At 40.6% G+C, this 72,089-nt stretch overlaps 2 protein-coding genes and 2 long non-coding RNA genes across 5 annotated transcripts; 3 read left to right on the top strand and 1 right to left on the bottom strand.

Moving 5' to 3' along the window:
• Positions 1–19,324: 19,324 nt before the first annotated feature.
• On the top strand, positions 19,325–29,443 carry NUBP1 (NUBP iron-sulfur cluster assembly factor 1, cytosolic). The gene is given in 7 exon segments (XM_075069075.1): positions 19,325–19,333; positions 19,540–19,572; positions 23,069–23,159; positions 25,315–25,405; positions 25,407–25,449; positions 26,812–26,922; positions 28,488–29,443. Coding segments are annotated over 7 exon segments (567 nt in total). The 3' UTR covers positions 28,677–29,443.
• Position 29,444: 1 nt separating this feature from the next.
• LOC142047310 (uncharacterized) lies at positions 29,445–30,597 on the top strand. The gene is made up of 2 exons (XR_012656506.1): positions 29,445–29,544; positions 30,169–30,597. It is a non-coding gene; the product is annotated as an uncharacterized LOC142047310 (long non-coding RNA).
• Positions 30,538–53,772, bottom strand: TVP23A (trans-golgi network vesicle protein 23 homolog A). Of its 2 annotated transcripts, XM_032787275.2 has the most exons (8): positions 53,762–53,772; positions 52,945–53,024; positions 41,666–41,810; positions 39,782–39,871; positions 34,886–35,014; positions 32,751–32,879; positions 31,782–31,852; positions 30,538–30,792 (listed from the first exon to the last, which is right to left on the bottom strand). In XM_032787275.2, exons 1-7 carry the CDS (start codon positions 53,768–53,770, stop codon positions 31,790–31,792), a joined length of 645 nt encoding a protein of 214 aa, XP_032643166.1. In that variant the 5' UTR covers positions 53,771–53,772; the 3' UTR covers positions 30,538–30,792; positions 31,782–31,789. The 2 variants fall into 2 exon arrangements, with proteins under 2 accessions (XP_032643166.1, XP_074925377.1); XM_075069276.1 differs by lacking the exon at positions 53,762–53,772 and having other exon boundaries at positions 52,945–53,087.
• Positions 32,824–38,172, top strand: LOC116828809 (uncharacterized). Its single transcript, XR_004374610.2, has 3 exons — positions 32,824–32,903; positions 37,464–38,039; positions 38,084–38,172. It is a non-coding gene; the product is annotated as an uncharacterized LOC116828809 (long non-coding RNA).
• Positions 53,773–72,089: the final 18,317 nt, after the last annotated feature.

Genomic DNA, 72,089 nt, shown 5'->3' with positions numbered 1-72,089 from the left:
CTGTACTCCACCAGATCGAGAAGAGTAAGGGGAGTCCACAGGAGAGCGTCTCCCTTCAACATCGTGTAGCGTGGACCCCGCAGTAAGTAGATCTAAGCTACGTCAATTTGAGTTATGCTATTTGAAGGCATATGACTCCTTTGAGGGAAAAGAATATAAATATCAAGCAAATTAAATTACTGTTGGGGAATTCCTTAATTAACGCTTGAAGAAGCTGGACAGAGTAGCCAAAACTCTGCTCTGTGGGCTCGAGTAGGACTGAGCCAGAGGGGTTTCCAGGCAGCCAAGGCCTTGCCTTGAGGAAATCTGAGACAGACCAGAGGGCTGAGGAGACCAGACCTGGAGAGAAGAAGTTACCCATAGAATGGGTAACCACCTTCCCTGTTTGCCAAGCAGGAACTGTGAGAGGCTAGCACAGGGCCTGTTTGTGTATGTTTGTGAAAGACAGGCTCACTAAGAGGAATGTATCACTCTTAATGTATCGTTCCTTAATATCTAACATAGGAGTTGTGCTTAAAGTAACCCTTTACTGCTTGTGTAATTCTTTCTCAAATAAACTGCAGTGTATGCAAGTTAATTACTGTGGACCTTTTTCACTGATATGACAGTAATCTGCTCCACTGGAAGCCATTAAAGATCCATTCAGGGGTAGTAGCCCCCTAGTGCCAACACTCAAGTGAAGGAGGAGTAATACTGAAAATGGGACTTGCCTAATGAAATTCATTGGAAGGCGACCATTATCTGCTAGTCAGAGAGGAGAAAAATGTGTTCAGAACTTCTGTGAACAATAGCAATGGCATTTTATCGTCTAGACTGAGCAATACATGAGCTCTCATGTATCAAACTTTCTTTTTCAAAGCCAAAAAGTAATAAATGCTATTTAGTGGGCCAGTATAACATGACAGATAATCTATATATATACCCCACCCCTTTATTGGGGAGACTGGCTCAACTTTCTGAGTATGTCACCCTTAATGGCTGGCCTACAGAGTTTAAAAGTTGCACTACTTTTAGCTTTTGGGTTCTCTGCTTTGTATGCAGACACAGTGATGGGGTGAAGTGTGTTGGGATTATAGTAGCACTCGCTGTTTTTCGTTTCATTGATTATTTTAGTAAGACTCTTTCTAAACAATGTTTTTTACAGTTTAAAAACAAACGCTACTGACAACTAGTGACAATTCCTATTTAACTCATCTGCTAGAGACCTATGCTTCCATTCCCTATACTGCATGTGAGTAGTTCAACTGACAATAGTAGTGCCTTTTGATTTCAGCAGGCTTACCTGTATCGATAGTTGCCCTTGAATCCTCAGAATGCATCAGTAGGCTAACAAACAATTCCAATATTCAAAGGCTTTTTACCTTTCTTCACTCAAAGTAACTTTGGTAAAGCAGTTTTATTTGTAAATAAATCCATGCATAGATACCACAAAGATAGCATAGGAATTTAGAATGTAAAGGAAGTTTCACAGTAAACAAAATAATCTCCCAAAGGTAACATGTTACAGTACAATTCAGAAATAAATCAGTGTAAAAGTAGTAATGACAGATTAGTAGCAGACTCTCTCAGTACAGATGTGCATTCATGGTTCATCCAGTCCCGTTTGGACTAAATGAAGAAACTTTCCCTGGAAATTCCAACACCATCTTCTTAGAACTGGCATGTTTATAGGGTTGCCAAAGACAACCAAATAGAATGCAAGGCATGACCTCCTCAAATTCTTATTTCTTCATTACCAATAATTGTCATGGATATGTCCTGTGCTCTGAAAAGTCCCTTATGGTATCTGACAGTTATTAACTAAATAAACTAAAGTTGAAAATCTTTGAACATCCATAGTGAGGAAATTACTTTTTTAGCACTATATAGTAGTGCTATCCAGATTGGTGAAGTAGGAAGTTTGATCATGTGACACATTACAAACACTAGTTGCCAAAACCCAAAGTGTCAGGCAAGTAAAGGAATTTAGAAATAAGTCTTAGATCATTTTAAGTTTTTTGTCTCACCTCCCTGTAAAAGAGATCATGTTCAGAAGTTACAGTGAGGAGTACAAACGGCCACCATCCTACCAGAGACAGAATAGGAAGAAATAGAGGCTGATTCTTTACCTTATGCTAACGATGTTAATGTATCTATTCTTTCCATATAGTGCTGTACTAATCTGATTGGTAATCTTTGATTAAATAATTATATCTGAGCCTGTTATTTGACAATCTCAAATTGTTAATTTCAAACACAGAACAGAAGATATGTATACAGAAGGTGCCCCCTATGTGTGAATGTTGGAAGCACAATCTGGTCCTTTGTATGTAAAAACCTTCAAGATGTTTGACAATATTTACTATTTCTAACTATTTTAAAAACTGATGTCAAGACTTCTGTGGTTGAGATCAGCAATTTCCCTTCTTCCTTTGGATGTACTTTGGCTAGATACACTGGCATAAGCTCTCACGCTGATGTGAATATTCATTTCTCATTTAATCAGCCTTGCTCTGTAAAAATATGAGTGAGCAAGTTTTATGTGGCTCAGTATGCACAAAAGAGTATAATTTCTCCAACCCTATGATTTTAGGGGTTGGTTTTGGTTTTAAATGAGGTTACTGAAAAGCAAGTGACTGATTTGGATAAGGTACAACGTAACATTGTCAAATTGTAGTCACTGATGCAGCCTGTCTCTTTCACATGCAGCAATTATTTTTTGGGGGGGAAGGTGTTAATGTTTCAGTTTGTATTATAAGAACTGTCTCCAGGCACCGTTGGGATTGCATTTCCAGATGTCAGTATAAAAGTCAGGGACTTGGAACGAAACAGGTTAAGGGAGACTGAACACCACACATTTTTCTAGCTCATTGGCTAGATTATAAATCTATCCATATAATAAGAATCCAGGATTGTCACTCTGAAGCTTATAATATCTGTTGAGGCAACGTGAAGCAATGGAAATAGCTACAAAAATGGCTGAGAGCTAGTTTATCAGAATATCACCACATTTAATCGTCAGTGGGATCTGTGGTCTGTTATCAGCCAATTTTTAAGTTCTCAGCCATTTATGAACTACACCTGTGTGGCAGAAAGCCTTGCATTTATGCCATGCCAAGAGTTCTAGACCATTGTTATCTCAGAGGTAACTTAACCAATCACCACCCTTCCTATACAGATAACTTTCATGCAACAATTGCATTAGGTGTATGAGGGAGCAGGGCCAGCTCCAGGGTTTTTGCTGCCCCAAGCGGAGGAAGGGAAAAAAAAGAAAAAAAGCCATGATCAGTGGCAGTTCCACCACGCCGCTTTCTTCTTCGGTGGCAATTTGGCAACGGGTCCTTCGGTCCCTCTTGGAGCAAAGGACCTGCTGCCGAATTGCTACCAAAGAGCCAGATATGCTGCCCACTCCCCTTGGCCACCCCAAGCACCTGCTTGCTGGGCTGGTGCCTGGAGCCAGCCCTGTGAGGGAGACTGCACAGACGGTGGATTACTTAGATCAACTGCCACAGTTCTTACAGCACAGACTTTCAGCTATTAGTTGCCCATAAAGTGTGGCGCTGAAGCAAATAAACCAGCCAACACATAAAAGACAGAAGAAAGAAACACTTGAGAGAAAGCAGGGAATGTTGTTCACCATATGTTTGCTGAATATATAACCCCATGTGCCCTTGAATTGGCTAAAGCTTCTCCTAGGTACTAATGTAATATAGAAATAAAGTAGTAGAAAGTGGAAGAATGATAATGTGTACGTATAGCAGGACTACCTCTTGCCATAGTGGTTCTTTAAAGCAAAGAACGGTGTGCCGTTTCCCTTACCCACCACAGCCAGTTTAGAAGAGCTCCTGCACTGGAGTCTACATTCATAGGTGACACATGTATACATCAGTGAATCTACTAGCCCTCACATCTTTATTAGCCCCTTGAGCATATGACTGCTGGTAGGTAAGACTCTCCTCTGAATTTTGGCTTAGATCCCTAACCCAAGCATGAGATTGAAAAAGGGAGGCTGTGCCTTCTGTCAACAGTGTCACCTTCAGTTTGGCCCTGTTGCCTATCTGAGCCTCAAGCCAGCCCTGACCCCAGAAAGGAACTGACCAGGAAGGACAGAAAAAGCATGTTAGTAATGTTTCCAGTCATGTCCTATCTTTGACTTTCTGATTTCTTAGAGCGGGGGTGGGCAAACTACGGCCCACGGGACACATCCATGAGAGCTGCAGAGGTGGGAGCTGCAGAGGTGGCACCTGCAGACAGAGTACTGTGCAGAACCACCTGGCCATGCCTCAGAGACAGAGAGGGGACATGCTTCTGAGAGCTGCTTGCAGTAAGCGCCACCCAGAGCCTGCACCCCGAGACCTGCCCACCCCACGCCCCAATCCCCTGCCACAGCCCTGATCCCCCTCCTGTCCTCTGAATACATTAGTCCCAGCCTGAAGCACCCTCCTGCACCACAAACCTCTCATCCCCGGCCCCACCCCAGATCCCACACCCTCAGCCAGAGCCCTCACACCCCTCCCCTGTACCCCAACCCCCTGCCCCAGCCCTGATCCCCCTTCCACCCTCTGAACTCCTCGGTCCAAGCCTGGAGCACCCTCCTGCACCCCAAACCCCTCATCCCCAGCCTCACCCCAGAGCCTTCACACACCCCCGTCCACACCCCAACCTGGAGCTCCCTCTTGCATCCTGAACTCCTCATTTCTAGCCCCACCCAAAAGCCCACACCCCCAGTGAGAGCCATCACGCTCTCCCCTACCCCTAATTTCATGAGCATTCATGACCCACCATACAATTTCCATACCCCAATGTGGCCCTCAGGCCAAAAAGTTTGCCCACCCCTGTCTTAGAGAGTCTTACCAAGAATGGGGGTTTCATCATGCTCCATCAAAGAGATATTGGTACTCAGAGGGAATCTCTAATTTGGAGGAGATTAACTGGATAACAAATAGTTGCTTTTTAAATTGGTGGTGACCATATATCCCATTTTGGCTGAGACAGTTCTCTTTTTAAGCTCTGTCTTGGACATCCTGACTCTTGCCAAAAAAACAACAACAAAAAAACCCAAAAACCTGGCCATTTGGGAAGTGCTAGTGGGGGAGGTAGGAAGGGGCAATATGGCAGTGCCAGCGTGGGGGTTAATGAGGTTACATGTAGCTCCCTGCCCCCGTGACAGATGTAGTTTCATTATGCCAGAAGATGTAAAAACTGTTCCTCACCTTTTGAATGCCTAATTCTGAAGAAGGAAAATGCTGCGTAACTGACTTCCCTTTTTGTATGAGGAATTCCTGTTTATCGTTACTCCTAGTATAAGAAGAATTGCTGGTGTGTTTAAAATTCTTTTGTAAATAAGATATTTGTTATTCCTTCAAAAACTACAAGCATTGAAACTGTTGGAACTGGTGTTAGGTTGAAGAAAAACACCCCTGAAATCCCCAAAAGATCAAATGACTGCCCCACACGAGTCTCTTACAGATTCAGTATTTTTGTGTGTAGGCACACACAATGTGTAGGACAGCATTGTCCGTATCTAGGTATCTTGTTGGAATAAATACAAATAACTACAGTTCATCTGCTAACTCTGTCTGTTCTGTCTTTGGTGTACTATCTTCTTCGCCCCTCCCACACAGAAACACACATCACTGACTAGGGATCCTGGAGGTGAAACGGAAGTTGCTAGCATCTCTGAAAGGGCACGGTCTGGCTTGACTTGCCACTGGGCAGGAAGATGTGTAGATGGTGAGAGAAGCTTCCATAAAATGCTTGGGCACGGTGAGGAGCAGGTAAAAGTAGCTTGGGCACGGTGAGGAGCAGGTAAAAGTAGCTCAGGCATGAGGTTGTCTTCCCATGTGCCTGTTAGTCTGTTCTAAGGGGTTCTGGGAGTAAGAAGGGGGCTTTATTTTACTCCTCTGGGGTGGGAAGGACGATATAGAAGTGAAAGCTACCAAAATGCATCTTTAAAAAAAAAAATCTGACATACACAATTAAAAAAAACCTTAACATTTCATTGGTTGTTTCAAGTGCAGTTAAGATCACAAAAATAACTATAAAAATGGCATGTGCCATTCTTCCCCACAGGGCTGGCTCCAGGCACCAGCGGAGGAAGCATGTGCCTGGGGGTGGCATATGCTAAGGGAGTATTCTGTCCATTCTTGAGGCAGCACAATCTGGGTGTGTTTTGTTGTTGTTTTCTTTTGCTTCGGCAGTTTGGGCGGCAGTCCAAGCAGCTTTTTTTTTTTTTTTTTTTTTTTTGCTGGGGGAGGCAAAAATGGTAGAGCCAGCCCTGCTTCCATTATCAAGTCAGTTAAGAGTCTTGCGCTGACTTGTAAGCTTAACAGTCAACACACTCAATGTGAACCCTAGTTTCAAGTTATGTGGTGTGTGGCTCTTCTTGGCTTCCTACTTCCTCAGCCACCATAAACAATATATATTTTTTTAAAATATGAGCTTAGCCATTTGTGTTGCTGATACGTGAGGTAGTCTAGAATGTAGCTGTCTCTTCTAATACTGTCTGGATTCTTCAATACTGATAACAGTAAAACGTTATCTTTGTCAGTATGCACTAAGAGAGACATTTTGGGCAACGCATAGAGTAAATAGGTTCAGTAACAACACCTGCAACGTGTGCTATGTGCTTAGTACTGATAGAATTTTATTTGTATGAACTTTTTTTCTAAAATCTGCCTCAATAAATTTGAAGTTAATGCTATGAAACCAGCTTCTATTTTTCAGTTAAGAACTTTCCTTTAATTAATAGCTTTTAAATCTTTCCTATGATTGTGAGTTTCCGCATGCAGTATTACTTCATTCAGAAAGACAAATCTTTCACAACCACTTCATATTGGATCAATTCTCATTTCCCCTTACCCTGATGTGGCAAAAATGATACCCAAATGAAACAGGTTTCTACAGTATATTGTTTAGCATATACAATAATCAATGTTTCAGGCATGTTAAAGAAAGAAAAAAAACTAGAAATAAGTGACTTTATTTTGTGGCACGCATGGTGATTTGTCTAATGTATAATATGTAACAACTAAGTGAAATATTTTCTTATGCTGCTTGCCTGTTGGCAAGTGAAATTTGTGACTATGTGGACAATTTTGCCTTCATACTACTGCATAAGTTAGGTCAGTCTGCACTTTCCCAGTGTAAATTAAATTACCTGACGTTGCCTCCATGCAAGTAGAACTAGGGTTGCTGAGGCCTGACAAGGTGAATCTTCATAAGCAACATTATAAATCTGCAACATTGGTAATTTCTCCCCAAGAAAATACACTAAAAATTATTAGATCTTCTTTTCAACTATACAATGCAATTGCTTAACATTTTATTTGATTCACATGCTTTCACTATCAGCCATTGACAGTTGCATTCTAATTACATCAGTTTGAAGGTAGGCTGTGCAATAATTTCTGATAATCAAGATTACATGCTTGGGCAGTGTCATCTAGGTTCTAAATCTTTTTATAAATCCACCACTCCGTTACTGAGACATTAAATACATACACCAGGGGTAGGCAACCTATGGCATACATGCCAAAGGCGGCAAGCGAGCTGATTTTCAGTGGTACTCACACTGCCCGGGTCCTGGCCACTGGCCCAGGGGGCTCTGCATTTTAATTTAATTTTAAATGAAGCTTCTTAAATATTTTAAAAACCTTGTTTACTTTACATACAACAATAGTTTAGTTATATATCAAAGACTTATAGAAAGAGACTTTCTAAAAACGTTAAGATGTATTACTGGTACGCGAAACCTGAAATTAGAGTGAATAAATGAGGATTCGGCATACCACTGCTGAAAGGTTGCCGACCCCTGACATACACAAATATAGAAATTGTTTCTATATAATTTATATTCCAGTCACCAGAGGGAGCATGAGTTACACCCATGTCCCAGAGCTGACGTTGCCATACATACATACAGAAGAGCAACAGAATTGTGTGAAGATAATGTTACACTTGTGCCTCTTAAGAGATATGGGTGGAGCTGGGAGGGAGGGGGGGATTTGTTAGTTGTAAATGATTAAAACAAAGACAGGGTTTCAAACTTCTGGAAGGATACTACAAATAATTTTGTTATTCAGTGCCTCTTTTAAGGTGGATATATAGCCCTATTGGCTAAACAATATAGTCTTTGTAGACAAACAAAGAATAGAACTGGAGGATTAATGCTCAGTCTAGAGAGAGGTTCCCCTTAGTGAAATTCTTGGATGGTGAAAGTTAAATGTAATTGCATATGCAACCTGTTTTGGCTCACAAGCTGGCCAACCTGTTATACAACATTTGTTGTCAGCTATTCTACAGCTCTACATTCATCTGGGCTATGGAGTTTGTAACTTCCATCACTTGGTTAAAAGGCAGATATAAGGGTGGCACTTGGCATAAGAACTGAGTGTGCTCAACAGCTAAAAAGCTCTGAGAGCTGGTGGATGCTAGCTCCATGCCCAAATGCAACTTAGTGTCCCTTTAAAAAAAGGGGTTTAGAAACTCAAAATACATGTGCTTAGAATGTAGCTTTCTGGTTGGTTTGTGAGTTTTCCACTGGATTGCAGGGGGCGTGACTTTTTGAAGGAAACTATGGCAATAGACCAAGCAGTAAGAATGGCTGTTGTCAACAGTTCCCACTTTACAGGAAGTCAGAGTTGACTATAATATTGCAAAAAAATCTGAATTTGATTAGTTTGGTCTCTGAGCTGTAAAAGATACCAAAAAATTCTCTGAAGTTACACAACTGCCACAATTTATCTCCCTGACTTCATTCCCTGGATCCCCTTATTGCGTTGCTATAGCAGAGTCTGAGGTTCTGTGACTAGGAGAGAGGTCAGTGGTCACATGTAATTGCAAAATATATGTGTGAAACAGTATTATGTAGTGGTTGCCAAATGGAGATTCCACCCCTGTGATTCCAGAGCGGTGAGGCTGGCAGTGTTGCAATAGAGATTGCCTTTCTGCCGCGTAGGATTTATAATTAAAGCTATGTTTTAGTCATGGGTATTTTTAGTAAAAGTCATGGACAGGTCACAGGCAGTAAACAAAAATTCACAGCCCGTGACCTGTCCGTGACTTTTACTATATACCCTTGACTAAAACTGGGCGGGGGTCTCTGGGGGAGAGGGTTTGGGGGGGCTGGGGCAGGCTTCCTACTCGGTTCCTGAGCTCCACATGCTGTCTCCGCTTCGCCCCAAGCCCTGGTTCTACAGCTCCCATTAGCTGGGAACTGCGGCCAATGGGAGCTGCAGGGGCAGTACCTGTGAGCAGAGGCAGCATGTGGAGTTAGGAGCTGAGGGAGGGGAGTTCCTGTCGCCCTTCCGTGGAGCTCCTCCACCCCCAGGTAAGCACTGCCCCAGCCCTCAGCGACCCCGCCCACTCAAACTCCTGCTGCTGAGGGTGGGGTAGGCGAGACTGCCCCCACAGCAGCCAGTGCGACTGGCCATGGGGCTGCCTGAGCTGCTCAGGCAGCTCCAGACCAGGCACACCAGCCTCTGCAGAAGTCACGGAGGTCACAGAAATTCACTGAATCCATGACTTCCGTGACAAACATGGAGCCTTATTTATAATTCATGTAAATCCATCATACTAATATCACTTTATCTGATGTACTTAATTGTGTACATAATCAGTTTGTGTTTATACTGTATAGCACCTTCATTCCAAAGGATCTCAGATTGCCTCGGTAGAGTATGTATAAAACACAGGGTTTTTAGTATGTATGATGAAACCACTAGAACTTTCAGGTAGTTGGGAGCCCCTGAAGCTCTGCTCTTGCAGCTGTTGTAAGATCATGCTTCCCACTTGGTACTCCCAAATGTGTTTTCCAAATTCTGTAATAAATAACCCACAAGGCCACAAAGTTGCACCAACTCTTTGTGAAAGAGACAAGCTTTTGAGCTACACAGAGCACTTTCTTCAGGTCTTGTTTAATCCAAATCCTCCTCTGAGTTTTTTTCTTTTTCTTGTAGGTATGGAACAATTCCAAATAAGCCAGCATATAGTTGGTTTGGGGGCAGGGAAGTGGTTAGAAAGTCATGATATTGGCATACTGACCCATGAATTTCGCACTCACCTTCTGGTAGATGGTATTATTAGAGTGCTTCAAGAGTCCAGGCTGAATAAATCAGTCAAAGAAAATTTGTCACATTGCCAGATATGCCATGTGAGGGGCTGCATGTCACTAAGTGGAGTTGCAGTAGTTATTTCTAAAACACAAGACAATGCATGCTATGTTTCTGAGACTAGAATCAATTCTTAAATATGTAGAAATGTTCTCTTTGAAGTAAAGATGGGTTGATGGCATCTATGTTTGAAAGAAAACTACAATGCTGCGGGAAGACGGGAGACAAGATTGACTTATCAGGCCTGGTGAGAAGAAAGCAAGAAATATAGTATGATTGCTAGTCGTACTTGCAATTAACTAATTAAATCTTGAGACTTAATGGCTCGGCAATTTTAAAATTATGTGACTTAAAATGGTTCAAGAAAACAATTGAGAATATTTTAAAAAACCTAGAAATTTCCCGTGGTGGAATTCTGCATGACTGTGCATGTGCAGAAATCATTCCTCTCCTCCCCCCCCACAGGAAATAGATTCTGTGGGAGGTGCTGCAATTACACCTTTTGCACACTAGAAGCTGCTGTGGTGCCAGTAGAGAAGGCAGCTGGCTCCAGGTGGGAGCAACCAGCTGTGGAGAGGGAGGGAGCAGTGGCTGCCTTCTCACAGTGCCCTGCCTGCAAGGCCAGGTGAGGGGGTGACGGACAGAGTGGGGCACATGGAGCTGCTGGGAGGTCACCTAGACTAGGGTTCAGAAGGGCTGGAGGTGGAAAGAGTGGGGTAGGGGCACAGGGGCTAGTGGGCTAACAGCACTGAGCTAGGGCTGAATGGGAGTGGGAGGGCAGGGTAGAGTTGGGGTACAGGGGGACAGAGGGATGTGGAGGGGGAGGGGGCCAGGGCAGATGTGCCTGAATGAATGGGAGAAGCTAAGGGTCAACCAGGGTCTGCTTGGGGGTGGCTCCCCAAATCCCTAACAGTTCCTCCTCCCCATTATAAAATGATTGTTTTAAATATTTAAATCAATAATTCAGACTGTTTCACAACTGATTTCTGCAATCAGCTGTTCCTAAAAAAAGTGTTTGTTTATTCAAAATCAAGTTTTAGTCTTATTGCCACTAGTAACAGAACCTACTTAGAATCTTTACTTTAAAGGTGACTAATCAAATGGAAATACAAACAATGAGTGGCACAGAGAAGGTAGATCAAACTTGTATTTCACCCTGTCTCATATTACAGGAACAACCTTGCATTCAGTGAAACTGAAAGGTAAAAGGAAATACGTTCCCATGCAACACTCATTTTAAAGCGCATTGCCACAAGACATTCAAGCCAAGAGCTGAACAAGGTTCAAAAAAGAGCAGGGCACTTATGGGATAACAAGAATATTCATAGTTGTTCTATCCCATCCAAAATAAAGTGCATCTGTCTGGGAAGGGATATAAACCCTTCAGGCCACAAACAAATCTTTAATTACTGGAGGTTAGGAGGAAACTTTCCCTGGGGCCAGGTTACCTTGCAGTAGGCAATTATGGGATTTCTTGTGCCTTTCTCGGAAGCAGGTGGTACTTACTGGCCAATAGTCGAGGTACTTACTGGAATAGATTGACTGCTGATCAGGTCCAGTGTGCCAGTTTTTACATTCCTGTTAAAGGAGGGACAAAAATCTACTAGAATGGTCATTCATATTGAAATGAATGAGAAGACTTAAATTTGATTTAGGGATTTAATATGAAACAATATTTAGCAGCTGACAAATAATAGATTTTGATTATGCTAATTCCCATACAGGAAACTTCCACAATATTTATTTATTGGGCTTTTTTGCGTTACTAACCTAGAAACTGATTTCTTGTGTAAAATCTCAAAATCTTAGTTTTTGTAAGGATATCTTAAAAACTATATTAAGGTAGTGTCATAACTAGAAGCAAGTACATGGTTAAAGCTGCCGTGGTGTCTTAAAGTTAGCAAAGAGATGCTCTCCTGTTTTATTTTTCACTTCCAGCAGCATAGCAAAGACCCAGAGTAGGTTTGTGTTTCAGAGCTAACAGTCATCTCATGGGGATGATAATCAGCAAAAGACGGGAACTGAGCTGGCTGCTCAGTGCAAATAAACTATCTATTGTGTGAACAAAGAGGGAGAATCTATAGAAATAGGATTATTTTTCTCCTGCATGGAATTAAAGCAAATCACTTGAAAATGAGAAATGTGACTACTTTAATGTTAACAAAAGGTTGGGTTCTCTATTCATGTTGCATGCAGTGAGAAGATAGCAGAACAAATTAGGGTCCAGGTCAGAAAGTTTGGAGTGAGACGCTGTTTTAATTCTTAGTCAGAAGTTGACTTTTCAGCAATGTGTTGCATGTGGACTGATTATCTTTCAATTTACAATTAGTTTAAACAGTTGATTATGAGGTAGTGTTGAGATGTCTGCTGTCCCTGGTCGGAGTGGACAAGGCTAATCTTCAATAGCTCTTTTCCTTTCTTTCAGAGAAATTGTTATGTCAAGCAATTACTCTTCTGATGTGAGAGTTCTTTGCTTTTTTACTGTTGTCCCTGGTATTAATTGTGAATGAGGTTGCTGGGATAGTTACTGAGGGAATATGGGCTGAAGTGTAACATTGGCATTCTCTAAATACTACTACATTGCAGAGACTGCAGTTTAAAATGTGTCCATTTTAGAAGTTCAGGTGCTCAATGTTACTTAAAAGGAATGACCCCTAATTCTAAACAAATTAGTAACTGGAACAGTAAACTACACAGGTTCAAAACACTTGTATTGTTAATATTTCCATCATGCATCTGCCAGCTTGAATTGTCAGTAATTAGCTTCCTGAGCATTCTCAAGTCCATATCTTAAAATTCAATAAGTGTATTACTTTTAAGGCAGACAGTATTTTATTACAATAGTTTAAAGTAAGGACATATAGTGATGAAAACAAGCATTTTTGAACAGCAAAATGCAGAGTATCCTCCAAAGAAAGTCAAAGGGCACGTGAGTGAAACTGTAAAAAACCTCATGATTATTTTTTTTAAAAAAAAGGGGGTGGGGGGCGGAAACCCAGCAGACATTTGATATTGCTGCACTGGGAACACAGAAGTCTAATTGCAGCCACTGAAAAAACTCTTATCACTAAACTTGAGGAACCAGGGCTGAATGGGTGACCACCCTGACCATGAACATCTGGAATTTAGGTTTGTTTTCTTTCAAGATGTTTTTGTCATAAGATTTATATTTTTCTCTGCTGCGTAAGTGGAATTTCCTCCCTAGTTGGAAATATTAATCAATGTATTCTACAGACCTCTTTATCTTGTGTTGGTGTATGTGGCTGGTTCAAAATCACCAGATAACAGAGGGGAATTTGAACTTAATCTAAAGGTAATTTAGCCCTTGCCTTGTGTCCTCTTAGAAGGACATGTGATTATCCAACAGTAGAAAGTTTAATGCGGCATTCCCCTTAGAACTATCTTTAAAATCAAATAATTTTTTTTATTATTCTCTCTGGAAAAAGACACTAGAAATGTACTGCAGGGAATTTTATTGCATTGGAATGATGTAATGGACCTTTTTCATCTCTGATTCTTTTCCCCCTCCTGTTGGTTATCATGTACTGCCCTCTTAGTCTTTGACTGGATTTTTTTTTTTTCTTTCCCAGACCTGCTGGCAAAAATGGCATCCACATTTTCAGAGACTTTCAAGTGGGGGGAACCTTTGTGTACCTGATGATTGTGAGAGAGTTTCAACAATTCTTGTGGTTATTTAATTAAAATCTGTTTCTTCCCCCAATGCAAATAAAGGATCAAATGTTGGACTTGATCACTGATGCAATTCTTCCTCAGTACCATTCAGCAGACAAACTGTATTTTCCAAGTATTTTTTTATTCTATCTTTAATTCAGCTGTCTTCTTCACAGTGTGCAATGATGCTCTGTAAATCTGAAAGACCACTCGATTGAGTTTCAGTTAGATGAAAGTTGAAAGTGAGAAAGTAAACCTAGTCTCCCAGGGACTGCAGATTCAAACGGTTGAGCGGTCAGCTTAGGTCTTCCTCCCTCTTATGTCACAAGAAAACAAAGCAGATTGCTATGCCAGGACTTTGGGATGAGACCTCTGGTGGGCAGCTGGTGCACTTATTCCTGTTGCCTTAAGTTCCTGTCTCTTATCACTTGTGTTTTGTAAGTGTTGGAGTTTGCTCTGTGTCCTTGTCTGGTATGTCTCCTGTTTGTACTGTGTGGTGGGTGGAGTTTTTTGATTGGCAGAGGGCTGTATTTCCTATATGTCCAGGTGATTTTGCCTATGTAAACAACGAGGAGTCTGGTGGCTCCTTAAAGGCTAACAGATTTATTTGGGCATAAGCTGTCATGGGTAAAAAACCCACTTCTTCTGCCCAAATAAGTTTTTGGTTAGTTTTTAAGGTGCCACCAGACTCCTTGTTGTTTTTGTGGATACAGACTAACACAGTTACCCCCTGATACCTTTGCCTATGTGGTTTGCCCTAAGGCTGATGAAAGGTAAGATATAATATTTGAGTGAGACATCATTATGCCTCTGCAGCTCGTGGCTTTTTCTCCTAACACTTAAGAGATATGGAAGAATAATGCTTGGAAGCCAAGTGGCATTAGAGGTTTTTTTAAAGACCTGGATATTTTACCTGCTAGTATCATGTGTTGCTATTACAGAGATGTGTATTTGAGGTATTTCTAATGGAATCAATTTTTTCACAGTCCCTTTTAATACAGTTGCTGAGCTTCTAAATATCCCAAAATAAAATAAATCTGCACTCCTTTCACTGTTGCACTCAAGTTGTATTAATATCATAGAAATGCAGGGCTGGAAGGGACCTTTAGAAGTCCTATAATGCAACCCCCTGTGCTGAGGTAAGAGCAAATATATCTAGACCATCCCCAACAGGTGCTTGTCTAACCTGTTCTTAAAGAATTCAAATGATGGAGATTCTACAACCTTCCTGTGAAGCCTTGCCCAGAGTTTATCTACCTTTATAGTTAGAAAGTTTTTTCTAATCTGACATTAAACTCCTTTGCTGGAGATTAAGGCCATTCCTTCTTGTCCTCCTTTCTGTTGACACGGAGAACAGCTGATCACCGTCCTTTATTGAACAGCCTTAACATATTGAAACACTGTTTTACAGTCCCCTTCAGTCACCTTTTCTCAAGACTAAACATGCCCAGTTTTTTTAACCTTTCCTCAGAGGTCAGGTTTTCTAAATCTTTTATCACTTTTGTGGCTCTCCCCTGGACACTCTCCATTTTGTCCACATCTTTCCTAAAGTGTGGCACCAAGAACTGGACACAATACTCCAGTGCCAAGTATAGTGGGACAATTACCTACAATCTGTTAAATGCACCCCAGAATATTAATCTTTTTCACAACTGCATTCTATTATTGCCTCACTCGCTTTGTGACATGCTATTCCAGATGTTGTGCAGCAGTACTACTGCCTTGCCAGTAATACCCCATTTTGTATTTGTGCATTTGATTTTTTTTATCTAAGTATTTTGCACTTGTCTCTTTTTTCAATTTCATCTTGTTGATTTCAGACCAATTCTCCAATTTATTGGTGTTTTTTATTCTAATCCTGTACTCCAAAGTGCTTGCAACCCCTCCCATCTTGGTGACGCACACCGCTGCCCGGAAGGGATTCCTTCCTGGGAATGTGTGAGCTACTTGCACGCACTAGTGTGACCAGGGACAGCTACCAGTGAGCCTGGTGCCACCCCCAGTGGGCAGAGGACAGTACAGTCACACCAGAGGAGCTGCCCAGGCTGGGCACTGACTCCTGCGAGTGGCGGCCCAACATGCTGCAGCTTTTGCCTGGCCCTGCTGGTCTTTCTCCCTGTCGCCTTCTCCCTGCAATGCTGCGGATATCCACTTTATAGCCACAGATATACATTTTGTATCCATACAGGGCTCTACCAATTCATGCTTGGCTGCTCAGGGAACATTTACCTGTGTGAGTTATAACAACTCAAGGATTGGAGAATCCAGGATTGTTTTATGACACTTTAAACAAGCTGTAATAATTCTTTGCCAAAAAAAAACAACAAGGAGTCTGGTGGCACCTTAAAGACAGATTTATTTGGGCATAAGCTTTCATGGGTAAAAAACCTCCACCATGCTTACCCTTAGTCTTTAAGGTGCCACCAGACTCCTTGCTGTTTTTGTGGATACAGACTAACATGGCGACTCCCTGATCTTTTGCCAAAGAAACCTTTCTTGGTTTATAATGTGTAGATTGAATCAGTTTCTAATGTGTACACTGTACTTTAAAAATATTTAAGTTGTTATTGAATATCAAACTTCTTTTGCTCATTTTTCTTACTAAAATAGCAGATGTTTCAAAAACAAAGCATAGTATAACCATGCAATTTCTGCGCTATTTATTCATTTCCAGCTTGATACAGCTTTGCATGAGTAGTGGCAGAGCTGAAAAGAGAAGACAAGAATCCCATTGCCCTAACCAAGAAACTAAACTTTTGCACTATTCTTCAGGCTTTTTAATAGTTGTCAATTCTATTTTTTTTTTTTTTGCTATAATTTCATCTGCTTCGAGGTTGTTGATGTGTTCTTTTAAATTATGGGGCCGTGAGAAATTAGCTAGATAGAGGAATGCTTGTCTTTGTATCTGAGCGTGCTGAATATGTCTCTAGATCAGTGGTGGGCAACCCTGTGGCCCACGTCCACTTCCCGCAGCTCCCATTGGCTGGGAATGGCAAACCGCAACCACGCAAATGTAAACAAACTGTCTGGCAGCCCACCAGCGGATTACCCTGATGGGCCGTGTACACCCCGTGGGCCACAAGTTGCCAACCACTGCTCTAGATTGTGATGGGTACCATATAAATGCCCTTTAAAACCTGTAAAATTGTTTGTACAGTTCTGTATCTTCCCAAACTATAAATAGTAATCCTCTTTGTTTTGGTGTGTGGGTCACAACTTTGCTGAAGTACAACAGTATAATCAATCTATTAAGAACCCAACTGACCAGGTCCTGAGAAATGGTGTATTTCTGTTCTTCTTCCATGCTTGAAAATGCATACTCATTTTTGAGACGTAATATCGTAGCCTATCCTATAACCTGAATAGGATAAGTCAGTGTTAGTAGGATGGACAAGTTGATTGCTACTTAAACTAGATGCTTGAAGTCAGGCTTTCGTGGTGCAAAATTCAAAACTTATTATTCAGCGTGCTGACCACTGTTAAGAGTTAAGAGGGTTTTGTGTGGTGGTTGACTGTTTCCATATATTGCACTTTACTGATACAGTGTTAGAGGTCATCTGATTTTCGCAAAGTAACAAAAAATCTGATACCTTTGTAATGTCTACCAAAAGGGCTTTCAGCCTTCTGTGTACATGCATTATTTTATACTGTAATAGGAGAACCTTTTTTGCTCTGAGTGTGGCGGCGAATGTAGCACAGATGAGTTCAAATTGCATTTCAGAAGCTTTGCTACATGTTAAATTCACAGGAGTCCTACAAAAACAATTTATTTTCAAGCAATTCCCCCTGCTGCTCAGAATGGTACACAAATGCCTAATTGCTGAGAGTTGCACATATGCTTAAGACTGTTTTTTGTTTTAGACTGTTTAAAATGTTGTACCTCACAATGGATTGTAAATACTGAGGTGTTTAAGATCTCAGATTCAAATACTGCTGGTTGAGGAGTAATTAATAAACTCCTAATCTCTCAAGAAACTGTAAGTCAATTTAGCCTTTGTTAAAAATGTCTGAGCTTGAAGTATTTTTTCATAGATCAGTGGATAGGCAGCAGTAGTACAAAGTTCCCCAGGATTGCACTGACTGATTTGTGCCAATCCTGACCTGCACAGACCATCCCAAGGGATCTGTCTATCCTACACAGTTAAGCACATCTGTATTCCTACAATGGGTTTTATTGCCAATGTGGTGGATAGGAAAACTTGTTTCTTTACACACTTTCTAACCATGCTAGCAATAAAACTGTTACAATGGGATGCCCTCTAACCATGAAAAATATGCAGCTGGGCCTTGTTCTTGTAGCATGGACGTGCCTGAGCATGAGGGGACAATTCAGTTTCCATGCTTAAGCAATTCCTGCTGTATCTGCCAAGGAAGATACAAATTAACTTCCATTGAGATGGTGAATGACTGCCCATTAGAACTGGGCCTGCTCCCAAAAATGAATTTAGTAAAGGCAGTCATGTCTTCAAGCTAGTGATCTAATGTCAGAATGCTTCATTTCCCATTACTAATCTAAGCTACACTCCAAATTTAAACTCATTTTAGTGTTTGCTTCTATTTTATATTATGTAAACAACTCTGTGCAGACTTATTTCCAACTCTTTTTTCTTAGGTTGCTCTGCTGTATATAGATATTTGTGGACCATCAAACCCTAAAATAATGGGTATAGAGGGAGAAGAGGTTATGATTGTTATTGTTTACAAACAGTAAGAATAAATTGTCTCAAGTGGCCTAACAGGTTATTTACTGGGAGCGCTCCTTGACAGGTTTTTTTTGTATATTTAGGGCTTGTTTAAAATAAGTGGAAATGCTTACATGATAAAAAGCAAGCTGAGCCCCTCCAAATTCAGTACAGCTTGGCTAGCTTGTACAAATGAGTTGCATGCTTCAAGTAAATAGTTAATGCCAGGATAACAACATAAAATGAACTTTATTGCTTGTGAAGACAATAATACTGCAGAATCATCACTTTGTACAAAATTCTGAATTTTTAGTGATATGCAACCTTATTATAGCTCTGGTTTTTTATTTTTTGAGACATATAAGCACACCGTGTTTTCATACTAATCACATATACACCATTAGTCTTCGCAAGGTTCGCCTTTGTTTCCTTAAAGACTAGCTAATTGGCATAGGAGAAAGACAACATTCTGAACAGGGACTTTACTTGTAAACAGAGCTTATAGGGAATGTACTGTTTGTATTAGAAAGATATTTGACCCGCCTTTGCCATGCAGTTAGCAGCCTCTAAGACATTTATCTGTGATCAGGCTGACACATTATTAGGAAAGTAATGCCATTGGCATAAGGCAGTATTGGTTTTGAGAGCAATTTGTATACACTTGTGTTTCTCTGGAGTTGGTTACCAGTGCCCTTTCTGGTTTTGTTGTATTTTATGACACAACCTTCTCTACATAGCAAATGTTTAGCAGGTATCCCTATACTTACAGACAGCGGCTAACAGCCTCTGACTCTTTCTTTCCTTCAAATATTTCTGTCCTTCAGGGTTAACTTTTCTGCAGCAAGGGTATCAGAGCTATCTTGCAAATTGTTAGGCAACATGTTTGCTGTAATGGCCATTTGAGCAACATTGACAGAATTCATTGTTTACTAATTTAGTAACTCTGCCTTTTTGCGGTTTCTGATATGGACATTTGACTCTTTCAATACAGTTAACACATTTCTTGACATCTGGTTTGAAGTGTAGCTTATATTTTACATGCTTTGTGTATATACTGCATATATGGGTTTTTAAAACATTGCTTTTATCCTCAGGTTCACTTGTGTGGTTCTGGATGGTCTCCAGTGGTAAGTCAGTGAGGTATTTTTTATTTTATTTATTTATTTATTTATTTTCAAGTATACATTTTAGGGGGCCTATTCCAGACAGAAACTAGAACTATTTTCCCCTTACCACCTGTCTGTTACAGCTGTCCCCCTATTCCATTTTGTTTCTTACAGCTGTCCCATACTCCATTTTGTTTTTGTTCTCCTCCTGTGGCTGCCCCTCCCTGGCTGTTAAATTGTTTACCAGGGCCACTGCCCTTCTCAAAGGGAGGGCCCCTTAAGTTGTTTACCAAGAGCCATTGCCCTTCTCAAAGGGATTGCACTTGTGCTGCGTGCTAAGTGGGACCACTGCCCTGTTCAAAGGGTTGGTCCTGTTATCACCTTGTTAAACCTGGGCTCGGTGTAGGGTAGGCAATGTCCAGAGCTGCAAGACCTATTGTGTTTTTGAGATCCTGGGCATGAGTCATAGGCCTCATGTGCTTTTGAGTCCTGAGGTGTGAACTCACACCTATAGTTCAGGACTCTGCCCAGGCACGTCTCTATGCTCACCTGCAGTTTTTCCCTGTGTCTCCTCCCCTGTGACAGAGGGAGCCTATCAGGATTACTGGCAGGAAATTGCCTGAGTTTGCCTTTAAAACAGGCATTTTTGAAACAAACATCAGAAAGGTTCCTGCATTGCTGTCTGGTCTGATCAGCCAGGGGTTCTGGGGGGGGTGTCCTTTCTCCGCTCTCATTTATTTTTGAGCGTACCTCCATTTTTTAACCCCCCCCCGCAGAAGCGAATTGCTGCCTGAGAGATCTCCTGATTATCGAGACCGTACCGAGCCCTCTTGCTTCTTCTGCCTTTGCTGCTGCCTTGGGGACTGGTAAGAATCCCCTGTGAAACTTTCTATACTTTATTTTATTACTTTAGCTGCTGGCTCTGTTTCCCAGCACACAGACTCAAGCTAAACCTTGGTCCGTGTCTTAAAACCTCTCTAAACTCCACGGCGCTTTGCTGCTAAAAATAAATTTCTGCCGCGGCTAAGCTCTGCTCCTGTGGGCTTGCTTTGGGGCTCACTGCTTTCAGCCGTATCCACTGCTGCAGCCACCATCCCTTGGCTTCCTTGGGGGCTGCCTTGGGAGCTGTATCCTGGGCACATACCACTCTGCCCTCTGTGACTTCCCCTAGCATAAGGTGCACCAGGTTAGCTTTTAGTTTAATAAGTCATAGTTTGCTAAGATTGTAGAGCTTGTAAGTTTCACCTGCTTGCTATAGTTTTGCTGTTTGTTGCTCCGTATAGTTGCTTGTTATAGTTTTGCTTAGAATTGTGATATTTGTTGTTTTGCCTAGTCGTTGGTTAAGATAGATTTAAAAAGCCATTGCCTGGTTGTATTCTGTACCCATTTTGTTACTTTGTATAACTGCTTGTCTTTATATAATTTGATTAAGTTAGATGATAGATAAGGTTTTTGCTGTTTGAATTCGTCTTCCCGCTGTCCGATCTCTCCCTGAACTTTCCCATGTTTGTTTTTCCCCCGCTCCAATCTCCCCCTCTGTGTACTTCTCCGTGTCTCCTGTTGTAACCCTTTGTTGCTTTTCCCCCGTATCTGCACTCTCCTGAACTTCCCAACCTTTGCTGCTTTTCCCCCCATATCTGCATTCTCCCTGAACTTCCCAACTCTTTGCTGCTTTTCCCCCCCGCGTCTGTATCACCTCCGAACTTCCCAGACCCCTTGCTGCTTCTCCTCCTGTGTAACTTCCCAAACCCTTTGCCGCTTCTTTCCTTTTTTTGGGTGTCACTTGTTGCTTAAACCTCCCTCTAGCCCTTCTTTACACTTCTCTGCTCCTCTCCTGTATCCCCTGTGTTCATGCTCCGCTTCTCCGCTGCCCCTCCCCTACCAAAGATCACCATCACACTGCTGTTTGTCTTCACCCGCTGCTCCGCAACTTCCCTGAAGTGTTCTCCGTGCTGCAACCTGTTTCTTCCTCAGTCGTCTCCCCATTCTCCACGTGCCTTCTCATCACTTGCATGTTCAGTGCCTCCCCTCTTGCTGCTCCCAGACTCCCATTAAGTGCGCTCCAGCTGCTCTTGTCTCCCGTACGTCCAGCCCGCAGGCTCCTGAGGACTGCTCTGGGCTTCACCCCGCAGGGCTTCAGAGTCTCTCGCTGCTTGCAGCTGCACTCTCCTCTCATCAGTTGCCACTGATCATTCACTTCCCTCCCCACTCCTGTTTCTTGACCCAGCCTTTAGGTACACTCTTGCAGATTATCTGCTATCACAGCCTCACAAATTAAGTCATTAATTTCTTTTATACTGTTACATTGCATAATTTCACTTATCACCCATATTGTATCATTGCACTGTGATTCACATTTTACTTGTGGTTATAACACCCCATTGGTTGCCTCCACTTTTCTGATATATTTTGTATTTGCATTGATGCCATTGTGTTACATTGTGTATAAAGCTATAACCACTTAATACATTCTATCTGAGATTGTTGACCATTTTATATAGAAGCTACCATTTTACTTTGCATTTCTTTTTGTACATTTTGCATTCCACACTGCATCTAGAGTTGTTCCTATATAAAGTTGAGTTGCTTATTGACTGTACTGTATCCCATTGTGCTGAACCCCACTTACTGTACCCCACTATTAGAACTCCCTACACTGTTCAGTAAGAACCCCCCATCATTGTCTATTGTAAACACCCTATACACCCCATCCCATTGTATTTCATTGTTAAATTCCCACCACTTCCTTTTTCCTTTAATAAAGAAATTAATTGGCACCCCACCTGTGTGATAATTGCTCCCCAAGATCCCATATACCTGGGGGCAGGGACAGTACCCATTCTTTTCCATATACAGACATCCTGCTTCTTAAAGACACACTACAGGTTAAAAATCATAGCTTTACAAAAATTCCTTCTGTTACTAGCATCACAGTGGGTTATTATGACCGAATATTTTAAAGCAAAGTAAAGTTTCGATTTTTCAGCTGTTTCCCTTTGCACCTATTTTGGTTTGGGCAGTGAAAAGAGACTAGTCGGTTTCATTATTTCTGGTTCTCATGCACTTATGCACAATACTTCACTTTCAGTTATAATAACACTGCAGATAATTAAATCCCAAGGGATAACAGAAGTGATGTTCTTAACAAAATGCATGGAACTATTTCAGATTTTGTTCAAACTTTCGTACATGCCACTACAGAAATACTTTTCTGAATCTGAGAGAGAAAGGAAAGTAATTTTAGCCACATGTCTTCTCAATAGTGATTCTGTGACGATTATTGCACTAATTGGCATTATTAGTTTGTAAAAGACTCTTTAAAATGTAAATATAGTCAGACTGTTGTACAGAAATCATGCAGCCTTTGACTGATTGAAAAAATGAAGTGTCCTTACTTTTCCTCCAACGTCCATTTTCTTAAACTATGTTTTGCTCCATTTAAGAACTGGTAAGGATGTTATTTTGTCAAGTAAATTTCTTTCTGGGCTATTTTAATAGTATGCTTCCTCTTTTCTAGTATGCTGAAGAAAACTTAAGTGTCATGTCAGTGGGGTTCTTGCTCAGTGGTCCTGATGATGCTGTTATCTGGAGAGGACCCCAAAAAAATGGTCTGTAGCTCAAGTATTTTCATTGTTGTTGATTGTTGCATCAGGGAGCATAAACTATTACAGTGTAGACAGTGCTTCCTTTGGAAAAGAAGTTATTCTTAGCATTTCCTTTCACTATAAGATGTTTCTTATATTGAACTGAGCTCTCTAACATAATCAGAACAACTTAGTGTGATACAGCATGGCCAGAGGGCAGCATAAGAGTGTTAGCAGGGGGCCTTATTCCCTGCCAAGGGAGGAAGGTTTGCTTTAGATTAACTAGAACAGCTGTGGCCAATTAGAGCACCTGACTCCAGTTAGAGCACCTGACTCCAGTTATGGGATATAAACCCCTGCTTCAGTCAGACAGGGGGTGGTAGTTGAAGGAGAAAGGTTGGATTGGAGCAGAGTGCAGATTGCAGAAGAGAAGAGTTTGTCCAGAGAGAAATAGAAGGTTTGGAGGAGTGCTGCGGTGGATTGGGAAGCCCAACAGAAACCCTAGGTAAGGGGCACCAGGCTTGTATAGAAGAGAGGCGAGAAGCCCTTCACAAGCTGACGGGTATGAGAGGGAAGTAACCCAGGGGAAGAAACCGCTAGTCAAGTGGTTCACCACAACCCCAGGGCCCCTGGGTTGGGACCTGGAGTAGAGGGCGGGCCCAGGTCCCCCCCTCTCCACTCCCCTCCTCCAAGGACACTAGGGGAGTGATTAAGAACTGGTTCAGAGGCAAGCAATATCGCCCTGAACCTACCCCAGAGAAGAGAGAGCGCGAGACCCAGAGAACAGTACTGGCAATTTGCCACATTAGTTAAGATTGGCTTGATGGAAATTAAGGAGTCTATATTTGATAAAATATTGCATGTTTACTACTGTTTAAAATGTATATTTTATACTTTTTTCACATTTTGGCATTTATCTGTAGTTTGTTGCCTAGTGTTAACACGGGTCTAATGAACTTTCTGAATAGGTATTGAAATGGATCATATTATAAAAAAGATTCTTAAACTGATTGCATATCTGAAAGAAATCTCAATATTCAGCATCATAATTTTCAAGTTACCTGATGTTCAGTGTTTTTTTTAATTAATATAGGTAGCAAAACTGTCTTATTTGGTTAATAATTCACCTTTTAAAATGTATACTGTTTGTTTTAATATCCTTTTGTGCATAAAAGAAAACTGGAAGGAAGCAGACCATTTGATTATGGCAATAGACAATATTCTTTTGAGCCAGTTTTGCTGATAAACTTCTGTAATAAAACTGCTCATACTTTTTTCAGAACTTAACGTGTGATTTCCATGTTACTGTAGATTTAAAATTACTTTGTTTTAGCCCTTTCGATCTGACATGCCATTGCTTTCTGCTTACATTTTCTGCTAAATTTTCTGAAATAGAATGTACCTAACTTTTGATTGATAAAACTCGATTCTAGTTTGACAGTGCATAAGTTAAAATATAGAGAAATTTGAGTAAAATGCTCTGTTGGAAGTATAACTTAAGGTGCAGATCTTTCTGAACAGTGATTCTGTACTGATATTGTGAGAGTCCAGGATTGTTGTATCCAGAACCTTCTATATTTAAAATGATCAACTGAAAAGCTGGTGATTTCTAAGTACCAGCCTTGCACATGATGGGATCTGAGAGTAAAACTGAATTCTTTACTTTATGGCATCACTACCAATAATGAAACTTCTGCAGGTAAAATTAGGGCTTCAGTGATATCTTTTATCGCTTGCCATAGATGGGAGTTTTACAGATGTAACTGATTGGACCTTGCTAAATAATTCTGATACATGTGAAGTAATAGAATCCACCTCCCTCATTTGTGTTGGCTCTGCATTGTTAACAGAAGGAAAAATATATATTTGTTGAAGTCAAACACAGAGCAGGTATTTTGAGTGAAACGGTACCATTTTACATACTCTCCTTGCAAATAGATCCAGGCTTTGAGGTTGAGTGTGGCTGCAGTAATATTTCAGGTAATCTTTTATCATAGAATAGATTCTCAAAGTGCCTTTCAGACTTTTTGAATAACAGACCAAATTCTGAATGTCTCACTCAAGCTTTTGGCTCCTTTAAGTTTACAGTGGAGATTGAGGAAACTGTGCACACTTGCTATTTTCTAGCTTGTATGTTTCTAAATTTCAAATTTGTTGTTCATCTTGCATCTGTTTTTAGGAATGATCAAACAATTTCTTTGTGATCTGCAGTGGGGTGAAATTAATTAGCTTATTGTGGATACACCTTCAGGTACCTCAGATGAACATTTATTGTGCATATCTAAGTTCCGCATACATAATCACTACCCCTCAGGTAAGAGAAGTACTGCTACAAATGTAATACCAGTTAATCAAATCTTTGCTTTGGAACACTTATTAACTTTACAGAAAGGACCATGTCAATCAACTATAACATGTAGGCACAAAGGAATGTCTCTCCACAGAAGAAAATGATTTAACTCAGCCAATGGGCTTCAGAATCTTCTTCTTGCCATTTAAGACCCATGCCCAGCATAACCCATTCATCGCAACCAAATTATTGGATGCTGATCCGTAGAGAACAAATAATTTTCTCATTTAAATTACATTATGTTGAACCTGTGTACAGCTCTATGGCGTGTTATAGACTTCAGAGTCCTTTGCCTTCAGGAACTTGCAATACTGTTCACTTACAGGTGGTGTTAGGAGGGAAGTAAGGAGTGATAACATTAGACAGCAGGAAAATACTAGTGATGTTCGAATGTGGGAGAATCATGGTGAGCTTTTTTTTTATTTTTATTTTTTAAGGAAAATAGAACCTCTGTGGTTTAGTATACGTTTCCTTCTTGAGGTGTATATAATGTCTTTTTTTGGAGGGGTGGGGGTAGGGGCTTTTTGTTTGAAGTCAGGCACCAGAGCTGAGATTAGTGGCAGAAATCTAGCTAAATCAAAGGTATGTTCTTTGTGGGTAATTTGAAGAAATGGGAGAAGAGGCCAATTGTGCAGGAAGAGGCAGTTTTACAGGAGTAGGAGCAACAAGAAAATGTCCAGAGGCACAAGTGGCAGGAAACAAGTGGAATACTGAGTAGGGAGCAGAATGCAAGGTATGTGGTAGGAGGGAGTAGAAGGAAATGAGGTCAGGCATATGCATGAGAAGGGTGAGGATTAGGGAGTGGTGTTAGAATTTACTTTGGAAAGAGTGAGTAAACCCGTTCCCGCACATCTTCAACAGCTTCACCAGATTAGTTTTTTGATGTCTTTCTGTAAACTAACAGTAGATGCAAAAGTAATATTTGCATAATCTGTTCTATTTAAAGAATACATGTCACTGAAGATAGGACATGAATGCAGGCAATATGCATAAAGATGGCTGATCCCATGCCAGAATTGTTGGACAGATTTAAAGATGTTGGAAGCTAAATTGGTTGAATAAAGATCTAAAAAGCTTGATAATCTTTGGTCAGTCTCAAAACAGAAGATACCTTAACTGAGTAAACCACACAATAGGTTATATGTTTAATCTGATGGTGGAAAACATGCTCAGAATGTGAAGAGAAGACAGCAAGAATTCAGTAAGCACTCTTGTAACAGTTGCTTGAAAGATTTCTGGACAAGGAAAGCTTGCTTTGAAGGGGAAACCCATAGATGGAAAAAGTCCAGTACATGTGGACTGACAAAGTACACTTGCCTTTGATAGGAAATATCACTTCAGGACATTTGAAAGGAGATCAACTTCTGTCATAAGGTGAAACTGCCAATCATAGGTGGTGTTGAAAACATGAGTGGCTTTATATGCCCAAAATGTGAGGTAAGACTATCTAAAAATATTTTAACTCATCTTAATATACACACTCCAAATGTATATATGTTTTGTGTTGACCATGAGGGAAGGGAAAGGATTTACTTATCATGGCACAAACTTGCTTGATCTCCTGAGTAAAGTCATTCATTAAAAAGTCCTTTTTGGAGTAGTACCAGAAAAAATCCTGTTTCTGTGGGTGGAAACAGTATCAAGCTCTTTACATACATACTGTTGTCCTTAGATAGTTATAAAGGTGCTTTCCTGAGGCCAAGGACTAGTTTTGCAGGTTCTTTTAAGGAGCCAGGACATTGTATAAAAATAGCAAATTTGAAATGGAGGCTTCAGCTACACAGCGGGATGTTACACATTAGACATCTATATTTGAATGATAGACCTACTTTAAGATCTGTGTTTAACAACTCTGTCTTAAATGCTCCTATTAAGAGGAGCCACTGGCTGGCATCTCTGGATTGATGATGTGAGATGTTGCAGCTCCTGTGATGTAGGAAACTTCTGAAGTGCTGTGTGTTCAAGCACTACTGCATCCACCCTTCTTGTTTAGTTTTGCTTCTAAAAGCTTACCCAAACATTTAGATGTTTCTGCATTACTAACCATTTCCTTTAGATGTTGAACACCTGATAACCCTATTACATATGTGAGCTACACCAACTGCTTTTGCTTCAGAACTTCCTTGGCATTTTCAGCACGTGAAAGTACAAACTGGGAGCATTGTGGGGTTTAACTACACTGTGTACCTTAATCATTTTCTAAAAACATTCCCGTGCCCAATTGTATGTTCCAGTCATGATAAACATGGAGTCTGAGGATTAGGCTAGGAAGGGAACAAGATTACAAATAATATGTTACTGACCCAGTCAGGGAAGAACTGAAGGATGGTAGTGCATTAGTCTGCATGTTTGAATAGTCATTATCAGCTGGTCTTGGGTCCATGGTTTTCAGGTGAATTTTTTGGCATCAACCTATTATTAATTTGAACACAACCTCAAAGCAATATGAGTGCTTAAAAAATCAGACAATCATCAGTCTCTGCTCAGGAGTCACAGGTCTTGGAAAGAATTAGGTTTTTGCAGGTCAGAATTAAAGAATATTGATACCTAGTCACACTGTCTGCTGTCAAATCCCTCAGTCTTGTAAATTTAAATTCTAACCCACAATTTTAAAATTAGGATTATGTATATACCACAATAAATATCTTGGGGGAGTAGTAACCTAAATTAGACGAATAGAGGACAAATGTATTAGAAATGGTACTTGTGATTTATATATGCACTTACAATGCTCTTAATGGGCAGAAATGATTTGTGTGAAAGCTTAGGTCAAATGTTTTAATTGTGTAGACCACCAACGTACTTAGTGGTAGTATGCCAGCAAACTACCATACACAGCCTTCAGAAGCCCACAATATGTGGTCCTGTTTTAATTGGGATTTCAATAAGTGATGTTTGGAAAATGCCACTAAACAAAACTGAAGAAATGTCGTTCTCAAAATGATCTTTTCTGGAGTTGTCTTGTATTACTTGTCCGTTTTTTTTTTTTTTAAATATTACAGATTGAATCTCAAATCTTTGCGCCAACAACTGGAGGAAGAGAGATGATGTGCCAAAAGTTAAATATTTCTTTCCTGGGTAAAGTGCCCCTAGATCCTCAAATAGGGAAGGTTGGCAAATTACATAATAAAAAGCAACAATGTGCTTGCCATTACTGTAGGGTTATTTTTGGCATATCAGCTATGTGTTAGACTTATTCACTGTGATAAACACAGAACACGGTGTCCAATAGCTGACTCTTTTAGAATGAAAAGTCCTGTAAATATAGTTTGTGGAACTGTGATAATATGGTTTGGTCTGAAATAAGTAAAATGATGAGAGAAGTTCCTGCTTAGGCTGACATGATTACTATTTAAACCTTTCACCCTTATTAATGTGACTAATTTAGAGTGTGCGATTTTTTTGAAAAATGCTCCTTTGCAATTGCAGACTGGATTAAACCATACCACAAGGAAGACTAAAATCTTGTAACATCAAGTTTTGATATAGTTAAAACTAGAGCTTCTATAGCAACTGAAAAAATGCTAGGTGTATAAATTTAGTTGGATTTTTTCAGATTAGCTATACGAAAAGAAAAGAGCTAGTATGTAAAGAACCAAGTTACCAGTAGATAATATACGCTAATCTACACTGTATTGAGTGTAAAGCAAGACCGTCTTGGTGCTACACTTCACGGAATTAAGGAACAGCATCCCATGTAGATGGAAGGATGGTATAGACAGGGCATGTGTATAGACTTCTAAATCTAGGACCTCAATCTGAAAAACCACATTGTTCTGCTACTTAGTTCTAATAGCTAGCTATAAGAAAATAGCTACCATGCTTCATTTATATGTTACTGACACAGGAAGAACTTAAGCCCTTGGTTCACTGGACTGGTACAGCAATTTTGGGGAGGTAAATTTTAGGCAATTTTTGTTTTTGTTTGTTTTCCTGCATCACAAGGGTTTAGCTTTTTTTTTTTTTCTTTTTTAGGGAAAAGTTGTGATAAAGGCCAATCTTTTTTGTCTGAAATACCTGAGTCCCCAGCTACTTCCTCTTACAGGAATATCATCCAAAGTAAGTATGTCATGTTAAAAGGCTGATCTGTGAATTACTTGTCTGAGCAATTAATTTCTAAAATATGCTATGAAGGCATCAACAGCATAATTTTTGCAGAATGTACAGTATAAGAATAATGACATTGCATCATTTGTTATCTCTTTATTTGTCTCAGACAATTACATCAGCCACTTATATTTTAAACAATTAAATTCTGTTAAAATGATAGCTATTTAACTCTAGGTAACTAAAATAAGTGGGTCTTCTATGGCTTATTTTGACCTTCACTGAGTTCTAGCAAATACATCATGTACTCTTACTGACAAAATAAAATAGTTTTGCTAACTTTCTATGAACAGGCATTTCTTAAATGGAATTTGGTAGCTTGCCAGTGAATGAAGTTTTGAATATGTCACTCTTACACTTCTGGAAGAACAAATGTACAAAATGCAGAAAGACCCATTTTTCTTCTGCTATTTGAATACTAAGAGGCACATTGAGATATTCTTTAAACCAAATATAAGTTAGGGTAATGATAGATAAAATGTTGTGACTTATGCCCACAGCAGGCAATAGATCCATACAGTGATCAACAATACATAAAGTTAGTTCACTACTATCTTGTTTTTTGCCTCTTTGAAGGGATTCAAGAATATTGTGGCCTACACCACTCACAAGAAAAATTATCTAACCAAGGAATGGAATAAATGTGCAGTTAATTACAGGAAAGCAACTATTGTATCCTGAATTGATAAGAAGAATGTAAAGACTTGTACTACTTTTCTATATTACAAGTAAATAACTTAAGTAAAGGTCCTTGCTTTAATTACCTGTTCTTATTGTGTGCAATCACCATAATATTTGAACACCAGCTAGTCCATCTGCTGTCTCAAAGCTTTATGATAAGTTTATAAAAATAAGTCATTACTGCTTGTAGATTTCACCTCTGATGCACTATTTTGTGATACCTGAAATCTTGCATATGTCATTAGTGAAATTAATCTCCAAAGATGTTCACATATAGACTTTATTCAGAAACTCTTATATATTAAATACATATTTTCACTGGAACATTTACCTGAGTCTCTTTTTTAAATTAGTACTTTCAAGCCGCCTTCATTTGAGGATTAATTGCAGTGTGCATTTCCATGCTGTGTTTCATTGGATAAGATCACTCAGACATCTTTTTCTTTGATTAGCACAGTTCCATATTTAGAGTGCAGTCACTTAAATTTAGGATTGTCTCCTCTTTTGTGATCAGAGTGTCTGGGAAAAGAAAAATAACTTTCAGCCTAGTGGGAACAAATTACTAACTTTTTTTTTTTTTTTTTTAAACTTAGACAAGTTAACGTTAGTTTCCTTGTTTGTGATACAAGAAATTAGAGGGCAAATGTCAAGGGAAAATTAACTGCATTTGCTTTCAAATTTAAATCAATATAAACTTGACTGTGTGGCTGAATAATAGAATGAGTTGACTTGAAAGCTTGCTGCCTATTGGCGTTATAGCAAGGAAATAAGTCAGTGTTTAGGCTTTAATTTATTTGTAGGAGTTTAATTCACTAGGTAATAAGGTGCTGTGTTGCCAGAAATCCCTTTCAAATGTGCCATTCCTCTGCTCTCTCCATCCCAATCTCTGATTCCAGACCCCCCTCCTTTATGCCAGAAATTAGCCAGAGGAAGGAAAGAAAAAAGGGGTGGATAAGTACTCTGCTCTGCACTCACTCATCCTGAATGTTAACAAGTCTTCTGACTTGTCCAATGGTTAAACATCCCAAACTCTGAGAAATGAGTAGCACATACTGTAGGAAAATTGCAGTTGTCTTTTTTTTATTACACTTCTGAAATTATGCTGCCTGATCTATATGAATATCACAGAACTGAGTATTAGAAACACCCAGAGATCAGGAATCCTCCAGAGGATTTATCTTCATGTTTAAAATGATCCCAGTCGTTAACAAACAAACTCTGCTTTAACTTCTCAAACAGAAGCAAGAAATTATTTGCATGGTAGGATACTTTGACCTGTTTTAAGTAAAAAATGAAATTTTCCTTCCTGAATACATTGCCTTTTTATCTTAAGGTGTTAGCTTATAACTGCAACAAAGGAACTCTGTCACTAAAAATCTGAGTCTGACATGTTTTGATCCAGCAATTCTTTACTCTTGTTCGGACAGAGTTCATGCTCTAGAATAGTGTTACTTAATAGATGTTGTCTTATTTCTTATCCATTTTTCCAATATCAGTGCTCAACTTACACAGTCACCTAGTGGTTATGTATTTCCATATCCTTCAGGACATCCATACCCTGAATTTCTTCTTGTCTCTCCTGTAGAATGAACACATGAAATCCAAAGATGATGTACTACTAACCTAATGCTGCTCCAGCATTAGTATCTAGAACATCTACTGCAATCATTCCTCAATCATTTTTGCTGCCTCGTCTAATGTACTTCACAAAATCTCAATCTTAACTATTCCAAGGAGGTAATACAAGAGCACAGAATGGGTTTGTTATAAAACATATTGTCTAATTCTTTTATACCTCAGGCATGCAAACAAGACAATTTAGAAAAGTTACACGGTCACTTTTTCCACAATGTAAGGGGGAAATGGTGCTTTTTTTCTTAAGCCACTCAATTCTGCATCTTTTGGGAAAGTAGAAATTGATTTGTTGGTCTTTGCCATCCACATCCATATCCATAAAAGAAGAGTGTAGTAGAAGCAGCAAGATATTTTCTTACACCATACCCCAAACCATGAACAGAACTCAAAGAAATACCAGGACAATTTTATAGGCCCTTCTTACAGGCCACTTTTAAAGGAAATCCTTCATTTATTGCAAAGCAGTCCCTGTCAATGAGTCCTTTTGGCTTCTCTGCTCAGGTCACACTTACTCTTTTGAAGTGCAGCAGTTAGACCATACAATTCCCAAACTGGTTTTTCAGATTAAACATTAATTTTGCATTTCAGAAAGAGGGATCACTAGTTTGAGCCTTTAAAAGTGTTGACGGACTTTTGCACTGACATTATTCGTGCACAGGAAGTCTGTAGGTCCACTCAGATGTATATGTGATGAACACAACTCACTATTAAGCACATCCTGGCATTCCTCAATCATGTCTATCGAAGTGTAAATCAGCATAATGCCCAATTCCTTAAAAGCTGCTGTGGAAAACACATACATGATGCGACTATTGAGAATAATAACTAAGCTTAATACTTACCCTCTGAAACATCTGCTGTGACAAGAACCTTGAAGTTACTTTGCTGATGCTTTTTTTCCCTCCTAATTTACAGTGGATGTATCCATATAAGTTAGCAGCTTGAAGGGAGATTCCAGCTATCACAAGAGCCTGCAGAAGTTGGCCCAATAAAAGGTATTACCTCACCCAGCTTGTCTCTCTGAGGCTATAGATAATCAACAGCTTAGTATGGACAAAATGATAATGCTGATTAATATAAGTAATATCAAAAGGAATTTACCTTCAAATAATAAATTTAAACTTGCATTTTAGGAAGCTTAAAAAACCAGCAACACCCCTTCCTACTGACTGACAGATAAGCCTTTTTGGGGGGGGGGGCGGGCGGGGGAGTCTCATTTTACATTTCAAGGATGGAGATCATTCTCCCTCACTCCTTCCAGCTGGACCCATTTTGTCAGTGCTTTGTGCCTAACTATAATACAAAAGTCTGACTCAAAAGAATAACTCTTTAAATCTACATACAGTCATGTTCCCTTCATTTTACGACATTCATAGCCAAATTCTCACTACCTGCTATTTACAAGACCTTTAATTTAATTTAACCTTGAATGCCACTACCCCTTTACCTACAAAGGAGGTTCTATAATAATTTGCAAATTTATGAAAGACTTAACAGTACAGTTTAGATGTGCCAACATTTACAGAAAGCATAATTTTAGTACCACAAAACGATTTGGTAAACATTTTCTAATAGGTCAGCTTCAGCAGCTTTCAGAATCATAGAAGTGTAGGACTGATGGAGGGACCTTGAGAGTTTATCAAGTCCAGCCCCCTGCGCTGAGTCAGAACCAACTCTGTCTAGAGCATCCCTGACAGATGCTTGTCCAACCTGTTCTTAAAAACCTTCAGTGATGGGGATTCCCAACTTCTTGGAAGCCTTGTGCAGAGGCTTGTTTATTATCCCTATAATAATTTTTTCCCCCTAATATCTAACCTAAATCTCTCTTGCTGCAGATTAAGCCCATTATTTCTTGTCCTACCTTCAGTGACCATGGAGAACAATTGATCACTGTCCTCTTTATAACAGCCCTTAACAAATCTGAAGGTTCCCCCCTCTGTTGTCTTCTCTCAAGACTAAACGTGCCTGTTTTTTTTTAACTATTCCTCACTGGTCAGGTTTTCTAAACAATTTAGAAAAGTTACATGGTTACTTTTTCCACAACGCATGGAAAAATTGGTGCTTACTTGGTGATAGCCATAAAAATGATAAAACCTCTCCTCTGGATTCTCTCCCGTTTGTCCAAGCCTTTCCTAAAGTGCAGCACCCAGTACTGGACACAGTACTCTAGCTGAGGCCTCACCCATTGCAATTACAGTGGGGCAATTGCCTCCTGTGTCTTATATGACACTTCTGTTAATGAACCCCAGAATAGTAATCTTTTTTGCAACTGCATTGCACTGTCAATTCATATTCAACATGTGATCCACTATAACACCCAGATCCTTCTCACCAGTACTACTGCCTAGCCAGTTATTCCCCATTTTGTAGCTGTGAACTTGATTTTTTCTTCCTACATATAGTACTTTGCACTTCTCCACCTAGTTGTCTAATTAATTTAAGACAATTAATATTATTGGTAATACTCTCTTCCAAAGAAAGTACCAGACATTTTCTAGAAAACAGTATCTTATTTTGGAACCAGTAATTGTAACGGAAGTTTAAAAGGTCTCATTTCAAGCACATGCTATATGCCAGTGGTGGGCAACCTGCCATGGTAATCTGATTGCGGGCCACGAGACATTTTGCTGACACTAATTGTCCGCAGGCACAGTCTCCCGCAGCTCCCAGTGGCCGCGGTTCGCCATTCCCAGCCCCTGCAGCCTGCAGCTCCCATTGGTCGGGAACAGCGAACCGCGGCCACTGGGAGCTGTGGGAGGCCATCCTGCAGACAGTCAACGTCAGCAAAATGTCTCGGTTTGGAAACAGAAGCCTGCTCTACAACTTCTTGAAGCTGTCATTTTAATCTTCTAACTTAAATTCTTACTTCCTATGGAATCTAACTTTAAACTATATTTTTAATAGATTTGTTTTTCTGCTCCTTTCCCCTTCACTGCACTTATCGCCCACAGCTCATATGGAGTTACCCCATGCTTACCAGCCATTTCAACTTCAAGGAAAATAAAGTGCTAAAAAAGAACACTGTCCAAATAACTGGACAGATAATCAGTCCAAGCCAAAAGATTCGAGCTTCAACTTCAGTTGAGGCAGCTATGCTTGTAGATACCTACAAAGAAAAACATTTAGTTTTAGTTACTAAAACACCCTAACAATAGTTAAGGACTGAGGCATTCCTTTCACAGATGATTTATATGCATTTATATGTTCCTGTTGTGTTTTATTTAATATCAGCTGTAGCTACTTGAAATAAATTATTTCCTATTACCTGGCTGTATGCTTCCTTAGACTGGCATTCCGTTAACTGAAATCATTGCAGAATGGGAGAACAAAATACAGCTTCTAAATACAGTATTAATTTTATTTACACAGACAAAAATTGGTCATGCCCTGAACTCTACTTAATGCTATAGGTATACTGGGTAACTAGTTGAACCACCAAGCATTTTAGACATGTATATTCTGCCTGAAACAGCCATTAAAATCCAAGTTTATCTTTAACAATATGAAAGGAAACATACTAAGTGGTAGAACTCAGTTTATTTTATTTAAATGCTACAAAATTATGAAGTACCCTAGAATGAGTATGTTCAGCACACTACACTGTTTAACAGGCAGGATAATAGTGTTTGAGGAGCAAATTGTGAACCAAATTGCCACTTAATTCTCAAAAATCAACGTGTCATTTTGGCTCATATTTCATCTCACCTTGGATTTTGGAAAAACTAGGACCACAGATAAGTCTACTCCAGTGGTCACCAACCAGTTGATTCTAGAGTCTCTTCCAGTCAATCGTGATCTCTGGGGCGGGAAGTGGGATTGCCGCTAAGGCAGGTTCCCTGCCTGCCCCATCCCTATGCCACTCCCAGAAGCTGCCATCATGGCCCCATGGGAGGTAGAGGTCTCTGCATGCTGCTTCTGCATGCAAGCACTGCCCCCACAGCTCCCATTGGTCACAGTTCCCCATTCCTGACCAGTGGGGGCAATGCCTACAGAGAGGTGCCACGTGCCCCCCGCTCGTCCCAGGGGCCACAGGGGTGTGTTGGCCCCTTCCAGGAGTGGCATGGGGTCGGGGCAGGCAGGGAGCCTATCTTAGTCTCACTGCGCCACCTACCGGAAGCCACCCAAGGAAAGTGCTGCCCAGTGGGAGGCCGCACCGCCGCCCTGAACCCCTTCCCGGATCCAGCACCCCATACCACCTCCTGCACCCCAACCCCTCTGCTGCAGTCCTGACCCCCCTCCCATACCCACTCCTGCACCCAACACTCTGCCCCAGCCCGGAGCCCCCTCCTGCACTCAAACTCCTCATCCCCAACCCAGAGTCAGAACCCCCCGCAACCCGAACCCCCTTCTCCAATCCAGTGAAAGTGAGTAAGGGTGGGGGAGAGCGAGCAGTGAGCAGGGCGGGGCTTCAGGGAAGGGGTGGGGTAGATCCTGGATTGCCCTTACATTCAAAAAGTGATCTTGTGCATAAAAAGGTTGGAGACCACTGGTCTACTCTAGACATACCTTATGCTGTGTAAAATGCTCCACTGCAAATGAGCGATGACATAACTATCTGGAAAGCCATTTAGAATAAACTGGCACCCTATGTGTTTCAGGCTTGCAACATTCTACAATTTACAAATCATGAAATGCAAGCCAGCTCTTCTATTATTAAACTGTGTACAACAATGACAGATTTCACTTTATTTGTATAACTTACTATTAAATGGTTGACTTTTTTTTACAGTGAAGGTCATACCTAGCACCACGCAAACTTCATTCTCTGTTAAATACAAAGGGAATTCTTCAAGATTAGTGTTTAAGCTGGTAACTGCAGAGCATGCCCAGTCTATTTTGAAGTCACAACAAATACATAATAGTCATGACTCCTGCTCCCACAGAAGCCAGATATATCTGAGCTGACTCCTGAAGAGGTAACTCGGACACTAACGCTAGTTAAAGTACTAATTTGACTTTAACATTTTCTCTTATGCACAGACAGGACTGTTATCAATCTACAAAAATGCTGAGTTGTCTTGAGTGAAAGTGGAAACATCCAAAACGTATGAAGAGCTAGAGAGAAGCACAAAAAGGGAGGCAATGGTTTAAGTAGAGCAAGCCTTCCACTATTTGCAAAGTAAAGATTCAGTGCATAGGTCTTGTAAACAAAGTTTGACTTTTTTATAGAACTTAAATCCAGTTATGGTCAGAAAAGTTATAGCATCCAATTTGGAAACATTGATGAATCTCTACCCCCAAGAGTTTGCTAGGAAAGTTTATAGCATGTCCTCAGCATATTCTCACTCTGGGGATACGCCAGTGGGGACAGCAGACTGGAACCTTCTCATAGCAGTGTGTATTAGAGCTCTCATGCACTCCTTGGCATTCCAGAATGTTTGAAGGCAAGGCTATTATAAAGGGGGCAGAGTGCCCCCTACCACTTCAGTTTCTTCCAACTGGGCAGTAGCCTGACATGAATCTCTCTGGATCCATCACACCCAAATCATTCTCTAAAAATGCAGTGCCTTAGCTTAGTATAATGTTAAACTTCATTTTTTATTCTTTGTTCTTAGTTGAGACTTCAATTCCAGTTCCATGGCAGATCTGAAAACTAAGAGATGTGACTTCATAAGGTATGCTTTTGTCCAGCAGTGTTCCTGGAACATGATGCCTATCGTAGAGCATTTATACTTGGCCTGCAGAGTGAGTCACTCTCCAAAACTACACAAGGAGCACCAGAAGAGGCTGCAAACCTTATTGCCTCAAGAAGCTCTGACTGCAAAACCTCCTGGATCATACTCATCCAATGGGTCCTGCATCTAAGGTGAAAAGGCCAGAGTCAGCTTCTGACACCTTGGAGAGTGAGAAGATGAAAAATACTATACATAAGGTTCTGATCTCTGCCCCAGGATATGAATCTAAGACCTCAGTGCAGCCAGTGCCCAGATCACCTGATCTAAACATTAAGTGCTCAGACAGTCGATGCTGAACTCTGAAAAATCTTGATATTGGTCTACTTTGGTTCTGAGAAATACAGTGCAAGACAAGGAAACTCCTGTTAGCAGGGCCAAATCCTATTCAGGAGACTCCTCCAATCTGTCAGATCTGGATCAAAACATCAGTTCCTAAATCAAAGACTAAGATTTCAGGTCAGGGTAAATCCCTGCCTAAGAGTCATCCCCCAGTTCTGAAGATCACTTCAAATCTGAAGATTATTCCAGAACTGGCAGTTATTTCTACACTGTCTATCTGCACTGCACCAACCTTTACTGTGGAAGCCCAAATGCACTGCACGGATCCACAATTAGATGGACAAAAATGGTTTCTGCTTCTAAGGTTAGAATAAGAGGAAGGCTCCTGCTAGTTATCCTCAGATCTGTCCACCAGAGTAGAGAAGTTTGGATGAGTTATTGCAGATATCCCCAGACATTTCTCTTTCTCCCTCCTCCCCCTCGCCACATCAAAACAGCTAAACACTACTACTGGCACCACTTCAGTCTATTCTTGAATAATTGCTTCAATTAAAGATTTCAGATCTTTCTATATCCTTGAAAGTTCACCTAGCAGCTAAAGCTACCCATCAGGCCCAGAAAGATAATTAGGAGGAGACTTGCCTATATGTATCCACCAATAAAAAAAAAAAATCCAGTACCAGCATGGCATCTCAATTTACTCTTTATCCAGATAATGAAGCCCCCCTTTCAACCCTACAGCAGCCTATTCTGTTCCTTCTATATATTAAAATGGCTTTCACAATAGCCATAACATCAGCTAGGCAAATGAATGAACTGCATGCTCTTTCTGGCTGATCTTTCCTTCACACTCTCTCATAAGAATAAAAATGATGCTCTATTCTAATCCTAGATTTGTTCACAAGGTGGTATCCAACTTTCACATTTGTCAAACTGAGGAAAGCATCCATTCTATCTCTTGCTGGCAATAGGTCACACACTACAGTACTTCCATAACATGCCTTAGCCATGTTCCAATTGCATTTCTAAAAGGCTGCTAGTTGGAGCTCTATACATAACATTTTACAAAACACTGCTACCTGGTTTTGGCTTCAGTTAGCACTCAATGTCCTATCTTCCCACTTATAAAATAGTTTGGCAAGCAGCACTCCATAACTGGAATAGTAATCTTCATTTCTCTGAGTATTCTCTTACTTACCTGTCCTTCGAGATGGACACTCCCCATCCACTTTCTCCTCTTCCTTGGAATCTTAATAGAATCTTGAGTCTAAGGAAGTGTGAAAGGAACTGAAGTAGCAAAAGATATCATATGCCTTTTTATAATCTTCTGTCAGAATATTCAGAAATGCAAGAGGAAAAGGTAGGAGGGATACATAAGCACTCTAATGGACACTGCTATGAAAAGATTCCACTGTCTGAGCTGCACACAGGAATGTTAATATACGGAGTCCATCTCAAAGAACTCTGGTTATAGATAGGTAACCTTCATTTCCAGCACAGTTCTTGAGTATCAGTGCAGAACTGCCATCTGTAACAGGAGTGAGCAAATAGAACACCAAGCTATCACATGATGTTCTCTCTCCAGGAAACAGAAATTGTAACTCTACAAGCAATAAGATTATATAAATTTGTCATAAAGCCAGGTCCTGTTGTTGTCACCAAGGTCAAAGTGTTGAAACTGTAGCCTGACAAAAGTTTAGTGCTATGAAAAAACCCTCAAATGTGTTCTCAATTCCTTTAATATTGCTCTGTAAATTTATCCCAAGAGCTGTAAAATCTGGATAAAAATATCCTTTACACAACATTAAAATTCCAGAATTAACTGCACTTAATAGTGTATCAGCGCTACTTATCAACTGTTTATCATTATACATTGTAACATGGATAATATTTTACTACAGTTCTTACTTTAAAAGTACCTTTTTTGCTTCAAAAACCCAGTGGCTTTTTCCATCTTCATCAATCTGGTTCCACCAACGTAAGCCAACTAAGAGTCTTCCAGTTACATTCTAGAGACAGAGTTAGTGAGTTATTTTCATAAATCAACCAGGTAATTCACATTAGACCAAGTTTTTTGGTTTTTTTGTTTTTTGTTTTTTTTTTTAATTCACAAACATGACTCTGAAAGACTAGATCCTTTTTGTCAACTGTTTAAAGTTTTGAAAGTTATGCCAAAATTTTTAGGGGTGTGTGGTCACAGGCCAATGAACTATAGAGCCTTATAATACTGTTCTGATATAAGCATTAATACAATGCAATTTTATTTCAATAGGAAAATGTCTCTCCCAAATCAATTACAAGAGGAGTTATTCAGCTAGTTAAGATCATCCGGCGCCCACCCAGTCACACTGTGAATGTGAGAGGGGAAATCCAAAAGGGTATAAAACAGACAGGAAAGAGGAACATTCATTATAAACAAGCAAGTAACAAAAGATTCACAAACAAACAAGTTAGGCACTAATCTTTACATGTGAATTATTACTGTACAAATTTTTCATTATATCAACAAGCATCTATAAACTAACATACAGTCCTTGTTCCATTTCTCTCCCTTTTCCCGTCATTCTAAGACTTTCTCTGAATGCAAGGTTAACATATATATTCAGGTGCCCATTTTAATGCATCCAAAGGCCATCCCCAAAATCAAAATATAATCTTAATAATTAGTATAATACAGGAACAATGTATTATACTAATTCATTGTACTTCAGTCACTTTTGAAGTAAAATGGAAAGCCACATATATAGGTAGGGACATCCACAGGTTTTATGGCTTAGGTAACCTTTTTTCACTTCTATGCTTCTTTTCTTGCCCAGACCCCCCACCCCCCCAAAAAAGTCCTAGCTTTAACATGAATTATTTTTAATCTGTTTGACCAAAAATGTAAATTAATTTTTATCTGTCTGACCAAAAATGTAAATAAATTTCTAAGACATTATGACCAGGCAGAACAAGATTAAAAGTTTGTTTTCTCGAGTTTGTCTTCATTTTAAAATTGCTTTTCAAATAACTAGTGAGTAGTGACAGATTTTACTGTCAATATCACTAGACTTTTCTACAAGATGGGGTCAAATTCAGAAGGCCCACCACATTAGTGGCAATATTGCTGTCTTCTGCAGTTCAAACTGTAGGATCAGGATTTCAGTGATGCTCGGTATCTATGAAGAGCCCCAGTGGTTTCTGTGGGGGTTCCATGCAGGCACAAGAGTCTACCCACATGGATTTGATTGTAAAATCAGTCCTTAGTCCTTCTCTCTGATCCTTTGCATTTTCTCCATTATTAACTGGTTTAGAACTACATTAAAGCTATGGGGTTATATTCTGAAGTCATTACAAATTTATGGTATCTCTTTAAACTTTCAGGGTGCCTATACTCCAGACTTTTTAAAAGATGTATAAATGAAAAATTATGTTAATGATTTCCCCCTCTTACATCAACAGCTTATTAATCTCAAAGGCCCTGGTATTATAGCTATCATCCTTTTTGGAGCTCATCAATGAACACTGCCCTTTAAATTGAATGTAAAGATCACTGAGGCATAGAACGCTACCTTACCTGATTCCAAAGGCAAAGCATAAACAAGATTACCATAGGTGCGGTAAATTCCTTAATATTTGTACTAAAACATGTAAATGCTGCTTCCACCTAGTTAAAACAAAGCTGTTCAGCAAGTTTAATAAAGGAAGAGCAGTACAGGATTATCTGATAGTTATTTTTCACTGTGTTTGCCATTAAGAAAAATCAAAATCAAGAAATAAACAGAATATTTCTAAACTTCATTACTCGTTCAGAATGTTCTTACCTTAACAGACCAGAAGTCAAAAGACAGAAGGAGAAGAATAGTGACAAAACAGGCAACAAAGCTTTTGCTGAACCAGTCACAGAGCAAGTAGGTAACAATAGCACTCACTCGGAAAAACAGGTGAAAAAAGGTAGCCAGGGGATGCCTAGAAAAACAATCCAGAACACTTACTAACGTAAGAGACAAAACATATTACAATATTTACCAATGTTGCAATTTAATGTTGTTGAAAAACATGTGATATCTACTTAAATGTGTGTGGTAGGATGCAGATCCCTTATTCAACAAAGCAATCATGGTTTTCCCACTAGCTAAGGGCACGTCTAGACTACGCGCCGTATCGGCGCGTTAAAATCGATTGCTCGGGGATCGATATATCACGTCTGATCTAGACGGGATATATCGATCCCTGAGCGCGCTTATATCGATTCCGGAACTCCACCAACCCCAACGGAGTTCCGGAATCGACATGGCAAGCCGCGGACATCGATCCCGCGCGGTGAAGACGGGTGAGTAAATCGATTTTAGATATTCGACTTCAGCTACGCTATTCTCGTAGCTGAAATTGCGTATCTAAAATCGATTTTACCGCGTAGTGTAGACCTGGCCTCAGTTTCAGCATAAGACTAAAAGGAAGATTGTTCTGCCATTACCTATAAACATTCCTTCTTCCCCCCAATTTAGAACAAAAAAAATCTAGTTTCTTCATCATTTGTTGTAGGCAATCCCCTTGCATATTGGTGAGACTAGGGGCACACACACAACCCTGGGAAGGACTAGGGGGACCTTGGTATGGGAAAGAGGGTGCACTTAACTCCTGGCAGAAGGGGGAGAATGGGGGACCCTGGTACAGGTGGAAGGATTAATTGGAAACTGAACCCCTGGTGACAGGAGAGGTTGGAGATCCTGGGAAAGAGGATTGTATGCAGAGACCCAGGAATGGGGTGGGAGGGGCACACAAAACCCCTGGTGGGGTGGGGCATGGAGATACATAGCCCCTGGCATGGGGGGAAAGGTGGAAATGGGGGTGGCAGGGAAGAGTTTCAGGGGGACCCTGAAACAGAAGGGGATAGGAGGATGGCACACAAGGAGCTTGTGGGAGAGAATGGAGGAATGCAAGGAGCCCCTGCTATATACAATAAGCTTGGCCTACACAAGCTATGAAGTATGTGACCTTGAGTCCAATTTACAGTTCCAATGGTTAGCTAGACCTGTTCATCTGATCCAAGCAGAAACCCAGCCACTTAAACTAATCTTGTCCCTTTGGAAAGAAGGTGACATTGCATCTGTCCTGTTCAGCAAGAAAGCTGTTTTACTGAGGAATGTTTTATCTTGCTTACTTAACAGCTTCCATCTGCAAGGCAGCAGACTAATACTTAATTAGCACATATACAGATTTCAGTGTTCACTTGCCAATTAATTTTGGAGGCACTTCCATTTTAGGAATTCACCTATCACCACCCTGTGCTGAAAAAACACAATTCACCTTCTGAATAAGGCAGCTAATTTGTTAATCAATAATTAGTCCAATTTCCTATTTTAATAATTAATGCTATTATGCAAGGTATAGCAAAAATACTGTATAGCAGTGGTTCTCAAACGTCTGTACTGGTGACCCCTTTCACATAGCAAGCCTCTGAGTATGACCCCCCCCTTATAAATTAAAAACACTTTTTTATATATATTACCACCATTATAAATGCTGGAGGCAAAGCGGGGTTTGGGTGGAGGCTGATAGCTCACGACCCCACCATGTAATAACCTCCCAACCCCCAGCTTGAGTACCCCAGCTGTATAACTTTACTGAGCCTCTGAAGAAAGTTATTTTTTAAAATGAATAAGAAATAGCCAACGTTTAAATTTGACAAGTAGCAGGAAGGGTGAGCAGTAGACCCGTTGCTGATCTCCAACATAAAATTCACAATTTTGCCTGCATATAAAATGTTGGAATTGTCCCTGTAAAGCTGCCATTAATTAGTATAGCCAAGTTTTTACAAGACTTAAGCAGCAAAATACAGTAATATTAACAGATCAAAATACCTGGCTGGTGATATGATATTATCCAGAGGTGAAGGTGAACTTATGGAATAGGTCCTATCCAAAATGATTACTTCCAGAAATGGGCTGACATGCTAGAAGTCTTGTAGATGTTAACATTTAAATGAATTAACTCTGACTAAAGTAAAAGACTGCAAAAAAGTAAGTGTAAAGCCTAATGCAATAGTTTTCACTGAGTTCAAAATGTGATGTGTAAGTTTTTAGTTACGAGTGGATAATAATTTTTTGTAGATAGTAGTATTTTCAAAAGTATATGATTAGCATGTGGTTATGCCAGAGAGTTACTCATTAATCCACACCAGTCAAAGTTCCTGCAGTCAAAACTTTGTTAATAATTGTTTATGATGTGCTAGCCAGAATAGAATACTTCATTCCTCCAGAACCAACTGGCAATGCAGTGTTCACAAGAGAGAGAAACTCACTTCATTAAAAAAGCAAGAATGACACAGGGAACAAATCCAGGTAAACAGATGAGTTGATATTTAATCACTCTTCTGTTCGTACCCACACTAACTTCAAACTTTACAAAAACCATCCTCTAGTTTACAACTAAGCGTATGAAATTTTAGATGAAAGCTTTTTTTTTTTCACTTCCTCTTAGCAGTTTCTGTATAAGAAGACATGATTATATTGGAAATTGTCAAAACTGGGAGTATTGAATTGCTATTGCAGATCTGTAATGTGTGTCAACTTCACTCCAGTAGGAATAATGAGGAATGTATGTTTCACACTTCCTGATTTTAACGGCAATTCAATCTGGGGAAATGTAGGGTGTTTGAACTATATAGTCATTGCCAGGATGTCTGGGAAGACCTGTGACATTAATGAAATGGACCAGAAAGGCAAGCGACTATTACTCTGCTGTGGTAAGTAGCAAGGAGAGGTTACACAAGGCAGAGCCGCACATAAAAGGTGCATTTTGCTGATAAACATTAGTGATGGAGCAAAACCAGGCAGACAAATAGTGGGTAACGGCTGCCAGAATAGACCAGTTGCTGAAATTGATTAGCTGTAGTAATGTTGAGGGACATTAGGGTGTTAATAGTGCTACCAGGACTTAGAGATGTTCTGATTCCAGACTTGGATAGGTGTTCACTGGAAGAAGCATCCTTTGAAGCAGCAGGGATGACCACGACTGGAGATGGGACAGGGAGGGACAGGACTCTAAAGTGACACCGGGCATTCTCTCTCTCAGGCACTTGGCTGGCTTGTTCTTGCTCACATACTCAGTCTAACTGATCACCCTATATGGGATTGGGAAGGAATTTTTTCCCAGGTCAGACTGGCAAATATACTGACTACTGGATGAATAGTTTTCTGTTCCTTGAGTGACCACAGCAGGGGCTGCCCTAGAGCAATCAGGAACCTGTGAGAACCAATTAAGACAGGCACACTAATTAAGACACCTGGAGCCAATTAAGAACTTACTAAAATCAATTATGGCAGGCAGGCAGACTAATCAGGACACCTGGTTTAAAAAGGATCTCCCATGTGGGGGAGGGTTGCAAGGAGGAGAGAGTGAGAAGGCATATTGCTGGAAGACTGAAGAGTACAAGTGTGACCAGGCTTCATGAGGAAGAGCCTGTAATGAGGATAAAGAAGGTGCTGGGGGAAGGTTATGGGGAAGTAGATCAGGGAGTTGTAGCTGTCATACAGCTGATACAGTGAACATTGTAGACAGTTGCTATCCACAGGGCCCTGGGCTGGAACCTAGTGTAGAGGGTGGGCCTGAGTTTTCCCCCCAACTCCTGATCAGACACAGGAGGAGTTGACCTGGTCTGTGAGAAACACCAGAAGGGAAGGCCTAATTTGGAAAGGGATCTGGCCTGTCTATTACCCACTAGGTGAGACACAGAGACTGTGGGAATTGTTCTCCAGTTCCCCCATGCTGACCAATGATGAGGTTAGCTGAGTGAACAGCAGGTTTGAGCCTGTATCAGGAGTAGCCAAACTGAGGGCTGCTGTGAACCTCTGCAGTGAGCAAGTCTGCCAAAAGGGCAGGACCCACCCAGGCAGAGGAGGAACTTTGTATCACAAGTTAATTGTGGCCTCACTTCCTCAGAGTATAGGTCCCATTACAATTGTTAAAATTTGGGATGTATTTTATTTTTGCATCATATACTGTCATTTGCAGGAGTTTTGGCAAGAAGGCAGTGGACTTTGAGGAGGAATTGATGCCATAAAATGCTGTCTCTCTACAGACTATGAGACATGCTCTATAGCTTTCTAACTTCTTTGCAAATTAATGCATCCTGTGTCTCTCACTTTAGATAGTGGGTGTTTTTTTTTTATATTGGATACCTATACGTGGTTTCATCTTTGTGGGAAGTTCAGAATGTAAATCACAAAGATAAGTGGCATAATTAGTTGAAAGGGCAATTATGTTTATTTTTCACATGGAAGTCTGTAGCTAAAAAAAAAATACGAAGGTAGGATTATGATAAACCAAAACAAACTGTATATTTGGCTGAGTGATGGCCACCTGCTTTTTCTGAAGCTCCCACCATGGTATCTCTGTCAATCTTGTATTGCCATATCAGACAAAAGTGTAACATTTTATTCACTGACTTCAGCATATTCTTCCATAGCTTATGGCTTTGACACCTTTTTCTCTTTGGGAAACAGTGACTGAAGTGTGTTTACCCATTGCAGTTGATATAGAAGTAATGCTGGTAGCAAATACTATTGATTAAGTGGTTGGCCTGCAGGATTTAATCAATCAAGAACCTACTCACAGAGCTAGGGTTCCAGGCTCTTCTACTTTGTGCGTATGTGTGTATGTATGTATATTATAATAGTACACTATTATTCAGAACAACCTCTCAGAAGCTTAAAGAATTCCATGTTACTGTATTTCACTGTAGCCCATTTCTGTTTATGCCAAAGGATCTTTAAATTAATCTGGTATAGTAATTTACTTCCTCATTTATGCACCAGAAAAAAACTCTGGGAAGAGATTTGTTGACTTGTTCACACTTCTGCTTCAGAGCTGCAATTGACAGTTTCTAGTTCCTACTGTCTAAATAAGATTTTTGACAGAATATTCCCAAGCAGAACAGTGTTATAAAGCAGGTAAAACATTAAGCCAAGACACCTGTGTCCCTTTTGAACAAAGCAAAATGTATACCTTCCAAAATCCATTCACAGGTAAATGGTATTTATCTATACTTAATACAATATTATTTCTGCAACTGGAAACAGTCCTTCCTAAAATCCCTCTAGACATACAAGGACCGTCAGAAGAGGCCAATGTAATTAGTAAACAAAAAAGCCAATTCATATTGACTAACATGCAGTTCAAAGAAACAGCATCATGATTTTTCTAAAGTGATTGCTGTAGTTTGATATTAGAGGCAGAGAACTAAGTGACACAGGATGGTTCAGAAGACATTTAAAATGTAATGACCCTTTAGCTCTAGTTCACACACTCAAAGCCAGTACTGGGGAAAAAGTAACTAACACTTTGATCCTGCATTTGTATGGCATACATTGGGCTCCACACAAGCACTAGTCTGCCTGTGAACTACACAAAGAAGTCTTAGGGTTTGTCTACGCTCAATTTTTTGAACCATTTTACTCAACTGGTAGAAAAATCAATTTAGTTATATTTGGTGCATTTCCCTAGTGTGAATATAGTTATACTGATATAAAGGTGTTTATTGGATTAGCTTTACGGAAAAATTATATACTTGTTTTACACCTTGATACAGTATAATTGCATCCACACTAGGCAACTGCACCATGTTGTTAAATAGATGTAAAAAGTGAATATAGACAAGCCCTTAGTAAATAGTAAGCAGGGATACTTAATTCTCAGGCTCCTTTGGTGGTGACCTGTAAAAGATGAAAATGGGTATTTACTTTTTTTATTTAAGGCAGGGCTCAAAAGGGTTTTGGTGATTTGTGTTTTTTACTTTGTTTACCTTTTATTTAGAAGTTCAGATTCTGTCTTTTAAGAAAAACAGGAAAGACTGTAATCAAATGAGAAACTAAACTAAAAGTAGGTGACACCCATCTGGGAAATGAAATCAGATTGAAAAGGGAAATATTTGCTCTTCAGAAGGTTAAATTTTCTCTTCTTAAATATCAAATTCAAATACCTTAAAGTTGAAAGCTCTTGTTAAGGATTAACAGAACTACCCCTTAATTTAATGGCCTACCAAATCTTCTTGGTCCTCTAATGAAAAACTACAGCAAAACAAGACAGACCTCACATTCCTTTTATTTCTAAGATGAAACAAGCAGAAAATAACCTCAAATCACAGGCATTCTTTACAAATTACAAAGAAGCTAAATTTTCCTCTGCAAGTCACTTCAAAGATGGTATCTTGAGGCTAGGATGCATTGATTAGAATGGCATGGGGAAACTTGCATTGCCTACTGCTGTACTACTTTTATGAAAGACTTCATTTTCAGAAAATGATTATATAGCATCACTGCTATGTGGTGTTAGGTATGCATTGCTCTTTGCAGACAATACATTTCCTAGCTCAAATAGCTTACAGTCTAAGGCCCCAGTCCTGTGTTTTGATCTAGGCAGGCAGACCCTTGTATCTACACAGAGCCACACTGATGGTGGTCTGCTCACATAGATCAGAGCATAAGATTGGGACATAAATTTAAAACCTGACATGACAAATGTGGGAGTAAGTAGAAAAGAAGATAAAATCATGGAGTTGCTTTGGTTTAAGCACATGAGGGTTCTGCTCGTTTTAAGTGTTTGTTTCCTGTTTGAAAACTGAAGTTGTGTAATTCATGCACATCTCTGGTGTCTGAAACTGGGATGTGAAGGGAGGGCAGAATGTGAGCACAAGAGAATGTAGAGGAGAAAACCAGGAGTAAATGTGAAGAGGAGAAGGAACTAGTAAAGGGAAGTAATTACATCCGCACTTTTCTCAGTGTTGGAGGTAATGGTGAGACAAGAAATACTGTTTGTTTGGTGTAGCTCCTATGCTATGTGCTTTTTGAACAAAGAAGTCCCTGCCTGAGGAGTTCAGTCTAGGACTAGACAAATAGAAATTGGGGCAGAAGGGTACAACCTATAAGCAGTGGTCAAAGACATGACTGAATAAGTCGTCCAAAATGAGGCTTATTTATCAAATTGAAATGGAGACAATGTTAAGTAGAATTAGTGTCTGTAAAGAGTCTAATTTGAGATTAACCGAAAAAATGCTACAGATGTTTAAAGAAGGAAGTGAAATCATTTAATTAAAAACAATGTCAAGGTTGAAAGGCTCAAAGCTTGCTCTATTTTTATCTGCCCCAGTCTTAGAATTGTACTGAAAACTTAACAGATTGATCTACTCCCCTGCCCCTTTTCTTTAAATAAAGGAGCCCTTCTATTAAAGAACTTTTTATAAACATTTAAAGCACTTGTGAGCAACTCCACCTCTCTCTTTAAATGGAGTTAAATAATTTGTTCCCATGAAAATTTCATTTTCAGCTTTCAACGATTTATTTAAAAACCTCTGGCATAAACCGTAGATTGGAAAATACAATCTATTACCTTGGGATTCCATCCAACACCCATTTTGAAGCTAGTAGAAGTTGTTCCACTGACTTCAATATGCATTGGATCTGGACTTGACTTCTTTATTTACAAGTATGATGTGTTTATTCTGTTCTTAATCAATTTGCCACAATTGTTTATAAGAATATTTTGAGAAATACCTTCCTAAAACTTTGCAACATTCAGAGTCGCCACTTACTCATCCTACAAATGCACTTTTTAAAGTTAATTATAGTAAAGTCTTGCACAATTGATCTTGTCTGTAGTGGATAGGCTGCTTTTTTCTTTTTTAATTGAATAAATTCAGTCTGTTCCATCAAGGTAAGAGACACAATCAGCTTTGCCTGCTGGTACATTTTCATCAGAACAAAATGCTGGAGTGAGTAGTAAATGTGATATAGCAAAAAAACCTCAAGCATGAAAGTATCCTTTAGGGGAGGTGTGAAATACTGTCAAAGTAATTATCTTTTGCCTATTAATGACAATTTCAAATCTCAGGATTATATAAAAAGTTTTTCCTCAGTCTCCACTCAGCATCTCATATCTACTGCTGAGGTACTCTGCGGCTGTGCACCCAGCAGAGGAAGCACATGCTAACAATTGGACTATTCCTAGAGCTGTGGTTGTATCTGATGCCATCAAGTAGGCAAACGTGAGCCACCATGACTTGCTCATCTGAAAAGAAAAGTAAAATAAAATTGCTAAACAGAAAAGCAAAAACAAAGCAAACTGACACTTGCCCTGTCTGCTAGTCTGCCCTTTCAATTCTCCCCCTTCAAAACTAAAATATGACCTGTTTAACACTCCATATTTAGTTTTTGAAAGCAGCTGCTGGACTATAAATTAAATGATTATAAGGTGGGTGTACAACTGGATGAAAGACCATAGTGGAAGAGTAATCATCAATGGTAGAGTCCTGCAGAGGTCAGGCCTGGATCCAGTACTACTCAATATCTTCATTAATAATTGGATAATGGAGTGCAGAGTGTGCCTATATGTTACAAATGAGGATGCTTTATAGTAACAAATTACACCAAACTGGGAGGGGTTGTAAGCACTTTGGAAGAGGATTCACATTCAAAATAACCTTGACAAACTGGAGAATTAGTCTGAATTCAACAAAATTAATTTCAATAAAGACAAGTGTAAAGTACTTCATTTAGGAAGGAAAAATCACTGCACAACTAGAAAATGGGGGGGGGGGAAAACTAGTTAGGTGGTAGTCTTGCTGAAACTTATCTGGGCGTTATACTGGATCACTAACTGAATATGAATCAACACTGATACATCTGCAAAAAAGGCTAATATTCTGGGATGTCAGACACAGGAGCTAATTGCCCTGCTCTACTCGGCACTAGAGAGGCCTCCCTCAGTTGTGCTCCATTCTGGTCAACAATCTTGAGGAAAGCTGTGGACAAACTGGAGTTCAGAGGGGAACAACAAAAATGATAAAAGGTTTAGAAAACCTGTGAGGAAAGGTTAAAAGAACTGGGTATGTTTAGTCTTGAGGGAAAAAAAAGACTGAGAGGGGTCCTGATAACTTTCCTCAAACATGTTAAGGGCTGTTATAAAGAGGATGGTGCTCAACTGTTCTCCATGTCCACTGAAGGTAGGACAAGAAGTAAAGGGCTTAATCTGCAGCAAGGGAGATTTAGGTTAGAGATTAGGAAAATCTTTCTAATGATAAACTCTGGCATACTCTTCCAAGGGATGTTGTGAAATCAACATCATTGGAGGTTTTTAAAAAAAAGGGTTGGTCTAGGTTTGCAGTGGTTCTTGACCCGCAGCCTAATCAGCTGGCTGCGGCCCACGTGACATCCTCAGGGCAATACAAATAGTGTGTGTATATTGTGTGGATACGGCCCACATAATGCACAGAGAGATGCAGTGCAGCTCATAAAGGTAAATAGATTGGGAACCACTGGATTGGGTCCTGCCCCATGGCAGCCGGCTGGACTTGATGACTTCTCAAGATCCCTTCCAGCCTACATTGCTAAATGACTGGGGATCGGACAGTTAACTTTGGGGGTATAAGAGAGCCTCTTTGCTGTCTCTTTAGTTTTTTTCTATGTCTACCCTAGCACTTTTGTCATTATAACTTGTGTCACTTGGGTGTGGGGGGAAAAAACCCCTCTGAGCGCCATAAGTTTCACCACTGTGGACAGCATTATGTCAGCAGGCAACACTTTCCCAACAACATACCTACCATGATAGTTGGGGGTGGTTTAATTATGCCAGCAGGAGAGCTCACACCCGTTGGCATAGAGCAGCTACACAGGAAACCTTACAGCTGCATCAGTACAGCCGTGCTGCTGTAAGATCTCTAGTATAGACACAGCCTTAGTGCACTGGCTACCCCTGCATTCTCTGGGACACCAGTGGCCTTCAGTATTTAAAGGCATTCTATCTCACTGCCCAGCAATGCTTGATACACTATCGGTGAACCAGAAGTGCACAGGTCATTTGTTTGCATAAGCACCATTTTGAATTCAAACTACGTGAAGCAGTAGTAAAGGGAAAGTTAAATCAAGGAGGAGGCTTGCATATCATTCTGATACTCTGAATCGCAACAAACTGAAGTTGACTAGGTCCTTGATGTTTTCCAACCTCTTTCCTTTACACAAAAGTTTTCAGAAATATAAAAATAAGCTTCCCTGGAAATAGCTTAAGGAATCACATTTCTGTAATTTAAAAACAGATTTTTTTGCCAATGAAACAAATTTTTATTGCCATATTGAGAAGAGAGGTTGATCCCTGAGGAAATAATACTAAAGAAAGTCAATAAATTAGGACACGTTGATCGCTTTGCATCTTTCCCTAGTTTCCTTCTCCCATTGATACCGATAAGCAATACCAACACCTGCTGTGTTTGGGGAAAAGAGAGGGGAAGGTATTACAAATCAAAGCACAAGGTTATCAGTTCATCAGTACAGTGTATACTTCTATTCCTGTTAACATAATGAAAACCTTGCCATTGATCTAGTAGACTGTGGAACAGTCTCCTAACTAAAGTAATAAAATCTCCATATATTGTGACATCTAAATGAAGAATGGACAAAGCACCAGGATACCGTGGGAAAACAAACCTACTTTGCTCCAAAAGGGTGGATCAGACAGATTTGGAAAAGACCTATTGATCCAACAGCTAAATTTAGAAGAAAGCTCAAATTACATGACAAAGGAAAGTCTGGTCATCTGGCATGACAAGCTGTTCACCCCCACTAGGTGACAGTTGTACTGCAAATGGCATTTTACAACTAGATCGAGAGAAGGTGCCAGTAAATGATGTCTGCCTTCCCTCTGGGCTGGAACAGTGTCCTGAACAGGAACCTTTTGTTTTCAGCAAGATCATTTCATACAAGAAAAAACTATGGAAGAAGAGAATGTTCCTTAGAGCTGGATTTTTAAAGGCTAACATGCTGTCCACAGCAAAGAGGGGATGCATATTTTTCTGAGTGATGATACATGCAATTTTGAAGAGGCTTAAGAACTGGCAAAGTGATGCTTGAATCCTGACTCAAGGCATGAACAATTCCTGGGGCAGTTTGTCAAGGAGGAAAGACAGACAGCTGGTTTTCATGCAAATTGAGGAGTATTTTCCTGTTCTGCTTGTCTATCAGCATAGCCAGTGCCTTTCCCACAGATTTCTGCTTTAAGATAGGCATTTAAGGGAATAATCATGTAATTTACACTACATTTCTAAAGTACTTACCTGATTTTTGCTTTCCTTAACGCCAGTTCCTCTTCATTCCCAAAGTCAAGAGACACATCCTCAGTGTCATCCACTAATGGCTGGAGAGGGAAACCCCCCAACATCCAGACATCAATGGGGAAAGAGACAAATCCTCACTGACACTCCAACTTCCCCCAGCCTACCACCCCTTTCCTCTGCCCCCCCTCACCTTCCCAAACAGCCCACCTCCCCCAGCTTATCACCACCTTCCCTTCGGCCTCCCAGCCTCCCCTGACACCCCAATTCCCACCAACCTACCACTCCCTTCCCTCTGTCCCGCCAACACCTCCCTTAACACTACAATTCTCACTAGCTTGCCACCCCTTTCCTCTGGCCCCCCACCCACCTTTTCAAACAGCCCACCTCCCCCAGCCTATCACCATCTTCCCTCTGCCCCTCAACTACTCCGCCAATTCCCACCAACCTACCACCCCCTTCCCTCTGCCCCTCAGCCACCTCCTCCATCTTACCACCCCTTCCCTCCGCCCCCCATCACCTCCCCCAACACCCCAATTCTCCCTAATCTACCACCCTTCCCTCTGCCCCCCAGGCACCGTCCCCCCACCCCAATTCTCCCTTGCCTACCACCCCTCCCCTCTGCTCCCCCAGCCCACCTCCCCCACACCGCATTCTCCCTAACCTACCCACCCCTTCCTTCTGCCCCCCATGCCACTCCCCCATCCTGCCCCCCCCCCACTTCCCATTCACCCTACTGCACCGCACCTCCACTCAGCCTGCTCTCCCCGCTTCGCCTCCGCTGGCGGAGGCAGCCAAGGGACTGGGCCCCGGGACCCACCTGCTTCATCCTGCCGGACCGCGGCCGGGGCCGGCCCGAGCCCGAGCGCCGGATGCTCCTTCGCAGCCTCCCACGGACGAGCGGCGGCGGACTCGGCCTCGCGGGCCAGGCGCGACCGGTTTGCTAAGGAGCGAGGGAGAAGCGGCTCGGGTGTCACAGTGAAAAGAGTCCGCGCCGAGGCCGGGGGGGATACTAGGGGAGCAGCGCTGGTTGGTGGCAGATGGGTTGAATAGGGGATTAGCTGTTGAAGGTGTGGGTAGGGGTCTTCTGAGGCTACTATGGTGAATGTATACGGTGCTTGGGGAAGGGGTGGAGGATTGTTGGATGATTCGTTATATTGGCGGCGGGAGCTACTGGTGGCTCGGTATTGAGAAGGTGCTGTATAAACCAATCCCATTAGCAGAGAGACTGTCCTCCCTGTTGCCACGCTTAACTACTTGTTTGCTTCCATTTACCTTCAGCTATTTTTTAATTAAGACAACAAAGCAACCTAATCAGATACAGCCTCTTTGCGTCTCGAAATTTGTTTTCTGTTTCTGTTATGCCAGCAAACCAGAAACCTCTTCTGCCCTCTTATTAAACCAAACACAAAAGAGTTAAGTGATTAAAACAAAAGAACAGTCAATAACTTTTATTTTAGTGAAGTGCCTTATTCCTCAACTTTTTTGCTATAGGTTTTTCAAGAAAAAGCAATCCTTGTTTTGTAGTCTCAGTTGACAACAAACATTGGTTTTGAAAAGTGCATTCCAGTCGACGAAAAGCAGCAAAGATCCTGTGGGCACCTGATAGACCTAACAGACATTGGAGCATGAGCTTTCGTGGGTGAATACCCACTTCGTCAGATGCATGACGAAGTGGGTATTCACCCACGAAAGCTCATGCTCCAAAACGTCTGTTAGTCCCAAAACGTCTGTTAGTCTATAAACTGCCACAGGATTCTTTGCTACTTTTACAGATCCAGATTAACATGGCTACCTCTCTGATACTTGACACCAGTCTAGGAAGTAGGAAGGTTCTGTTGTTTGAAGACAAAACCCACAAGAGGGGAGAAAATGGCAAAAGATTTACTAGATAGAAGCTTCATTCTATTCTATCTATATTCTATATTTATATCTATATATAGATATAAACAAAAAAACCCTTGTAATCCAAGCCTGAGAGCTCATTAAACTGAGGTTAATGTATTACTTTTTGTATTGAGTGTGTTTTGTTTCCTTATTACTGGTAGCTGGCAGCTTAGGAACGTATATCCTATAGAATTATATACACTTATAAGCATTGTAAAACAATTGTGTTTTTTACAATTTAAAAATACACTTTTTCATGGCAATGATGTGATCAAAAATGCTGTTCAGACTACTAAAATGAGATTTCCAACATACTAGGGGCAAGTACACAGTGTGTTTTTGTTTTATTTAAATCTTGCTCTTTCCCCATGTGAATAGTGAATATGTGAATAGTCCCATTGAAAACAATGAATTACTTGTGTAATTCTATTATTGGCTAAATACTTGTGTAACTCAAGCAGGATTTATCTGAGGGTTATTTTAATAATCACCTGTCTTTTTGTTTGATGTGCTTAAGTACAGTTTATGTAGTGTAGCTAAGCTACGCTACATAATGAAAGTATGAAATGACACAGCTAAGCTACACTTAACATTTTAGCAACTTTAATAACTTATTGTTATGAGAAAAAGATGAGGAGGGAAATGTGGCAGAAATTTAGGGGCTTTTTGCAACCAGTGTGTGAAATATATTTTAATTTGATAATGGTTGAATGAAGGATCAAAAAAGAGTTAATATCTATAGTATCTTAGATATGATTAATTACAGTCATTAGACAAACATGCTAAAGCGTAATTTATCACTGTGCACTAAAACATCTAACTGAAATAATAACAAAAAAAATCTGGATTAAATGAAGAAATTACCAAGTAAGTACACCTCCAAAATATTGCACAGGACCTAGCTTTAATCAGCTATTAATACAGCAAGTAAATACATAATACAGTGCAAGCTTTCACCGTCAACTGAATTTTGCAAATAAACAAACAATTGGAAAGCAAAGATTACTGATATATTTTATTACTTTGACAATGATAGCTTGGTTTCAAAAGTTTTAATATGTTATTATGTATCAATAATCTTACTGTAATACAGGGCCTGGATGCTAAAAGCTTAGTAGCTATTACTTGTAGACAGTCCAATTTACTTCAGTGTGAGTGCTCATGGTATCAAGGATTACTTTTGATCGTGTTTTCAGATTGGGCCCACGTGAAGTGAAAATAATTCTTAGTCATATTAACCTCATTACTGCATCACTTATTAAATTATTGCTGAAAATTAGGGAAAGAGAGTCAATTTTCTGTGCAAACTGAAGAGCATGGTTTAGCAAGATTCTTTTCTATGTAGCCTATATTTAAGTGAACTCATTTGGTGTTATTTCTACCCTCATTTTTAGTGATTGTTCCTTTTGATCATACAATGTCACATTTATTTGTTGGGCTTGTGCTGTTTCCAAATTTTAAAACTGAAAATTTCATTATAAGATTGCTAATCCCTTCATCACAAGAGCAAGATACTTTTTTTTATGTTTTTAATCCAAAATGTCCAAGGTTTGGCAGATCTGCACATTACCTGGCACAGTAAGTGGTGTATGCACATATCAGAAGGCAAAACTGAGCCCATAATTTGTTTGTTTTTTTCCTAAGAGAATAAACCACTCAACTCCCAACCATATCCAAACAACTTGAACAGTTATTTCAAAATTCACTATCAAGACTCAGTTCTCTAATCCTACAATATTTTTAAACAAGGAACTGAGTTTTCCCTTCCAGTTCAAATATAATAAATCTCTTTTCAGGTTCATTGTGACCTCCAGCAGATACACACACAATAGTTGTCATCTAACTGATGACCTATGAACTAGCATTAATGTCAATTAACATCCTGTTAACAGTAACTGAGGTAGAGCAGACTTCTGAAGTTGAAGATGCTCCTGTTTAGCTGAAGATGACTTGTATGAAGTTCCTACTGATAGAAATATTACGTTTAGAAGCCTAAATCCTTTTATTCTCATATATTCTCCATTTCATTTATGGTTTATATTCTCATCTCATGTACACTAGTGCAAAGGTGGAGTCATCTTTGGTTCTGAGAGTTTGAACTTGATATCCTTCTCATGTTGCAACATTGTCTCAGCTGAGCCAGTTCTCAGGTGGATGATATGACTGAAAAAAGCTAGCTGTAGCTACATTCTGTCTTCTGCTCCCTCCTGTGGGAGAGATGGGGATTTGGCTGTAACAATATTTTCTGAATTTTCTAGTTCTGTAATTCACTTATACCTTGGGCAGTCAATTGGAGTTGGTCTGATATAACTGGAAGGGAACCAGACCCCTGTATTTTACTTGTTAATTTCAATCTTTACAATTAAAAGAATGAATGTTTTTTTTATTCCCCCCCTCCCGCCTCCAATATTGCTGGGATTATCAATGTCTTTAAGGAGGGATGGGGCTAGCCAACACACCTCATAATCAATTTGCTGTTTCCCAGCCTGAAGTTGCAGGACTAAAGAGGATCAGGTGATATCTTAAGGTACACTTAGTCCTTATAAAAGGACAGAGTGATATCAGTTTGGCAGTTGGAATCACAAGTAGAAGGCTTCTGTAGATGGAGCTAGGGTTGGCAGGTAACTGGGTATTCTATAGGAGCCAGCCCAGGGCTCTGTACTAGAGCAGGGAAGGATGCCAGAAACAGAGTCTAGCAGGGGCTGAGAATGGTATGTTAGGGAACCAGCCTTGGAGCTGACTGCTGTATCCCAGGTCTCAACTCTGATGGCCTGATCTCATGATTAAGGCCAGTTCTCTGCCACACTAGAAAGAGGAATTCTTATCCCTGCTTCTGCCACAGAATTCCTAGGTAACGCTAAATTTAAAGTAAAATAAATGGCCACTAAGGATGGGTGCCCAACTTGGGAAAGCAGGGGTCTGATTTATAGTAGTTCTAAACACTCAAAAGTTTTATAGAATGTTAAGTCCAATGAAAAATCTGGAGCAGGGGTAGGCAACCTATGGCATGGGTGCCGAAGGCGGCATGTGAGCTGGTTTTCAGTGGCACTTGCGTTGCCCAGGTCCTGGCCACCGGTTGGGGGAGGCTCTACATTTTAATTTAATTTTAAGTGAAGCTTCTTAAACATTTTAAAAACCTTATTTACTTTACATACAACAATCGTTTAGTTATATATTATAGACATAGAAAGAGACCTTCTAAAAATGTCAAAATGTATTACTGGCACACGAAACCTTAAATTACAGTGAATAAAAGAAGACTTGGCACACCACTTCTGAAAGGTTGCTGACCCCTGATCTGGAGTTATATGTGACAGATATTGCTACTGTAGTATTTTAGTTCTCCAGGAACTAAAAATAGTGGCTGGTGATTGTGAGTCACTGAGACTATAAACAATGCCTGAGAGGTACCCACCCAATGGAGTAGCTTGTAACTGTTGGCATACGCTGTTTTCACTCCAGGGGCTATGAACAAAGTGGCTTTTAGGCAGTCTGGCTTACTGGGGATATCACAGTGTATGGTGGGGAGCTGTGCAGTCTTAAAATCCATGGTCAGAAGGGAGCTGGACATAGGTCTCTGCCTGCAGATAGGTGATGGCTGGAGACCTGAGAGTTGTTCCTGGAGCTGACCACAAAAAAAAGATAGGGAGGGGTGAAGGTGCAGTTACCCTTGAAACTGTGACAACAGTGGGCACAGTAACTTTGGCCTTGATCTTTCTGTGCCTCCATTTTCCATATTGGGATAATAGCACTCCCCTTACAAGAGTATTGGCAGAAAAATGTATTGAGGTTTGTGAACCACACCAATTCTGTGTTGAATGCACTGTAAAACATGTAGAGAAAATAATCAAAATCCTATTCAGTGCAAGATTTGGATGATGTATGTCAAATAAGCCTCAAACACTCATTAAATAGAGGATAAAGTGAATATTGTGAGTACAATCCATCCTGTTCTCAATGAGGGCAGTTTCTATACATTATTGTTGTTTTTTATTTGATCTATTCTGCTCCCCAAAAGGCACCCCCTACTTCTGTTTGCATTAGAAACCCATTAGGTTATTACAGGATGCTAGGGTATAGCTTTCTTTATGCTGCTCTTGACAATGCTGTGACACTTCTTGGGGCATCCAAACTGAGAGTCGCTTTGTTGCCACCTGCTTCCAGCCATAGGTGCTGGAACTGGGGATGGGGCCACACCCCTGGGCTTGTAGCAGTTTCCATCATATACAGGGTTTACAGTTTGGTTCAATGGCTCTCAAGCCCTCCTCGCACATTATACAAATTGTTCCAGCACCTCTTTCTCCAGCATGAGGGAGTTGTGGCTAGGTGTTAGCTCCATAACACAACCAACCTGTCAGTCACTCAAGCACTCGACCCGGAGGCTGACAATAGATGCATCCCAATCCTAAAGTCCCTTCAAAATGTCCCTGCATCATATCCAGCCCCATATCACTGGATTCCTACACAAATCCCAGATCCTTTATTCTAAAAGGAGCAGTGTACCCCAGTTTCACCTTAGCCCACCTTAGCCCACTCCTTTATAACACAAAGCTAGGGTCAATTATAGTAAGACAAAAGGAAATGTAGTTATTCAAATCTCTATTCTTTCTTGGAAACAAGTGAGTGAGGGAAATAGCTAGTTGCATACAAAACAAAATCATAAACAAAGAACTAGGACCTATCCTCAGTGAGAGTTACCTTTCCTGTCTAATAGGGTGAGAATCTACTATAACGTTCAGTCTCTTGCAGCACTTGCTAGCCCTAAGAGGATAGGACCCAGTCCTTCATGGAACACCCCCAGTCCTCTAACTACTTCCTCAGTGTGTCTTTCTCCACCCTATGATATACTGAATCAGTCTGTTGTCTTTATCACAATATGACATTGTGGTCATGTTGTGCCTTTCAACTTCAAAGTGGTTTTAATGTTTATGGTTTGCCTTTTATGGTTTTCATTGACTTTTCTAGGTTGGTGCAAATTGAGCAATACATTGTTATTGAGTAGCCTGGGCAGAGGCGAGAGGTGACAACTCCCTCACGCTTGTATAGGCCATCCCTGAGACATATTCCCTGGTGACTCACTTTTACTCCAAGATAGTAAGGGAATAATTTTCAATATAGTTACATTATTGCTTAAATATTACTCAGATCCCACAATGATTCTGAGCTTTGAAAAATTACAAGCTTTCAGTAGAGGTCTCCCTTGTTACCCTTTATGGATAAATATCATGCTAGTGGTGGATTATGTGTAGTAAGTTTGTCAGGTTTTAGAGAGGAGTTGCTTGTAAAAAACAGTGAACCCTTTGTCAGTTGGCATCAATGGCACAAACACCCACAGAAGGGTCAATGGGACCTTAAAGATGTAAAGGCAACAATAACAAAAATACCTTTTTGTGTATTTAGGGCCACATTGTGCTTTCTGAGGTCCAGAATTAAATCTGCTTCAATCTGATATACATTTCAGACCTTCCCATATCCAAGGATTTTTTTTTAACAGGCCCAGTATGTCCAATACTCTAGATCAGTGGTTCCTAAACTTTAACAACCTGTGAACCCCTTTCACTAAAATGTCAAGTCTCGTGAACCCCTCCTAAAAATGAATATTTTCAGGGGTTTTCTGCTTTACCTAAGTATAAATTATAAAAGCAGTGATCTTGGAAATATAAAATTTGTTTTTATGACAATCTTATTACACACTATTATTTATCATTACAGTATTTTTATTACATTATGAAAATGGCAACACTCTTCCAAGATCTGACTTTCGTAGCTTGTATCATTTTGAATAAGCCTCTTATAAGACAAGGCTCCTATGTTTCATCAAGGAGTATCAAATGTGAAACAGCATGAAGGTATTTAAGAAGCCAACTCAAAGAGTTCCCCCTACACAAGCATTCAGGTCTTGAGCAGTCCAGGCAAACAACGCACGTTACAACAAAGCTTAAACTTGTTCTTCATAGTAATTTTTAAAAACAATACTAGCTGTCTATTTAATTTTAAGAACAGCAAAAAATATCCACCTTCCTTCCCATTTCTTATAAGGAGTCTTTAAGTTTAAATTTCCTCAGCTTGGAAGTCCAGGGGCTCTGGGCTGCTGGCCCTAAGTTGTCCTGGTCCCTATGGACAGCTCTGTCTACCATTAGGAACTTTTTTCACAAGAACCCCCTGTAAATTTCGTGAACCCCCCAGGAGTTCACAAACTCCAGTGGGAACCACTGCTCTAGATTCCTTTCCTGTTCTTTCCTGCCTCCAGATAAACTCCAGTAGGAAGAGTTCTAGCTGTTGGGAGGGGCTGGGAATGAGATTGGGACTTTCTGATTTCATAACATGTATTGTTGTACAGCATCCAAAGGTTCAAAAAAGTTATTCAATATAATCATTATAATTAAAAATGTTGGGTCTTCTCTCACTAACATTGTCTACAGGGCAAAGTATTCTAAAGTATTTACTACTTTCACTGTAATAAAAAAGAAACTGGCCAACACATAATTACTTTAGAGGTCCTAAAACATGAAACACAGTATCTATTGTTGAAATTCCACCCTACTGCAAATGGGAGCATTTTTCCTTTGAAGTCAAGAGAGCTACTTGTGTGGGTAATAGTTGCTGGATTAGCAGCCAACTTCCAGTAGCAGAGTTTTCTGATTTGTAATTTAGCATTATCAGAACAAATACATTATCTCAGTTAGCACAGGGTTTTTTTTGACAATGGCTTTGAAGTGTCAGCTGTATCCAATTTTAGCTTTTGATACTCTAAACAAGTGTTTTTTAGTTCAGCTACTTTACTGTGTAACTCTCCAGCTTTTGTCCAAAGACAGTATACAGTATATGGAATTTCCCAGTTATGTGCACTTGAATTGTTGGACTTGGCAGTTCTCCATAGCCACCCTAGTCAGTGCTAGACAACTTAATTTATCAAAAATAGTTGCCTTTATTTGGCCAGGCTCCTTAATATTGGCACACTTTTAGAGCTAACACCTTTAAAACAGTATCAGTTCATCTTATAACAAGTAGAAGAAGCTACTGGAGTGATAGCAATATCTTCTAATACTTGTTATAAGAATACCTATACAATACTGATGAGGTGTGTAGCGGGGTGGTAGCCATGGTCCCACCTGAAAGGACTTAGAACAGCCCAGGAGAGGGCTTTGATTGGGGAAACAGCCTCAACTGGGGCCAAGCCCCAAACAGAACACAGCTGGCCCTTATAAAAGGGCTATGAGCCAGGTGCTCCGAGCCCTGGTCTACACTAGGGGTGGAGTCGAGCTAAGATACACAACTTCAGCTACATGACTAGCATAGCTGAAGTCAGCATATCTTACGTCGATCTACCTGGTGGTGAAGATGGCAGCAAGTCGACTACTGCCTCTCTCCTGTTGACTCTGTTTCCGCCTCTTGAAAGCTGGAGTTCCGGAGTAGACGGGAAGCGCGTTTGGGGATCAATTTAGCCACGTCTAGATGAGACGCGATAAATCGATCCCCGGTAGATCGATCTCTAGATCCAGCAGGGAGTGAAGACCTGCGCGCGCGCGCTCTCTCTCTCTCTCTCTCTCCCTCATTAGAGGGAGAAAGGCCTGGCTGCTGGGGAGTGTACCTGGGTACCTAAGGTGGAGCAGGGATGGAGGAAGGCAGAGGAGCTGGGGAGCTTCGGCCTCGAAACCCCCCAGGCTGCCGGCCTAGTCCAAGGCCAAAAGCTACTGGGGTTGCAGAGGACAGCCCACAGGTAGGCAGAGGCAGCAGGCCCAAACCCTCCTTGCCAGTAATGAGTGGCAATCATATTGCAGTCTGCCCCAGTGAGCGGGGGCTAGATGGGGCTGACAGTAGCCAAGACTGTGGCAAGGTGGGGATAAGGGGGTGGGGTGTTCCCCTTGGAGGGGAGACCCACTGAGACTGTGGGGGTACTGCAAGGGGCAGAACCCCAGTGGAAAGGGGCACTGGGGTCCAGGAGGGACATGGGGGCCTGGCAAGGCGAGACAGGGGCCTGCAGAAGGTGCTCCAAGGCTGCGAAAGAGCTAATTCCCAGGACAACAGCAGGAGGCGCCGCAGCGGTGAGTCCACCTGTTACAAGGTGGTACTTCATTATCAAAGTCAATTAACACTTTTGGAAGGATGTCCCATTCACTAGTCTTTCCAGTCCTATATCACCCTTCCTACATAATTTCTCTGAGTGGATTATAGAAAATGCACTGATGACAAATTCTGCCTATACTTATTCCTGTGAAGGTAGAAACTGGTTGCGCACTGGTGCTTAATTAAGGAAAAATCCCACTCAAGGAACACTGGCTTCTCATTATCTTCAGAGTTAATTCTCAGAACAACGGTCATATTTCAGTCCTATGTGTTGCATCATGTTCTACTTCTTTCTTTCCAAAATTCATGAGTTCTCATTTGAAATGTCGCCCCTGCAGCATAAAAGCATGCTGAGTCTTAGAAAGTATGCCAGTACAACTTACTGTACTATGTTCCAAAGAAAATGAAGTATCAGTTGGCTTTAAGTTATTTATGTGAATAAAATGCCTGCCTGCCTGCCTGCCTGCCTTTTTAAAATCTGACAGCCTATCTACTGTGGCAGGATATATAAGTTGGTAGTATTACCATGAGATTTGTTATGCTTGATATGGATAACCATGTAACATAGGGCAATGAAGATCATACAGTACCTTGTAACAAATGTCTGAAATAGCAGATGCAATATGACTTAGCTAAAAATTAAAACAATAAGGAGTCCAGTGGCAGCTTAAAGACTAACAGATTTATACAGGCATAATAAACTTTTGTGGGTAAAAAAACCCATTTCCTCAGATGCAGGGAGTGAAAATTACAGATTCAGGCATAAATATTCCTGACACATGAAGAGAAGGGCGTTACCTTACAAGTGGAGAGAGGCCAGTTCAGTCAGGGTGGATGTGGAGGTGTCAAGTAGACCACATCCACGCCCTTCCCTTTGTGTGTCAGTATATTTATGCCTGCATCTGTAATTTTCACTCCATGCATCTGAGGAAGTGGGAGTTTTTTACCCATGAAAGTTTATTTGTGTCCAAATAAATCTTAGTCTTTAAGGTGCCACTGGACTCCTTGTTGTTTTTGTGGATACAGACTAACACAGCTACCCCTCTGATACTAAAAGTTAAAGAAAATCTTAATATGTTGGTACAGTCTTAATTTATCCATAAATAAACAAAACAACTCGGTGGAAACCTCTTTAAATCTTCAAATTATAAACAATTTATTTGAGTAACCATAGTATCTTCTACTATATCACTGCTCCTCCCTATTTTTTGCTGAACTTATTTGTATGTCCAATCAGAAACAAGACTTAAAGATTTGTGGGCTGGGCCTGTGTAGTTTGTCCTGTGAAGCCCCAACATACCTGGGGACTCTTTATAAATAAAAATGTAATCTCAATTATTAAGGAGCTGTTTTTCTAATTATACTTCAATAGATCTGCCATTCTCAAACTGTAGTCCACAGACAATTGCTAATGTTTAGATATCTGGCTTGGTACATGACACAGTCTCTCCTTTTCCCAGCTGCTAAATTGCATTAAAGGACCACTACACCTACATTCATTTTCTAACATTTTAATTTCAGTAGCTATGAAGGGAATCTTACTCATTTGTGTATGGCGTGAAGAGGGGATGTTCCCTGAGACTATGTCCTCTGAACCAGAAAGTACTAGTTTGGGGCTCTGTCAGGCTATTGTGGCAGCAAGTCAGTGTGGAGGGAGCCAGGGAAGCTGCAACTGGGACCAGGAAAAGGAACACGTGGACAGAGACGCCAGGAGCCTAGGGCGGAGCTGAAACTGGGTAGCAGGCTCTCTGGACTGTGTAGTCACCTTCCAGGCACAGGTAGGGGGTGGCAGGGATGGGACAGATTCTGGGGGGATCCACCTCGCTGCTCCCATGGGCCTCCCCCAGCATCCTCCACAACCTCCCAGCTCCTTCCTGGGGTCTTTCACCACCCCCCACATTCTGCCCATTCAGAGCAGGCTTGTACCACTTCTCAGGTTCCAGCACTTCCTTTTTCAGGACTCCAACACTGCTTATATAGCACTTTCCGTCAGTAGATCTCAAAGCACTTTACAAATCAGGTCAGTATTGTCATCCCCATTTTACAGATGAGGAAAACAAGCCCAGAAAGGAAAAGTGACTTGCCCAAGGTCACCCAGCAGGCCAGTGGCAGAGCCAGGTCTCCTGAGTCCCAGTCTGGGGCTTTATCTACTAGCCCACATTCTCTCCCTCAAGTGGTAACAGTCTGATGGTAGATGACTTTCTAAGTTAAAAATATGATGTAAATCAAAAACAGGAAAGAGAAATAAGCTGGTGTTGGTAAATTGATGTGATGAAATGAGAAATCTCATTTTGTAGTCCTTATGTAAGCAACATTCTTGTGTGCCTAAAGACTGTGGTATCTGGTCCTATACCGATGCCTGGACAAATAGGTATGCTATTCTGTTGATATTACCAACATGGTGCTCTACACGCCCAGTGATTCCTGGTATTCAGCCAAAGACAATTTGAAATGGGAGGGGGTGTAATTTTTTTAAACTTTTGTATCTGTATTGTATAGCATGCTGGTCAGAACACAGGCCCTGGTCCTGCATATAGTTATGCATGTGCTTAACTTTAATCAAATTATTCATGTGCATAACTTGTCACAGGACAGGGGCCTTAGTTTAGAAGCAATTTACAATATTTATATGAAGATACACCTTCTTCCTTCACTAGTCTTTTTTTAATCACATTTCTAATTTTCACTAGCTTAATCGAGGAGTCAAAACCAAAAAATCCTTTATTCTTGGATTATCTGTTTAACAGCGGAGATCACTGTTTGCTCTACGGGGTATTCAGAAGATCACAGCACTTCCCATACAGGGATATCCTCTCTACATCTAGTTCAAATGATGTAGGAATAGATTACCATGACACCTGGGCGGGCTGGTGTGTGCACACACATGCGACCTTTGTATTTATAGGGCAGCTGTGGTTCCATGAGAGCATGTTCCTGCCTCTTCAATGCCACAACATCTGACCATATGACTGGTCAAAATTCATTTTTTGATTTCCAGGGTGTTCCTTTTTCTTTCTCTCTGTTGCGTATTTCTGCCCAGTGTTCCAAGTGCCCCATTGGCACCGTCTCAGTAAGGGTATCTCTGCACTGCTCTCATTGGGTGTGACTTCAGTTTGTGTAGATTTGCCCCATTTAGCTTTGTTCTAGCTAATGTGGATACTACAGCAGTGAAGCTGCAGCAGGTTGCACTTCAGAGCAGGCTAAACAAGCCGACCTAGGAATGCTGAGTTTCACTGCTACCAGACCAGTACCTGAACTAGCTAGATTAAAGTTAGCTTAGGTACATCCATACCTTGTGATTGCAGTGCAAACACACTTGCCAACTCTCTCTCCACTAAAGGGGCCCGAGTTCTCCTTTCTTTGTTTTCGCTAGTGCTTGCGATTGTTCAAGATCCTATTGCAGTTTTTATAACAGTGGCATGTTCATCTTGGTCTCCCAGCCAAACTCCAACTCAAGTAACTTACATTCTATCTCCCTAAAATCCTCTTGCCATTTTAGTCTGATCTGGTATTATTCATTTCCTGCCCTGTAACTGTTGTGGAGTGTTGCTGTGAGCTGTTAAACCACAGAGGGGGATTCCGTGCTGTAAAGGGTGGAGATTGTAGTAGATAAACTGATGCCTATATACCCTTTACAACTGCACAAGGATGTGTTGCTGCAAGACTTTCCGTCATTAAAAGCCCTATTGAAGTGCAAAACCTTATCTGCCATTTGAAGGAGGCCTCTGAACACAAAACATCAGGGTCATTTCTTTCACCCAGCCTCTTGCCTGACTTGTCTCACTGGCTAAAGTTCTAACATGAGGTAGAAAAAATGGGGCTGAAAGATCAGGCTGACTGTTATTGACTTACAAAATGAAGACTTAATCCTAAAATTTCAGGGACCTCTGGGTAATTATGTAACTTCAGGAAAATACCTTTGTGATTGTGTAAGTGAGGGTCAGGAGGCCTATAGAGCAGGATAGTTTCTGTATAATAACATGGGTATTGTGTCCAGTCTGTACTTGAGTAACTAAACAAGTATAGTGAAGGCCAAGTCCTCATTCTAGTGTTAAGTCAAGGAAAGATTAGCCCTTTCTGCACACCATAAAACATGGTAACAGGGGAGTATCACCTCTTGTGAGAGAGATGCTGACATAACTAACTGGTTGAAACAATGGTGACTCCTCCACCAATAACACAGCCTGCTAATCACTTGGTGGTTAACCCTTTAGATGTAGGTTCTACATTTCCTCATAGTTAAACTTGTGAAAGCTAATTGTCATTGCACCCTGGGATAGGATGCACAGGTCTACTGCTGCCATGGGTGGAGACCCAGTTGCCTGGCTGCAACCCAGTTGATCCTTCAGGAGGAGGCCCCGCTGACCAACCCAGTGAGCAGGCATTTTGGGGGTTAAAACCCAGCCAAGATTTAATAGCTCAGGGAGGCACAGCTGTCTGAGACCTAATTACAAGCAGCAGAAACCACTTAAACTTCTCTCTTAAAGAGAGGCTGAGGTCAGGGCCAGATTAACCCATAGGCTAATAAGGCTATAGCCTTAGGTCCTCTTATTTTTAGGCCCTACTGTAGGCCTTCCATTCCATATTGAAGTAACAGCTGAGCGACAGTAGCAGGGCTATCAGAATTTTTTTGTCTCATTACATATTGCTTTGCACAAATGAATCCATCAAGACTGTGAATTCAATTTATGGTGGTTGTGATTTTCTCTTTGTGGGCTAAGTAAGTGTTTGTGGGCCCAAGCAATATTGAACTTTGTACGCAGTAGGCTTACATTGGGGCAATAGAAACCATATTGAAGAAAGGCAGATGGCAGAAATTGAAGGAGGCCAAAGAAAGACAGCAAAGGCAAGATGTAGTGCTGAAAAGTACTCCTTCTTTCCTAACATATTTTTTTCCTCCTACTAAGTCTGGTGGTGAGGAAGTTCAGGCAAATACCAGCCAAGTGAACCTGCTGCGCCTGCACCTGATGAAAAGGAGCAGCCTCCTGTGACTTCTCTAGCTGCAGCCTCGCCCCACTCCTCTGAAGACTTTCCCAGTGATAGTAATGCAAAAATACCCTTCTCCAGTGATCCCGATGAGTGGGACATGACTTCTCAAGATCTCATTGCATATTGGACTGAGAAGGGCCCACAGAAATGCCAGAATCTAGATACTGACTTTTCACTGACAAAGTAAGAGTACACCAATCAGAATCATTATCTGACCAAATCAATGTTTGAATATGTGAAGCCTAACAAACAGATTGGCAAGCGAGAATGGTTAATCTATTCGGCTTCTAAGAAGAAAGTGTACTGTTTTTATTGCTGCCAAAAAGTGAGGAATGTTCTGCGACGGCTTCAATGATTGGAAGAATTCTGCATACATTACCAATCATGCAATGAGTGAGCAGTATGCATTGTCAGTTAGCAGTTAACATGCTTGAAAGAAAATTAGTGGCAGAATTGATATGAAGCTCACGCTTATTTGAAAAACGATCTCAGACACATAGTTGAAACCATAGTTTTTCTTGCTGAGCATGGTCTCCCATTCCATGGCTCAGATGACTGTTGGATTGAAACACGATGGGAATTACCTTGGCGTTCTAGAGCTAATCACTAAGTTTGACCCTTTCTTAGCTCAGCACATCAATGAACACACAAATTGTGGAAAAGGCCAGACATCATATCTATCAAAGATTATTTGTGATGAATTCATTGCACTGCTGGCAAAGAAGATATCAGCCATTGTAGAGGAGATTAAAGATGTGGGATATTTTTCAGTGTCCATCAACTCAACACCAGATGTGTCACATATAGATCAGCTGACTGTCATTTTGTGCTATGTGCTACCCAGCAGCCTAGTTGAGCATTTGATGATCTTCATAAACATCACCAGTCACACAGGAGAGAAACTTGCCTCAGACCTACTCAATTTCCTAACCAAAAATGGGATTGACATCAGCCTTTGTCATGGCCAAAGCTATGACAATGCAGATAATATGAGTGGCAAATATTCAGGGATCCTGGCAAAACTAAAAGAGTGCAATGCTTTGGTTGATTACATACCATGTGCTGCACACTCACTCAACCTCGTTGGCCAGTCTGCTGGGGATGGTTGTGTTGAAGTGGTTTCTTTCTATGGATTTGTCCAAGAATTGTAAATTTTTTTTTCTCTGCATCAACCAGTCATTGGATGATTCTTAAGAAATTCACTACCAAAGGGATGACCAGTGCCCAAATCACTCTCAGGGGCATGTTGGAGTGCCAACACTGAAGCTGTGACTGCAGTTGTTCTGGGATACCCCATCATCCTTGAAGCATCAGAGAACATCAAGGATGATGAATCTCAAAAATCAGCAACAAGAAAAGATGCAAAAATCCTGAGTGATGCAATGCGCACTTTGGAAAATGGTATTTTGTGTGAGGTCTGGATTGATATAACGGTATTTTGTGAGGTCAGCCATTCAGCAGGTGCAGTCTAAGCTTGCAAAGTGCTCAGATTGACCTTTGCACTGCTTTAAACCTAATGAGGAGTCTTGGAACTGTTCTTCAACAAAGGCGGGATAGTTTTGATGAGTTTGAAATTCAGGGGGCTGCAAGGACTTCTAACCATGAGTATAAGTCAGCCAAACACTGCAAAAAACAGAAGACATGCGACAATGCAACTGCCCACTCATTCAGTGACAAGGAGGCCTTCAGAGTTAATACCTTCATTACAATCACTGACAAACTGAAGAGTTCATTAGAACATCAGATCAAGGCTTACAAAAATATTGACAAAACCTTTAGTGTACTGACAAATTTTTCATCTTACATTTCAAGTTCTGAAGTCAGTAAAGGTATCAAATTTCTGTGTCAGAAGTACTCAGATGATATCCTAGTAGATTTCACTAAAGAATGTCTTCAATTTGTTGAATTCACATCACTCTCAAATATAGAGAGAAAAGATCACAAAAGCAAATCTATTTGGATGTACTGAGTTATCACTGAATGCAGTATGATAGAATGTTTCCCAAATATTGAAACTCCGTTACGACTGTATTTGTCACTAATGATCACTGGCTGTAGTGGAGAATATTCCTTCTCTTTTCCAACAAGGGTTGAAAATGTCCTCCTATCCACCATGACTCAAGAGCATCTCAGTGCTTTGTCCCTCTTGAGCACTGAGAATGAAATTGTCAGGCCTTTGAATTATGATTACATCATTCATGACTTTGCCACAGCTAATGGTAGGGGAAAAAATTGTTTGAAGAGTGTAAAGAGAGTAGAATAAACACATAAGTAATATGTATGTAGATAAATGTTTGACTTCATAATTTTTTGCAAGCTGTAATTCATACTTAAGCCCTTCCCTCCTATTAGCCTTAGGCCCCTCATAACTTTAATCTGGCCCTGGCTGGGGCGCTTCTACAGAAATCGAAAGATATCTACTGAGTTAGAAGCCTGGGAACCAAAAAGCCCTGTTCTGCTTGGGTTTTGGTTTTGAAGCTTTCTGGCTGTGACATTCCATTGACATAATGCAATGCCAATGACTTTTTGCCTTGTTTGCTTAAATTAGAACTGCTGAAATGAATCCAAAACCTCAGAGAGGCTATTTGTATGAAACTCTGATGCTTCTGTTTAGATTCCTCTCACCATTCAGGCCCACCCTTGCTCCCGCCACATCCTTGGAATACTTTTGTCTTGGGTATCGGAACCAGATTTTTTCTGTGTCCAGAGATGGCTGCATTTCCGTGAGGAATGAATTGCTCCACTATGGATAAGCAATAAAATACATTAGATGGTGGTGACAATCTGCTGGGGTTTCCAGAATTGTGAGTTACTGGGTTACCCCTCTCAGCCTCAGCAAGTGAGAGTTTTGCTACTGCTAAGCTGCGTGACAACTCCCTGACACACCAGCTTGTCTGCCCTGCCAGCAAATTCTTCAGGGCTCTGCCAGTCCAAATCTTGCCTTGCAAGTAACAGATGCTGAGCCCAGACTCAATACACTGCAGCCTGTTAGCTTAATTGGGGTTAATAACCTTTCCTTTCACTCCCTGCACTGAACTGGTTTATGGTACAAATCAAACTAGCAAACAAGTGTCAGAGTTTTAAGTGATGCCAAGTACAATGAATAAAGCTAGAAAGGTTATGAACAAACAAACATAAAAATATGCTTCTAAGACTAAAACTCCCCTTCAGAAAGTTGTAATTTTTGCCTGTGCAGGTTTCTTACTTATATTCAGTTTCCAGAGATTGCAACCCCCACTTGGGCCTCTTGTATGTGCCCAGTAATAAATAATTATGGGGTTCTCTTCCCTCTCTCTTTTTAGAGTCCAGCAGACCTTTGAAAAGTAAGCCCAGCCAAAGCTTCTCTCTCTCTCTCCTGCAGATGTGTGCTGTCTTCCCAAAGTTCATTGACTCTGCTTCAAGAAGCATGAGCCTTTCTAGGGGTAGAGTCTCCATTCCCTGTCAAGATTATTAAGTATTCATTTTTCCACACTTGCACTCCTGATGGCTTTGCTTACGTGCATGTAAATGTGTTTTCTTTGTCTTTGGTCACACCATGTCCAATTTACATGAGAGACACGCTCAATCTGGTAGAACCAAGTTCCTTTGTCTGGAACAGGCATGGCTTAGGCACTGCTTCCTAAATGTTAACACATTTGCAGTACGTGTCTATGAAGTCCTTTGTGGGTTTACCATACATACGTCACACAAGAACATTAATGATTAGTGAGTTATTAGTTTTTCAGTGATATATTACATGCCAACATTTGGGCATTTATCATGACAACAGTTTGCCAGCTGACACTGGGGAGCGCTGAGGTTCACAGTGACTTCTAGAGAAAAGACATTATCATATAGAAATTTTAGTTATTAGATTTTAGAGGGTAGTTTTAAGGCTAAAAACAGTAAAACCAAGAAACTGTGAGCTACAAAACGTGTTAGAAGAGGAAGGCTATTTCCCAGTACAAAAACAGGAGGTACCCTGGGGGTTGTAGGTTTTGGTCTCTAGTTCCAGATGTCAATCGGTGGGAGTTCTGCAGAAGAAATTATCTCACGGAAGGAAGGAAGAGGGAACCTCATGCTGCTTTCAGCCAAGATTGTTCTTACTAGATTTAACAGGTTGTGTCTAGCCTTTCTGACCAAAGAGATGTGGATGAGGGAGAACTTCCCCATCAGAGGAGAGACTCTTAATGTATTAGAATATTTTTTTATATTTAAATGCATGT

The sequence above is a fragment of the Chelonoidis abingdonii genome, chromosome 9, assembly GCF_003597395.2.
Source record: "Chelonoidis abingdonii isolate Lonesome George chromosome 9, CheloAbing_2.0, whole genome shotgun sequence".
NCBI lineage: Eukaryota > Metazoa > Chordata > Testudines > Testudinidae > Chelonoidis > Chelonoidis abingdonii.
Note: the sequence above shows the minus strand (reverse complement) of the source record. Positions and strands in the feature narration are given on the sequence as shown.

Bases quoted from the DNA above. Each gene is read 5' to 3' on its own strand.
- TVP23A (XM_075069276.1), bottom strand. From the start codon at position 53,048: ATGTTGGGGGGTTTCCCTCTCCAGCCATTAGTGGATGACACTGAGGAT. The intron at 41,811-52,944 runs GTAAGTACTTTA...TTGTTTTTCTAG, and splicing joins TTAAGGAAAGCAAAAATCAG to GCATCCCCTGGCTACCTTTT. The intron at 35,015-39,781 runs GTACTTTTAAAG...TTTTCTTTGTAG, and splicing joins GGGTTTTTGAAGCAAAAAAG to GTATCTACAAGCATAGCTGC.